At 35.2% G+C, this 72,089-nt stretch overlaps 2 protein-coding genes and 1 non-coding gene across 7 annotated transcripts; 1 reads left to right on the plus strand and 2 right to left on the minus strand.

The window, feature by feature from the left end:
• Window positions 1-30,697: 30,697 nt before the first annotated feature.
• Window positions 30,698-36,725, plus strand: LOC112742015 (protein WVD2-like 7). 2 transcript variants are annotated; one of them, XM_025791226.3, is made up of 10 exons: window positions 30,698-31,024; window positions 31,142-31,199; window positions 31,794-32,654; window positions 32,838-33,032; window positions 33,516-33,556; window positions 33,633-33,719; window positions 33,798-33,894; window positions 34,008-34,079; window positions 34,379-34,489; window positions 35,938-36,725. In XM_025791226.3, exons 2-10 carry the CDS (start codon window positions 31,146-31,148, stop codon window positions 36,388-36,390), a joined length of 1,971 nt encoding a protein of 656 aa, XP_025647011.1. In that variant the 5' UTR covers window positions 30,698-31,024; window positions 31,142-31,145; the 3' UTR covers window positions 36,391-36,725. The 2 variants fall into 2 exon arrangements, with proteins under 2 accessions (XP_025647011.1, XP_025647012.1); XM_025791227.3 differs by having other exon boundaries at window positions 30,718-31,024; window positions 34,379-34,481.
• Window positions 36,726-36,871: 146 nt separating this feature from the next.
• On the minus strand, window positions 36,872-39,696 carry LOC112742016 (pentatricopeptide repeat-containing protein At2g01860-like). Of its 4 annotated transcripts, none has more exons than XM_072214081.1 (2): window positions 39,396-39,696; window positions 36,872-38,628 (listed from the first exon to the last, which is right to left on the minus strand). In XM_072214081.1, exon 2 carries the CDS (start codon window positions 38,569-38,571, stop codon window positions 37,663-37,665), a length of 909 nt encoding a protein of 302 aa, XP_072070182.1. In that variant the 5' UTR covers window positions 38,572-38,628; window positions 39,396-39,696; the 3' UTR covers window positions 36,872-37,662. The 4 variants fall into 4 exon arrangements, with proteins under 4 accessions (XP_072070182.1, XP_072070183.1, XP_072070184.1 ...); XM_072214082.1 differs by having other exon boundaries at window positions 39,389-39,696; XM_072214083.1 differs by having other exon boundaries at window positions 39,287-39,686.
• LOC112746371 (small nucleolar RNA snoR101) lies at window positions 39,250-39,313 on the minus strand. The gene has a single exon (XR_003174260.1). It is a non-coding gene; the product is annotated as a small nucleolar RNA snoR101 (small nucleolar RNA).
• Window positions 39,697-72,089: the final 32,393 nt, after the last annotated feature.

The raw sequence follows: 72,089 nt of genomic DNA on the forward strand, positions 1-72,089 counted from the left end.
TCCCAATTAAACTCAACTAACTAAACAAAACATGAAATTAAACATATTTTACCAATATGTACAAAAAGAAAAAGGGAAAGATGTTACCATGGTGGGGTGTCTCCCACCTAGCACTTTTGTTTATTATCCTTAAGTTGGACTTATGGGGAGCTCTCATCAACGTGGCTTGTGCTTGAATCCATCCTTGAACATCCACCAATGCTTGGACTTCCAATAAGCTCCATCATTCAAAGTCAATAGCTCTAAGCTTTGATGGAGTTCTTCACAAACCATGAGCTCCCAAAGTTGATCCTCCTCTTGTAATCCGGGATTCCACACTTTATTTTCACACCCGTCTTCAAGTTGATCATAGTAATTTCCTCCGGGTGGTAAGAAAAGCGAATTCTAACTAAGGCACCAAACAACCCTCCTAGACCCATCTATTTGAGCACTACACCAATCCATGCTCCTCAATTTTGAGCTTCCAACCATAATGAGCCTAGATTTACAACGCCAACCACTAAACATTCTCCTCTTGCGCTTAATTTGACAAAGCGCCCTGAGTTGGCCATCCGTTTCAAGCAAACCAAATTCAAGTGGGATAATAAAGCTAAGAGTTAGAAGTTTTACCCACTGAAATGAAGGATTGGATGGCGACTTAGGTGGAGAAGTTCCCAATGATCTTGACAAAGCACGCTCCACTCCCGTCTATCCTCTTTTAGAGGCTTCCACCATTTGGCAAGGTTCTTCAGGCTCTACCTCTTGCCAAGCTTCCTCAAGTTCACATTTTTCCTCACCAATTTCTTCTAGCTCTTCCCCATCACTCAAGTCATAAATAGGAGGTTTAGTAAAATTGACCTCCTCATCAATTTCAAGTCCAATGGGGAAGGATTTCTCAAACTCAAAAGGATCATATGTTGATGCGAAATCATAATAGATAGGAGAACTTGGTGCTTGCCCCACTTCTTCCAATTCTTCAAACTCCATGGAATAAGGTTCTTCAACTCTAGATTCTTCCTTACATCCAACATCTCCTAAATCTTCAACCACTACTTCCTCTTGTCCAATAATCTCTACCTCATCCTCTTGTTGCACTTCTTGCTTCAACTTCTCTCCTCCACTTTGAAGCTCCAAATTCACTCCCTCACTAAGCTCCTTGGTTACTTCTCCAGATTCAACAATGGGAGTGCCTTGATCGTATAGGCTTAGGCGGGATGAGACCATGTTGCTAACGGCTTCCATCACGATAGCGATCTTAGCTTCTATCTCCTTGAATTCCTTTTCTGTCTCCTCTTGTTGCCTTAGGATACGAGATCTAAGATCTCTTTGTTCTAGCATGAGGGCATGGAGACCTTCGTCCATTAGGGGCGGTGGTGGGAGAGAGGGTTCATTGTTTGATGGAAGGGTATCGTAGTTAGAAGGTGGTTCATATTAGTGAAAGTCTTGAGGTAGTGTATAAGAAAGTTGTGGCTCATGGGAGTATTGATATTGGAATGGTGGTGGCTCTAGATATGGTTCATATGGTGGTTGGTATAGTGGATATGGGTTAGGATCATATGGAGGTGAATGGTGGTATGAGGCTTGTGAGTATGACTGACAACAATGTTGAAGGTTTGGGTCATAATTGTGTACATTATGGGGTGGATTGTAACCATGAGAGATTGGAGGAGGTTGTTGCCATGAAGGTTGTCCATAAGTGTGTGGCTCTTCCCAAATTTGATATCCATTCCCACAATGTAGTTCCTCATTGAAGCTTTCATTTCTTACAACATAATTGTAACAAAACTCATAGCTAAAAGGATGAGAATTCATAGTGAAAGAGAAAATAAAAACAAAAACCAACAATAAACAAAGAAAGCAAAGTCCTACAACTAGCAACATCTAACAAAAGAGCAAAAGGCAAACATATTCACATATTCACAATATATACAATAGCCAATAATATAACACCATTGCAATTTTCCGGCAACGGCGCCAAAAATTTAATGCAAAGATTATCGTTGGTAAAGAATTTCACAAAAATTAGTTGCGTTGCAAGTATAGTTCTAAACCAACAATGAATCCTCAAATCAAATTTTAATATGGTTGTCACAAAGTTAACCACAATATAAATAACCAAGAGTATTAATCCCAGGTCATTCTCCCTAGGAATTACAATGAAGTGCTTTATTATTGGCTATGAATGGATGTTGTGGGATTTTTGTAATAAGGAATAAGAAATGTAAATAACAAGAATTAATAAAAGAAAGGAAGAACTCTTGGCTAGACATAGGAATTGAGATCACCATCTTTCTCTACAAACTATAAATTGATAATTATGAGGTATCAACCCATTAAGTTTACTTCTATGCTTGAAGTAAGTACAATATCTACCTCAAAGCATTAAGTACGTCAAATAGGCTTGATCAACATCAATTCATAAGTCCTAACCTAGCTACTAATTGACTTAGTAGTTATCAAATTGACCACTAAGGGTTCTCATCACCAAATCAATGAGACCCAATGACTCAAGGTCACTCAATTTTCTTAGCCTAGGCCAAGAGTAAAGAAACTACTCAAAAACTAATGGAAACATTTCATCAAACACATAGAGGGCAATAAAAGTAAACATCATCAATTGCAAGAATTAAAGGAAGCTACAACTAATCAAGGTAAGAAACCAACAATAGAAATTAAGGCAAACATAAAAAGACATAGAAATCATAAATTGCATTGAAAGAAAATAAAAATCGACAAGAGAGTTCATAAACTAAAATTAACATAATAAAGGAATTAACAAGAGAAGTAAAGTACTAGAACAAATAAAAGTAAAGGAAAACTAAAATGAAGGAGGAAGAGATCTAGATCTAAAAAGGAATAAAACTAAGAACCCTAATCTAGAGAGAGGAGAGAGCCTATCTCTCTAAAAAACTACATCTAAACTAAAACTAAAGTGTATGAATGGTAATCCCCCTATCTTCCTTCACTCCCAGCCTCTTATCGGCATACTGGACTCAAAACTGGGCCAAAAGTCCGCTCATTAACGAGGCACGTGTCACTCGTCACGCATACGCGTCAGCCACGCGTACACGTCGCTGGACGAAGCTCAAGGTCACCCGTACGCATCGTGTCATGCGTACGCATCGCTCGGAGTATGGTGCAATCACGCGCACGCGTCAGCCATGCGTGCGCGTCGGCATCAGCTTCTCAAATCCTCATTTTCTTGTGTTCCTTCCACTTTTGCATGCTTCCTTTCCATCCTCTAAGCCATTCCTGCCCTATAATCTCTGAAATCACTTAACAAACATATCACGGCATCGAATGGTAATAAGAGAGGATTAAAAATTAGTGATTTTAAGGCCTTGGAAGCATGTTTTCATTCATAGCACAAAATTAGGAAGAAATCTTAAAACCATGCAAATTATATGAATAAGTGTGAGAATAGTTAACAAAATCTACTAAATTTAGCATAAGATAAACCCTAAAAATGGGGTTATTAATTGTAAATCTCTTCTAAAAGACATCGAAATCATTCATTTTAAATTAGAATTTGGTAATGAAATTCCACAGCAGAGTCTCAAAACTTTAGGGGAGAACAACCTATCTTAATTCCTTAGAAATTTATTAAAAACTCTTAAAATCATAGCTTTTTGGTTTGAGTAAATAGAAACAGAATTCATTATAAAACCGAATCATATAAGTCACAAGTCCCAAACCCAATTTAAAAACCAATTCACTTAAAACGAAACCAATCCATTTAAATCAAAATAACTTTCAGGTTCACTCTCAAAAAACAATTCTCTGACTTCTTCCAAAACGTCACAAACGTAATTATTCAATCAAAGTCCAATTTCCTTTAAAATCACTAAAAGCTCCTCTAAACGAAATCATTAAGTCCAACTAAAAACATAAGCCCTTTTTATATTTAAAATCGATATTAGAACATAATAGTTTTCTTCAGTGATTTAAAATCGAAAAGTAATTCTTTTCTAAATAAATCTAACTCAAGATATATAGTTTTCTTAAATAAATTAAACTCGAAAACATAACTATTTTCTTAATAAATCAAATTATACAATTTCTCAAATCCAAACCTTTCTAAATAATATTTCAAACAAAGTCTCGATTTTTATAGAAATTTCGATAGCACCTCCCCTAAAACTTGGACTTTACCACCCTTTTCGGATCCCAACCAAACCATTCCACAATTCTTTTCAATGGTCCAAAACGAAAATCAATTCAAAAACAAGCTAAATCCAACCATTCATATCATTTTCATATCTCAAGGAAATCGTTTCAAGATCAAATCATTATCAACTGATCAAACTCATTTCGAAAACTTTAAAGGAATAATTCAGCAATAGTCCATTTATCAAAACCAAGCAATAATCCAATCAAGCATATAATCATATTCATCCAAAATAGCCAGACAATACATAAGACTTATACAATCACTAAAAAGTATATTTATCACATCAATATCTATTTATAACAATTCTAAATTATAAAATTGAGTTTTTAAAAATAGCTCCTATCTCGACAAGCAAACCCAAAACCCAAACGCATCAAAGGAACTCTTTTCTCTCAGCCCAAAACCAATGGCAACTGAAACCTCGGCCCCTGATCACTTTCGCAACAATCACAGCAACTTAAAAGTGAGATGCAACGCTCAGAACACGACCCTACGTTACCAGAACCTCAAAGTTTATAACCAAACATAATAGAATACTAACGCAGGGGTTTTTGAAACATAAATACTTACTGTAATGACAAAACGAAGTGACTGAAACTCTGAATCGACTCGGCAACAGCTCCAACAATAAACTCTAGCAACAGCAGCGAGCCAAAACCCCAGTGACGGTGACGGCAGTGGATCTCAGTGGTGGCAGAAGCGTTCCCGGCAGCAGAGGCTTGGCCAGAAGCATCGACAGCAGCGCATCTGGCAGCGATTCGGACGAAGATGGTGAAGACACAGGTGACGCGATGGTGGTGGCGAGCTGGAGGGCGAATAGCAGCGGCTATGGCTCGCGTCTTCTCTCCCAGCGTCGCTCACTCTCGGCCTTCCTCCTGGACGTGGCACGACGGCGACTGGGCGCAGCTCGTGGCTCTGACGGTGGCGAGGCTGAATGGCAACACAGCAGCGGCGGCTCCCGCTCGCGCGTCCTGGCTCGTGCTTACCTCTCTCTCCCCTGGCTCCCTCTGCAAATGCTCTCCCTCCACGGTCCGACGATGGTGCGACAGCGGCGGTGAGGCCCAGCGCGTCGGTGCGGTCTTCCCCCCTCCTCTTCTCTTCTTCTCTGATCCTCTTCCTCTCTCCCGTGTGCGTGTGTGCTTATTGATGGAATAAGGGAAATGGGGGAAAGTGCGGCGCGAAAGGGAAAAATATTAGGGTTAGGTCAAAATTAGGTTTAGGATCTTAATTTGGGGATTTTGCGTTAACTAGGATTTGGAAATTCCTAAATCAATTTAGGTTATATTGTATTAATTTTGAAATTTAATTTAATCCCCCAAAATTACTTTCAAACTATTATTTAATTACCAATTTGCTAATTAACTCTCAATCAAGCATTCTAATTTAACATATAAGATAATATAATTAATTTTCTCTATTTATAAAAATTAAAGTATTAATTTATATAAATATAAATTATTTAGATCAAATCATATAAATTTTTTATTAATTTATAACTACCAACTTTATATTTTAAATATAGAAAATATCTCAATAATTGTAAAATAATATAATTCTAAAATTTTAAATTCTAAATAGGAAAATAATTCATAATTATAGAGTTTAGATAAAAACATTAATTTATTTCAATTTCAGTTAATCAAAACTGCCTTTAATTATCTTCAATAAAATCATTTCTGAAATTAAAACTATAAATAAATAATTGAATTTCAAATTAATTTATAATAAAATTTTCCAAAAGTTTTGGGTCTTACACATTTTTCTCTGATATATTCTTCAAATTGGCTTTAGCAACTCTAAAAATTGGGCCAAGAGGCCCCCAAAATCGCGAGCCACGTACTTCATTAATGAGGTCACACGCTCGGACTTGTTCATACTGTAAACCCCGTAAAATTAGTAAATAATTAACCAATAAATTAATTTTAATAAAGGAGATTAAAAATGTAAATTTTATAGTAAAATAAGATAGATCTAATTAAAACGAGAATTTTAACACTAATTTCAAAGAATTTGGCCCAAGATTGGGCCGAACCGGTCGCACTGAACCCAAAATGGGCTCAAGGCCCAACCCATCAGCCCAACTATATATTAGAAGAGCCACTTCTTTTCTTCCTTTCAGCCAGGAACGCTGAAGCCATGTTCAAGGTGGGGGGAGAAGAAAACATAACCTAACACCATAATCAATCCACCATAACTTTTTGCTCCGAGCTCCAATCCCCGCACCGTTTGCGGCCACACGTCCACTGCGTTAAGCTCTACAAATCCATTGGAATAATTTCATAGGTAAGCCACTCTATCACCCCAGTTGCTCTACCCCTCTCTATTTTCAAAATTTATTAAAGTGGTGGTGAGATTTTGCTTCCTTGATATTATAGGATCCGATTAGCTAGAGAAAAACGTTCACTCTTGCTTGTGTGATACTTTAGTAAGGTGAGAATTTGAGAACCCTATCTAATCCTTATTTATATGTGGGGTATTGAATTTTGTATATGGGTGTGTGAAACATGTATTAGGTGTATGTATATATATGTGATATGGAGCTAATGGAAGCTTGATTGGAACTTGGTTGACGCTAGAGTTGGATTTTGGTGTTGAGGAATTACTCTTTACTTAAGTGGGTGCCTTGGAAAATACGTGGAAATTGACCAAGGTATGGTTTAGTTTTCTCGTATTTAATATATAATGTTTTGCGAAAACTTAGGCTAGATGACCCTAGGATAGGTTGGAAGGTAAGAAAATGTTCAATGCTTAGCACGTGTGATAAATATGATGATATGAATTGAGTGTATGTTGGATGGTTGCTTCTTATGCTGATGATAGTATGCCAATTGATGAATTGGTTATGGATGATGTGATGATATGATTATATGTGTATTGAGTGAGTTACTGATAATATTGTTGATGAAAAATGAGGAATTGGGGTTTAAAATTGTGTAAATATGAAGTTTGGTTGAAGATGGTATGAAATAGAAAATGTAGTGTTGTGTTGAAGTGCTATAATATGATATTTTGCTGAATTTAGGTATAAAATTATGGATATGAGTTTAGGTGCCAAGAAGATTGAGATTTGAAGTCTTTTGTGAAAAATCGATTTTTGGCCGAACTTCGACGAGCCATAACTTGGCTTCCAAACTCCCAAATAGTTTCAAACTTATTTTATATGAAAATTGAGTCCGTGAAGTTTATGATTCTCGAAGAACAGAAGGAAAAGAATTTAAAACAAAAATGTTATGCGCGTCGGAAGTTTAGGGTTTAAAATGTGAAATTCTGCAGATTTCAGAATAAGTAAAATTTTTTATAAAACATACGCCCACGCGTAGGCGTGGCCCATGCGTAAGTGTGACATGGGAATTTTGCGTACTCAAACCACCCTTACACGACCATGCGGTTCTGTTTGACACGCATGCGTACGCGTAAAGGGGAATGCGTACGCCAAATGGGCCAAGATGTACGCCCACGCGCACGCGTAGCCCACGCATATGTGTGACGCAGGTTACTTGCCTACGCAAAACTCCTCGAACGCGACCAGACGATTCTACTTGGTTTGCACGCATACGCGAGATCAGCTATACGTATGCGTCTTGGTCTAAACACGTACCCACGCGTACGCGTAGCTCCTATTTTAGCAAATATGGATTTTTGACTTTTAAACCTAATTTCAAACTTCTAAACCTCTATTTTCTTGCGTTCAATCATAAATCATAGTAGTAAGCCTAGTAATTAGATGAAGCTAGGAAATAGAGGTATCTTGGGGGCGAAGTAAGCTGAGAAAGTGATGAATTATATATGGAAACATGTATACTTTAAGTGTATATGGTACCATGACTTTAACGATATGATTATGCGATGATTATGAATAATGTAAAGAGGTTATAACGTTGAACTTGTGAATGAATGAGCATGATGATGATATTGTTTTGTGGGATGTGAGGAAGGTGGTAGGGCACTAAACCCCCGACGTATTTCCTCACATTCTTTCTCTCTCTGTCTGCAAGGTGGTAGGGCACTAATCTCCCAACCAGTATGGCACGACCTCACTAACGGAAGGTAGTAGGGCACTAATCCCCAGATTTATTTTCCCCTAGTGTATGCCTCCAAGAGAAGGTGGTAGGGCAATAATCCCCCGATCTTGTGCCTCCTGGAGATACGCAGTCGAGAGACAGTATCCAGGTTAGCTACCGAGTGTGTTGGGTTTTGGCAGTTAACTGACGCGTGAGCTCACGGCTAGTAGGAAAGGCATATATCATGTGCATATTGTTTGCTTTGTTTGCTATGCAGTAATTGAGAATGCCTAATTGATTATATTATGTTGAATGTTATATTTGCTAATTGCACTACTTGTCTCCTACCTGTGCTTGCAATTGTCTGTTTGTCTATCTTTGCAAACTCACCGGTGATGGAGGAACAAAGGAAAGGTGGAAAGACTTAGTGTTAAGGTTAAGTTTAAACTAGGCTTAGATATACTTAGAAGACCACCTTTTTTATGGTTTCTGTTTAGTAATTTAAGCTTTGTAATCTGAGTGTCAGAGTTCTAGGATTGCCTCTAGTATTTTTGGGACCTTATATCTTATGTGCATGGCATCTTTATCATGATGAAAACCTCCGGTTCTCATTCCATACTGTGTTGTTGTTTTTTAGATGTAGGTCGAGCGGCACCTTGCTAGGCGTCTGGAGCTCCTGCAGTGAAGTGGTTTCATTTTGGGATTTCTTTTGTTATTTTGATAGGTGTATAAATAGATCTCCTCTTATATACTTGTTTATTTTGCTCCTCCTAGAGGATTATAGAGAACTAGGGTTTTATCTGTGTATTTTAGATTTTGGGACATGTATATATGTGTATAAATATTCTCCGGTCTGCCTTGGCTTCGCAGGCTGAGTTAGGAGCTTGATATTCTGTACTCTTGAACCTCTACTCTTGTCTTTGGTATACATATGTTAACGAACTTTAGTTTTCTTCTCATGCCAGTAATCCGTACTTCTGAGCGTTGCGCTTTTTATTTTGCGATTTTTGTTTTACCGTTTTTTAAGGCTCCTAGTATACTATCTCTTTTTTATTATTATTATTATTATTATTATATGTACTTCATTTTAGAGGTCGTAATACTACACCACCACTGTTTTATGGCTTAAGCGTAAAGCTCTATATGGTAGGGTGTTACACGTAAGCGTAGATGTGTGCATACGCACACTTGCTGATTTCTTCACTTGTGCGTACGCACAGGAGGTTATGCATATGCACACTTCAGTGTATGCTTTTTCTTTGTTTTCTTCATGTGTTCTCTCCTTTTTGCATGCTTTCTTCTACTTTTGCCAAACCATTCTTACCTAATTGACCTGAAATCACTTAACAAAATATATCACGGCATTGAATGGAATAAAAGTGGAATTAAAATGACAATTTAAGAACAAAAATACTTGTTTTCACATTTAGGTTCAAATTAGAGAAAAATCACAAAAGTATGCTATTTTAGTGAATAAGTGTGAGTTTATGTGATAAAATCCATCCAATTCAAGCCAAAAATTATCGTCAAATATGGACTCATCAAGTACCTACTTTTTCTTAAAGAATCTCCCTCTGTTGAAAGAACAAAACTTAATATATTTATTGTAAGTTGTTTGCATAATGCATATTTCTGCTTTCCTTATGAGTTCTCTTGTTTGTCTGTTTGTTTTGAACTGAGTTTGTTTATCATAATCATTAAGTAATTTCGATGCAATTCTTCGTAAATTAAGGTTCACTCGGTGTCGTTGTCTTGGATTTTGGTATAAATAAATCATATAATATTGTTGTAGATCTTTTGGTGTCATTTAACCCATATTGATCACTTTTTCTTATCCAAAATGATTTAGATGTGTTTTTGTGCATAATTGAGTCTTGTTTGTGTGCTTGTTTTGAACTGAGTTTGTGTGTTGTCATCATTAAGTAATTATGTGCAATTATGAATTAAATGCAGTGCTTCTTATACTTGGCTTTCTGTGTTTTTCAAAGCTTGATGATATCCCAAATAATGGTGCATACTAGAGCAAAACCTTTGGTAGATAATGAAGAGGGCATTGAAGCACTTGTTACTTTCCTATTAAACATATTTTACTGTGTTATTTCATTTTTGTTTATTAGTTGGAATTGTGGAATATATGTCATAAAATGGCTAGAGACGATTGATCCCAAAAAGATCAAAAAAGAAAAATACACATGGAAGAATTATAAACAGATAAGTATCATTAAACATAGATGATTCTCTACTTCTAAATTAACAAAAATTAATAATTTTTTTTCAATTGAAGGAAGTAGTTAATAATTTTAGATAAGAATATGCTTCAATAGTTCTCTTTGATGAAATAAATAAATTAAGAGATCAAGCCATTGCGGAGTCTGAAGTCATAAGACTTTCCAATCCATCCGCTACACTATCAAATCCTTTTTGTAGGTTTTCATCAGAAGATATAGAAAGTAAATAGATTGAATATTATAAACTGTTAATAATTTCTAGACTTGGTTGAGTATTGATTTTTTGCGTACTGTTTAGTTAAAATAGGCACATCTTTTGTCTCTTTGTAAATATTCATTCCAAAGCTTTTGATAAATTCATGTGTCATATTAAACTTCAATGAACATTTTTGTACTGTATTGCAATTTTATTAATTTGAACGAATCTAGGTTCGCACTTATTAGATTGAATATATTGAAGAAATAATAATACCACCGAAATTTGTTCACATTGACACCTGAAACGATTTACGATGACATAATTGCAGAAAGTAATTTGAAAGTGACTATTGAATAAACACCATAGCTCCGAAAATATACAACCTGACATCGTAAATGGAACAACACAACACAAATAAAAAAGTAAACATCATTTTCATTACGAAAGAAAAAAATTACATGAATAACACCAAAATTCTCCATCTCAACACTGAAATTCATTTGCTTAAATACCGAAAAAGCTATGTTATTATTACCTTGAATTTCTGAACTAATAATTCATAATTTGTTCATGATAAAGGCTAGAATTTGACTGCATCATTGATCCACCATCTAAAAGGTTCCACTATAAAAATAAATCATATATTAGCACAAGTATTAACATGCATAAACATAATTTTACCTAATCAAAGCACATCAATTTTACCTCACTTAGAGATTTCTTTTTCTTTGATGCATTTGAAATCTGTTTTTCAATATTTGATCCCAATTTATTTTTAGGACATCCTCTTGTTCTCACACATGGCGTACTTTAAAGGTCATTAATATCATCCAAGGAAGCATTGGTGGGGGCGTTATCACCAGTTAGGAATTTATCAAAATAGGGGTCACTTTGTTGGTAGCACAGTCCCAACCGACAATCAACTCCCCGCCATAGTTTGGAAGGACAAAAAATATCACAATTCAAAACCAATATAAAATGGCAGTTTTACTTCCCGGGTCGTCTCCCAAGGACCTAGTGATCAATGAGTGTGCAATTTTGGTTGTGAAGGCAACAAGATTTTCAATGAAGATATAAACAATTAAAGCAATAAAAGAACATTCAAAATTGTAAGTAATGAACTAATAAAGGAATTAAAGAACTAGCAATGTAATATAGACAAGTAAGTTATAAAAGTGATTGATGTATGTATGTGTATGTATGATTCAAAACATAAATGGAATCTTGGCTTGGAATGAGCTAGGAACCTTTCCTTGTTGAAACCACAACTATGACAATTATAATGGATTAATCTCACTTAGTTAACTCTTACATCGGAGAGTAAGTCAAGGAGCATAGTTGTCCTTAATCCTTACCTTAGCAACAAGTTAGCTTTAGTGGAAACAAGAATAATTAACAATCCAAGAATTATCACTAAATGTTGGACATTCCAACTCTAGAAACCCAATTGCTCATTTTTTCCAAGCCAAGAGGTGGAAATTTAGCTCATAATTAAACTTGACATTTCCACAAATACTTGGTGGGCAAAAATACAAAACATGGTGAAATTGACAAAATGCTTGGAACTAAGAGCAAAAAATTATCAAAATCAAAAATAACAAATCAATCAAGCATATAACAATAATCAATCATCAAAATAATCAACAAGGAATCAAAATTGGAAAAAGTATATATATATATATATATATATATGAAACTATGACTTTAATTACAAGAAAGAGTAGTAAATTGTAACTAAAAGGAGTAACAATTAAGAAATACTTACAATGGAGGCTAGCAAAATCCAAGAGCAAAAATGAAAATGGCACTTGAAATGTAAAACCCTAGTATAAACCCTAATGGAGATGAAAGAAAACTTAGAGAAAAACTACACTAAAACCTCCTACTACTACTCTTAAAACTATCCTAATGATATCTTATGGTATGGTGTTGTTTTCCACTTCATTATGAGCTATTGGCTTCAGAATTGGGCCTCCAATCCATCAAAAATGCGAGTCACATGCGTTTTTAATGAAGGCATGTGTGGGTACTTGTCCGTACACACAGACGTGTACGCACGCACACTCGGCCAAAATTTCTGGTTGTGCGCACGCACAAGATGCTGTGCGCACGCACACTTCGAGATGCTCAGGATGGTCGTGCGACGCGTAAAATGCTGCTCGCGCGCACGCTTTGCTCTGCTTTGGTTCCTGTGCGTACGCATGCAGGTCTGCACGTACGCACACATCGCTTTGCTCTCCTCCTTTGATTCTTCATGCTTCCTGGTGCACGAAATTACAATCACACTTTTGCAACTCCGCACAACTAACAAGCAAGTGCACTGGGTCGTCCAAGTAATATCTTACGTGAGTAAGGGTCGATCCCACGGAGATTGTCGGCTTGAAGCAAGCTATGGTTATCTTGTAACTCTTAGTCAGGATATCAATAATTCTCGGATTTAATTGTAAAAATTAAAAGAACATGAAATAAATACTTGTTATGCAGTAATGAAGAATAGGTTGAGGTTTTGGAGATGCTTTGCTTCTGAATCTCTACTTTCCTACTGTCTTCTTCTTCATGCACGCAAGACCCCTTCCATGGCAAGATTTATGTTGGGCATCACCGTTGTCAATGGCTACTTCCCGTCCTCTCAGTGAAAATGTTCCAAATACACCTGTCACCGCACGGCTAATCATCTGTCGGTTCTCGATCATGTCGGAATAGGATCCATTGATTCTTTTGCGTCTGTCACTACACCCAACACTCGCGAGTTTAAAGCTCGTCACAGTCATCCCTTCCCAGATCCTACTCAGAATACCACAGACAAGGTTTAGACGTTCTGGATCTCAGGAATGGCCGCCAATAATTCTAGCCTATACCACGAAGGTTCCAATCTTAGATTAGAAACCCAAGAGATACACATTCAAGCTTGATTGCATGTAGAACAGAGGTGGTTGTCAGACACGCATTCATAGGTAAGAATGATGATGATTGTCACGGATCATCACATTTATCAGGTTGAAGTGCGAATGAATATCTTAGAATAGAAGCAAGCGTGATAGAATGAAACACAGTAGTAATTGTATTAATTCATGAAGAACAGCAGAGCTCCTCACCCCCAACAATGGGGTTTAGAGACTCATGTCATAGAAGATACAATATGAAACGTGTAAAGTATCATGAGCTACAAGATGAATCACTAAAAGTAGTTTTTTATAGTAAACTAGTGACCTAGGGTTACAGAAAATGAGTAAGTTAGGGTGTTTAGTGTAAAAATCCACTTCCGGGGCCCACTTGGTGTGTGCTTGGACTGAGCATTGAAGCTTTCATGTGTAGAGATTTTTTTTGGAGTTAAACGCCAGCTTTTGTGCCAGTTTGGGCGTTTAACTCCAGCTTTTATGCCAGTTCTGGTGTTAAACGCCAGAATTCTTAAGCTAACTTGGAACGCCGGTTTGGGCCATCAAATCTTGAGAAAAGTATGGACTATTATATATTGCTGGAAAGCCCAAGATGTCTACTTTCCAACGCAATTTTGAGAACGCCAATTGGGCCTCAATTGGTCCAGAAAATTCACTTCGAGTGCAGGGAGGTCAGAATCCAACAGCATCTGCAGTCCTTTTTCAGCCTCTGAATCAGATTTTTGCTCAGGTCCCTCAATTTCAACCATAAAATACTTGAAATCACAGAAAAACACACAAACTCATAGTAAAGTCCAGAAAAGTGAATTTTAAATAAAAACTAATAAAAATATAATAAAAACTAACTAAAATATACTAAAAATATACTAAAAACAGTGCCAAAAAGCGTATAAATTATCCGCTCATCACAACACCAAACTTAAATTGTTGCTTGTCCCCAAGCACCTGAAAATCAAATATGATAAAAAGAAGAGAATATACAATGAATTCCAAAAACATCTATGAAGATCAGTATTAATTAGATGAGGGGGCTTTTAGCTTTTTGCCTCTGAACAGTTTTGGCATCTTACTTTATCCTTTGAAGTTCAGAATGATTGGCTTCTATAGGAACTCAGAATCCAGATAATGTTATTGATTCTCCTAGTTAAGTATGTTGATTCTTGAACACAGCTACTTTATGAGTCTTGGCCGTGACCCTAAGCATTTTGTTTTCCAGTATTACCACCGGATACATAAATGCCACAGACACATAACTGGGTGAACCTTTTCAGATTATGACTCAGCTTTGCTAGAGTCCCAATTAGAGGTGTCCAGAGCTCTTAAGCACACTCTTTTTGCTTTGGACCACGACTTTAACCGCTCAGTCTCAAGTTTTCACTTGACACCTTCACGCCACAAGCACATGGTTAGGGACAGCTTGGTTTAGCCGCTTAGGCCAGGATTTCATTCCTGAGGGCCCTCCTATCCACTGATGCTCAAAGCCTTGGATCCTTTTTATTACCCTTGCCTTTTGGTTTAAAGGGCTATTGGCTTCTTCTGCTTGCTTTTTCTTTCTTTTTCTCTTTTTTTTTCTATTCACTACTTTTTCTTGCTTCAAGAATCAATTTTTTTATTTTTCAGATTATCAATAACATTTCTCCTTTTCCATCATTCTTTCAAGAGCCAACAATTTTAACATTCATAAACAACAAATTCAAACATATGCACTGTTCAAGCATTCATTCAGAAAACAAGAGTATTGCCACCATATCAAAATAATTAAACTATTTTAAAATTTGAAATTCATGTGCTTCTTTTTCTTTTTCAATTAAAAACACTTTTTAATTAAGAAAGGTGATGGATTCATAGGACATTCATAGCTTTAAGACATAAACTTTAAATTTTATTAATCATGGAATGACAATAAGACTCAAAAATAAATATAAGAGCACTCTAATAATAATAGAAGACGGAAAATTAAAATAAAATAGAAAAATAAATGACTCTTAAAATAGACTCTTAATAATAAAGGTTATCACAGAGTTAGGACTCAACAACCTTGATTTTGAGAAGTGGATGCTCCCTCAATCTGTGGGGTGCTTGGTCCTTCAAGGGAGAGCTTTTGGCGCTTCAGCTCCTGTAGCTCACGCCCCTGCTTCTCCTATTCCTTCAGCAGTTTGCAGAGCATGCAGTTTTGATTCTGCTGTTCTTCCTGAAGTTGTTCCATAGCTTCTTGCAGCTTGGTAACAGATGCTTCTAGGCAGGTCCAGTAGTCAATTTCAGGAATTTCTGGGAGGAACTCCTGCGCCCTCCTTTTTATGGAATTGTCTTGCACTTGTCCTTCCATTGACTTCTTGGTGATTGGGTGTTCGATTGGGATGAATTCATCTACTCCCATCCTCACCCCAGCATCTTTACATAGCAGAGAAATTAAGCTTGGGTAGGCCAGTTTGGCTTCAGTGGAGTTCTTATTTGCAATTGTGTAAATCTCACAAGAAATCAGATGATGAATCTCCACTTCTTTTCCAAGCATAATACAATAAATCATCACTGCTCTTTTGACAGTGACCTCAGAGCGGTTGCTAGTGGGCAATATAGAACGCCCAATGAAGTCCAACCAGCCTCTTGCAACTGGTTTGAGATCTCCCCTATTGAGTTGGTTTGGGACACCTTTTGAATTGGTTATCCACTTAGTTCCAGGGAGGCATATGTCCTCTAGAACTTGATCCAACCCCTTATCTACTCTCACCATTCTCCTATTAAAGGATTCTGGATCATCTTGTAGTTGAGGCAATTTGAAGACCTCTCTTATTTTGTCCAGATGGAAGTAAATAAGCCTCCCTCTGACCATGGTTCGGTTCTGCTTATCTGTTAGCCACAGATTTGAGTAGAATTCCTGAACCATGTTTCTTCCAACCTTTGTTTCAGGATTAACTAGAATTTCCCATCTTCTGTTTCAAATTTGCTCTTGGATCTCCGGATATTCATCTTCTTTCAGATTGAATTTAACTTCCGGGATCACTGAACTCAGACCCATTATTTTGTGGTAATGGTCTGCATGTTCTTTGGTTAGGAACCTCTCTTGATTCCAAAGACTCTTTGGAGTATTCTCTTTCTTGCCTCTTGATTTGGTTTGCTTTCCCTTAGGTTCCATGATCTTGATGAGTCTTAGCTCAGTGATCACGGAAAAACACACCAAACTTAGAGGTTTGCTTGCCCTCAAGCAAAAGAAAGGAAAGGGGAGATAGAGGAGAAGAGGCAAATTCAAATGGTGGAGAGGAGGAGTTGGCCGAATGTGTATTTATAAAAGGAGGGGAGGGATTTCGAAAATTTTGAAAGAGATATGCCATAGAGATATGATTGATGGAAGAAAATAAAATCATGATATGAAAAAGATGAGATTTTCAATTGAAAAAGATATAAAGAGGTTAAATCTGATAATTTGGTTATGCATCTAAGATATAAGAGATGATATGATGGGTTTGAAAAGATTTGAAAAGAAATTGAAAAGATACTTGAGTTTTTGAAGAAGATTTGGGAAGGATTTGAAAGAAAATTGAAAAGAGATTTAGAGAATTGTTGAATTTTTGAAAATTGAGGGCGAATAATGAAAGTTTGAAACATGTTTGTGCAAAAATTATGAGTTAAAACATGAAGATTTGAAAAAAATTTGAATTTAGAAACAAAATCTCCTCCCCCTGCCTTTCTGGCGTTAAACGCCAGAAACCCCTTTATCACTGGCCATTTTGCTGAACGCCCAAGATGCTGCAATTCTGGTGTTAAACGCCCAGAATGGTACCCATTCTGGCGTTTAACGCCCAAAATGGTACCTTTACTGGCGTTAAACGCCCAGAATGGTACCCATTCTGGCATTTAATGCCCAAAATGCCCTTTACTGGCGTTTTCTTGTCAGCAAGCTCCTTTTCTCTGCTTTTTGCACTGAATACTTCTGTAACTCTGTGAATTCCTTCAATTTTGATGATTAATCTTTGAAGAAAAATGTATATCAAATTTTTACAAGTATTAATTAAAACAAATAACCTGCTAATGGCTGGGTTGACTCCCAGCAAGCGCTTCTTTATTGTCTTTAGCTGGACCTTTTACTGTGCTTTATTCAAGCCTCAGTTTTGAGCATTCTTGCTTAAAATTGCTTTCAAGATAATGTTTGATTCTTTGTCCATTAACAATGAACTTTTTGTCAGAATCAATATCTTGAAGCTCAACATATCCATATGGTGACACTCCTGTAATCACATATGGTCCCCTCCACCGGGATTTTAATTTCCCGGGAAATAATATGAGCCTAGAGTTGAATAGCAAAACTTTTTGTCCTGGCTCAAACACTCTGGATGACAATTTCTTGTCATGCCACTTTTTTGCTTTTTCCTTATAAATTTTTGCATTTTCAAAAGCATTGAGTCTGAACTCCCCTAGCTCATTTAGCTGGAGCAATCTTTTCTCACCAGCTAACTTAGCATCCAAGTTTAGGAGTCTGGTTGCCCAGTAGGCTTTATGTTCCAGTTCCACGGGCAGATGACAGGCCTTGCCATACACAAGCTGGTATGGAGAGGTTCCTATAGGAGTCTTGAATGCTGTTCTGTATGCCCACAGAGCATCATCCAAGCTCTTTGCCCAATCTTTTCTACGGGCAATTACAGTCCGTTCCAGGATTCTTTTTAGCTCTCTATTAGAGACTTCAGCCTGCCCATTTGTTTGTAGATGATATGGAGTTGCTACTTTGTGGCTAATTCCATATCGGACCATGGCAGAGTAAAGCTGTTTATGGCAGAAATGGGTGCCCCCATCACTAATTAGTACTCTGGGAACACCAAATCTGCTGAAAATATGTTTCTGGAGGAACTTCAACACAGTCTTGGTATCATTAGTGGGTGTGGCAATTGCCTCCACCCATTTAGATACGTAGTCTACTGCTACCAAAATGTAAGTGTTTGAGTATGATGGTGGGAAAGGACCCATGAAGTCAATACCCCATACATCAAACAACTCAATCTCTAAGATCCCTTGTTGAGGCATGGCGTAACCATGAGGTAAGTTGCCAGCTCTTTGGCAACTGTCATAGTTACGCACAAACTCTCGGGCATCTCTATAGAGAGTAGGCCAGTAGAAGCCACATTGGAGGACTTTAGTGGCTGTGCGCTCACTTTCGAAGTGTCCTCCATACTGTGATCCATGGCAATGCCACAGGATCTTCTGTGCCTCCTCTCTAGGGATGCATCTGCAGATCATTCCGTCTGCACATCTCTTAAAGAGATATGGTTCATCCCACAAGTAGTACTTTGCATCAGAAATTAGTTTTTTCTTTTGCACCCTGCTGTACTCCTGGGGTATGAACCTCACAGCTTTATAATTTGCAATGTCTGCAAACCATGGTGCTTCCTGAATGGCAAAGAGTTGCTCATCTGGAAAGGTCTCAGAGATCTCAGTAGAAGGGAGGGACGCCCCAGCTACTGGTTCTAACCAGGACAGGTGATCAGCTACTTGGTTCTCCGTCCCTTTTCTGTCTCTTATTTCTATATCAAACTCTTGCAGAAGCAACACCCATCTTATGAGCCTTGGGTTTGGATCCTGCTTTGTAAGTAAATATTTAAGAGCAGCATGGTCAGTGTACACAATCACTTTTGATCCTACTAAATAGGATCTAAACTTGTCAATGGCATAAACCACTGCAAGCAGCTCTTTTTCTGTGGTTGTGTAATTCTTCTGTGCGTCATTTAGAACACGACTGGCATAGTAAATGACGTGCAGAAGCTTGTTATGCGTTTGTTCCAACACTGCACTAATGGCATTGTCACTGGCATCACACATTAATTCGAATGGTAATGTCCAGTTAGGTGCAGAGATGACTGGTGCTGTGACCAGCTTGGCTTTCAGGGTTTCAAACGCCTACAGACACTCTGTGTCAAACACAAATGGCGTATCAGCAGCTAGTAGGTTGCTCAGAGGTTTTGCAATTTTTGAAAAATCCTTTATGAACCTCCTATAGAATCCTGCATGTCCCAGAAAGCTTCTGATTGCCTTAACATTAGCAGGTGGTGGTAATTTTTCAATTACCTCTACCTTGGCTTGATCCACCTCTATTCCCTTGCTTGAAATTTTGTGCCCAAGGACAATTCCTTCAGTCACCATAAAGTGACATTTTTTCCAGTTTAAGACCAGGTTAGTCTCTTGGCACCTTTTCAGGAAAAGTGCTAGATGATCAAGACAGGAGTTGAATGAGTCTCCAAATACTGAGAAGTCATCCATGAAGACTTCCAAGAACTTCTCTACCATATCAGAGAAGATAGAGAGCATGCACCTCTGAAAGGTTGCAGGTGCATTGCACAGACCAAAAGGCATTCTTCTGTAAGCAAATACTTCAGATGGACATGTGAATACTATTTTTTCTTGGTCTTGAGGATCCACTGCAATTTGGTTGTAGCCTGAATAGCCATCCAAAAAGCAGTAGTATTCATGGCCTGCTAGTCTCTCTAGCATCTGGTCTATGAATGGTAAAGGAAAATGATCCTTTCTGGTGGCTGTATTGAGCCTTCTGTAGTCAATACACATGCGCCACCCTGTAACTGTTCTTGTGGGAACCAGTTCATTCTTTTCATTATGAACCACTGTCATGCCTCTCTTCTTGGGGACAACTTGGACAGGCCTCACCCAGGGGCTATCAAAAATAGGATAAATAATCCCATCCTCTAGTAACTTAGTGGCCTCTTTCTGCACCACCTCCTTCATGGCTAGATTTAGCCGCCTCTGTGGTTGAACCACTGGCTTAGCATCATCCTCCAATAGGATCTTGTGCATGCATCTTGCTGGGCTAATGCCCTTAAGATCACTTAAGGACCACCCAAGAGCTGTCTTGTGTGTCATTAGCACTTGAATTAGTGCTTTCTCTTCCTGTGGATTTAAAGCAGAGCTTATGATCACTGGAAAAATGTCACCCTCTCCCAGAAATGCATATTTCAGGGATGGTAGTAGTGGTTTGAGCTCAGGTTTAGGAGGTTTTTCCTCTTCCTGAGGGATTTTTAGAGGTTCTTTTATTTCCTTTGGTTCCTCCAGATCAGGTTGAACATCCTTAAAGATGTCCTCTAGCTCTGATTCAAGACTCTCAATCATATTGATCTCTTCCACCAAAGAGTCAATAATAACAGCGCTCATGCAGTCAATTGATGTGTCTGGATGCTGCATAGCTTTGACAGCATTTAACTTGAACTCATCCTCATTGACTCTCAGTGTCACTTCCCCTTTTTGGACATCAATGGGAGTTCGTCCAGTTGCTAGGAAAGGTCTTCCTAGAATGAGAGTTGCACTCTTGTGCTCCTCCATTTCTAGCACTACAAAGTCAGTGGGAAAGGCAAATGGCCCAACCTTGACAATCATGTCCTCAATGATGCCTGATGGATATTTAATGGAGCCATCAGCAAGTTAAAGACATATCCGGGTTGGTTTGACTTCTTCAGTCAACCCAAGCTTTCTGATAGTGGATGCAAGTATTAGGTTGATATTTGCTCCAAGGTCACATAGAGCTGTCTTGGTACAAGCACCCTCTAATGTGCATGGTATCATAAAGCTTCCTGGATCTTGAAGCTTTTCTGGTAAGCTTTTCAGAATGACTGCACTGCATTCTTCAGTGAGAAACACTCTTTCAGTTTCTCTCCAATCCTTCTTATGACTTAAGATCTCTTTCATGAACTTAGCATAAGAGGGTATTTGCTCAAGTGCCTCTGCAAACGGGATCTTTATTTCAAGAGTCTAGAGATAGTCTGCAAAGCGGGCAAATTATTTATCCTGTTCCGCTTGGCGGAGTTTCTGAGGATAAGGCATCTTGGCTTTATATTCTTCAACCTTAGTTGCTGCAGGTTTATTCCCTACAAAAGTGGTTGGAGAAGCCTTCTTAGAGGGATTACTATCAGCACTTGCAGGTGTCTGATCCCTCATTGACGTTTGAACGCCAGAACTGGGTAAGGAATGGGTGTTTAACGCCAGCTTCCCACCCTTTTCTGGCGTTTGAACGCCAGAACTGGACAAGGAATGGGCGTTTAACGCCAACTTTTCTCCCTTTTCTGGCGTTTGAACGCCAGAATTATTCCTCTCTGGGCTCTTGCTGTCCTCAGAGGGATTTTGGGCAGTGGTTTGGTCATCCTCTGTCAGTTGTTCCTTTCTTGGCTTTTTACTATTTTGAGCTGAATTATTCAATATCTTCCCGCTCCTTAGTTAAACAGCTTGGCATTCTTCTGTTATCTGTTTAGATAGCTGCTGTCTTGTCTGATTTAATTGTGCTTCTATATTCTTGTTAGCATTTTTAGTGTCTTGGAGCATCTCCTTGAATTCTGCTAATTGTTTTGTCATTAGAAGTAATTGCTGATTTAGTTCAACAATCTGTTCTTGGGGATTATGATCAGTAGTTGCTACCGTAGCCTCTTCTTTTATGGAGGACTCACTGTTTGAGTACAGATGTTGATTTCTAGCAACTGTATCTATGAGTTCTTGAGCCTCTTCAATTATTTTTCTCATGTGTATAGATCCACTAGCCGAGTGATCTAGAGACATTTGAGCTCTTTCTATAAGCCCATAGTAGAAGATGTCTAACTGTACCCACTCTGAAAACATTTCAGAGGGGCATTTTCTTAGCATCCCTCTGTACCTCTCCCAGGCATTATAAAGGGATTCATGATCTTCTTGTTTAAAGCCTTGGATGTCCAGCCTTAGTTGTGTCATCCTTTTTGGAGGGTAAAATTGATTCAGGAATTTGTCTGATAAATGTCTCCATGTTTTTATGCTTGCTGTGGGTTGGTTATTTAACCACCTCTTAGCTTGATCTTTTACAGCAAATGGAAATAGTAATAATCTGTAGACATCCTGATCCACTTCTTTATCACGTACTGTGTCAGCAATTTGTAAGAACTGTGCCAGAAACTCAGAAGGTTCTTCCTGTGGAAGACCGGAATACTGGCAATTTTGCTGCACCATGATAATGAGCTGACGGTTTAGCTCAAAACTGCTTGCTTTAATGGGAGGTATACAGATGCTACTCCCATATGCAGCTGTAATGGGGTTAGCATATGACCCTAGAGTCCTTCTAGACTGTTCATTTCCACTTTTGTCCATGATGGAGAAAAGGGAATTGATATGAATTGCAAATAAATTATATTTTTAAATATTTTTTTAATTAAAAGTAACCGAAAATAAAACAAAATAAATGGGAGATAAAATAAATCTTTCAAAAATTAGAAGAAAATGAAATAAAAGCAAATTGAAAACTAAATTAATAAATTAATTAAAAAGATTTTGGAATTAGCAATCAGAAAGATATGATTGAAAATTATTTTGAAAAAGATATGATTTAGAAGTTATGATTGCAATTTATTAAAAAAAAGATATGATTGAAAATCATTTTGAAAAAGATATGATTGAGAAGATATGATTGCAATTTATAAAAAAAAGATATGATTGAAGAAATTAAAAAGATTTGATTTTTGAAAAACATTTTAAAAGATCAATTTTTGAAATTAGAATTTTGACTTGACTAAAAAAAAGATATGATTTTGAAAATCTTTGACTAATTTAATGCAAAATTTCAAAATTTATGAGTAAAATAAGGAAAAGATATTTTTTTATTTTTGAATTTTAATGAGGAAAGAGAAAAACAACAAAATGACACCAAACTTAGAAATTTTAGATCAAAACAAAGAGAACAAACAAGAAAACTTTGAATGTCAAGATGAACACCAAGAACACTTTGAAGATCAAGATGAACACCAAGAACAAATTTTTGAAAATTTTTTAAATAAATAAAAGCACAAAAACACACCAAACTTAAAATTTTTAGAAAATCGAACACAAATTTTCGAAAAATTAAAGGAAAACACAAAGAAGACACCAAACTTAGAATTTTTAAAGATCAAGAAACAACTAAGAGTATGCAAATTCGAAAAATTAAAAGAAAGTAAAAGCATGCAATTGACACCAAACTTAAAATATGAAACTAAACTCAAATAAAAGACTCTAAACCAACAAAAATAAAATATTCCTAATCTAAGCAACAAGATAAACCTTCAGTTGTCCAAACTCGAATAATTCCCGGCAACGGCGCCAAAAACTTGGTGCACGAAATTACAATCACACTTTTGCAACTCCGCACAACTAACCAGCAAGTGCACTGGGTCGTCCAAGTAATACCTTACGTGAGTAAGGGTCGATCCCACGGAGATTGTCGGCTTGAAGCAAGCTATGGTTATCATGTAACTCTTAGTCAGGATATCAATAATTCTCGGATTTAATTGTAAAAAGTAAAAGAACATGAAATAAATACTTGTTATGAAGTAATGAAGAATAGGTTGAGGTTTTGGAGATGCTTTGTCTTCTGAATCTCTGCTTTCCTACTGTCTTCTTCTTCATGCACGCAAGGCCCCTTCCATGGCAAGCTTTATGTTGGGCATCACTGTTGTCAATGGCTACTTCCCGTCCTCTCAGTGAAAATGTTCCAAATGCGCTGTCACCGCACGGCTAATCATCTGTCGATTCTCGATCATGTTGGAATAGGATCCATTAATCCTTTTGCGTCTGTCACTACGCCCAACACTCACGAGTTTGAAGCTCGTCACAGTCATCCCTTCCCAGATCCTACTCAGAATACCACAGACAAGGTTTAGACGTTCCGGATCTCAGGAATGGCCGCCAATAATTCTAGCCTATACCACGAAGGTTCCAATCTTAGATTAGAAACCCAAGAGTTACACATTCAAGCTTGATTTCATGTAGAACAGAGGTGGTTGTCAGGCACACGTTCATAGGTGAGAATGATGATGATTGTCACAGATCATCACATTTATCAGGTTGAAGTGCGAATGAATATCTTAGAATAGAAGCAAGCGTGATAGAATGGAAAATAATAGTAATTGCATTAATTCATGAAGAACAGCAGAGCTCCTCACCCCCCCCCCCCCAACAATGGGGTTTAGAAACTCATGCCGTAGAAGATACAATATGAAACGTGTAAAGTGTCATGAGCTACAAGATGAATCACTAAAAGTAGTTTTTATAGTAAACTAGTGACCTAGGGTTACAGAAAATGAGTAAGCTAGGGTGTTTAGTGTAAAAATCCACTTCCGGGGCCCACTTGGTGTGTGCTTGGGCTGAGCATTGAAGCTTTCATGTGTAGAGACTTTTCTTGGAGTTAAACGCCAGCTTTTGTGCCAGTTTGGGCGTTTAACTCCAGCTTTTATTACAGTTCTGGCGTTAAACACCAGAATTCTTAAGCTGACTTGGAATGCCAGTTTGGGCCATCAAATCTTGGGCAAAGTATGGACTATTATATATTGCTGGAAAGCCCAGGATGTCTACTTTCCAACGAAATTCAGAACCCAACAGCATCTGCAGTCTTTTTTCAGCCTCTGAATCAGATTTTTGCTCAGGTCCCTCAATTTCAACCAGAAAATACCTGAAATCACAGAAAAACACACAAACTCATAGTAAAGTCCAAAAAAGTGAATTTTAAATAAAACTAATAAAAATATAATAAAAACTAACTAAAATATACTAAAAATATACTAAAAACAGTGCCAAAAAGCGTATAAATTATCCGCTCATCACTTCCTCCTTTTTGCATGCTCCTCTTCCATTCTCACCAATCCATTCCTACCTTATACATCTGAAATCACTCACAAACAATATCAAGGTATCGAATGGAAAGTAAATGGAATAAAATAGACTAAATTAGGAACAAAAGAGCATGTTTTCATAATCAAGCGCAATTTAGGAGGAAAGCTCAAAAGCATGCTATTTAATGGAATAAGTGTAGGTTTATATGATGAAATCCACTCAATTCTAACCAAAAATTATCGTAAAATATGGATTCATCAAGCATCTTCATGCAATAACAAACATTTTTCTTTACTTTTGGCTTTATATTCTTGCATCTCAGCCATCACATTATCATAAGTGTGGCACAAAATCGTAGTCAACTTCTCAAATTCTGATGTAAATTCACAAATATTGTGTGAGAAATATACCAAATTATTAAATCTCCTACTTCTTGGCTCCAATAAAGGCTTGTCGTAGCTACTCTTGATACGTGTGTGCCTCGTCTTTACATTCTTACTTAAACATTCTAATATATATCTCGGTGACACTTTACCTACTTGCTCAAAGCTTAACGCACTCAAAGAATGATGGCACAATGTACCTCTTGACTTAAATAATAAGCACTGGCATTTTACTTCACATGATATCGCATTATATGTAACCACAAACTTATTGAATGTTGAGTTTGAAACCTATTCTACAACTTCATATGCCGTAAAACCTAGAGCGTACTCCGTTGATCTTGTGATACAATTCACCTTTCCTCTAAATTGTGCTTGAACTTTCTTAAACATCTCATGAGTATACACATGCTGAAATTGAGCTTCTATTGATGATTTTGTTGCACAAGATATAATAGTATGAAAATCTACAGCATCAGATTTTCTCTCTTTTTGCTCTCTACTTCCTATGCAATATAATTATCATATTTTTTCACAAATTCAATCAATGAGCTATTGCACATAATAAACTTGTTAAAAAAATATGCATGCTGTCACTCTTTTGTGTGCTTTTCATCCTAGCCCAAAAGTGGCGATCAAGATAAACTAGGATCCATAAATGACGATCTTTAAAAATCTCTAAAAAAATATAGAATATGTAAATCAGAAACTACAGCACCAAAACATATATAGTTTCACACCGTTATTACAAACTCAAAACACATAAATATCCAAACACTAAAAATAACATCATTAATTCCAATAAAGCCACCGTTACTTGAAAGTCACTTATTGTCTCCAACACCATACTTCATAAGAAAATCATTCCAATTTTTATCAAATACATCTTTTGCAAAAGAGTTTCAAACAAAATGACTCATCTCTTGTTCAATTTCTTCATGTCTCTTGTAGCCATTTAATTTTTATAGAATCTTCTTCATCATATGCCAAATACACCACCTATGAATTGTTACTAGCATACAAGTCTCAATAGCCCTTTGCATCGATACACATTGATCCATAAGAATACCTTTTGAAGCCTTTCCTCCATGAAATGAAGCCAATATTCAAATAACCATTTGAATGATTGAATATCCTTATTTTTTTTATCAAAGCACATCCAAGAAGTGTAGAATTCCCAGGGTGATTCACACCAACAAAAGAACCAAAAATCAAATTATATCTGAAGTCAATAACACAGAAACAAAATTAGCTATGGACCGAAAAAAGAATTAGATATGCACCAAAACGTGTTTCACAAAGCATAGAAACTAGAACAGCAAATTACCTGTTTGTATTGTAAGTGGTATCGAATGAACAATATCTCCAAAAACTCACAAGAAGTCCTGCTTCTTGTATTAGCCCAAAAAGCATTTTTGATTGAGTGATCAACCTCAAATTTAAGCTCATAAAAGAAGTTCTGATTCTTCTCATTCATTTTTATAAGTATTTGCCAAATTCTTTGGTATCATCTTGTTCAGAAATATTACGGACATTTCTTGTAATGTAATTTCTCACATCTTTTTCAATAAAACTTAATTCATGATGATCTCCTGCTGCTGTGACAAATGATTGATATAGTTTACTTGGTATAATTCCATCTTTATCATTATTCTCAGTTGTATGACACACAAACATGCTTAACTGCCTATATTGTTTAAGCATTTACACTTGATTTGGACAGCATAGATGTGAATGATTCAAAACAACTTTCGAAATAACCCAAACACCAGTGTCCTTCAATATATGTATATAAATTCTTACTGGACAATTTAATCCAGCCGAGAAGGTTGTCTTCTGAGTTAGAGATATGTTCGATTTTCATTTTTTTCTCTATTGCATGTAATCAATTGGTTCTTAATTTCATTTTCGTTCCTATTTGTGTTCCTTATTTTGGTAGAAAAACTTGCAAGTTTAGAATAATCTTTGTAGAATTTTTCAGCTTCTTCAAGTGTGTTAAAAGTCATCCCAACCTTTGGGACATACTGCTCATCAACATCACACAAACTAAAAAGAGACAAAAAAAAGGCTATAAGCACGACACCATAGTAAACTAACAAACCATCGAAAGTGTTCATATTTGTAATCAAAGAATTTCATCAGCTCATTGTTGATGAAAATCACATAAAAGTAAAAAAACACAATAACTAATTCCATTTAGCACCGAATGTATAGCATAAGAATCAACAACATCAACCACAAAATCATATATCAAAGTGACTACAACAAAAGACAAAACACCTAAAATAATTCTAGTTAACATTAAATTGTGTCTTAAAATACACAGAAACTATCATTAAACATAACATAAATAGATTCATTAAAAAAACAATGCAAAACACCTACATTTCATTCAAATTTAAATCTTCAACCATGAACACTGATTTTTACAAAGAAAAATGAAATTATTAAACTCATAGACAAAATTATACGAGCATCAACTACTAACGAACTATATTAACTAGGAACGAACCAAACCTCGTCCACTTAATTCAATTCAAAACAATAATCCAATTCGCATTGATTCAACTGATCTAAACTTACATCATTCATTATTTTCAAATACGAAAAACATATATGAATTTGATTTCATTGTTTTATCAAAAACAATTCAGTTCAAACAATATTCATCATAAAAGAAAAAGTCTATAAAGAAAGAGAGAAAAAATCCCCAGAGAAATCAAAGAAGAAAACGAAATTCGCTAAAAAATGTCGAGAAAGAAGCCATTTATGTTAAAAGTCTGTTACATATTAGGGGCAAGTGTATGTAAATGACTTGATTGGATTTAGTTAACTAAATCACTTGGTTATTGATGCATGAGCATCATTTGATAGTTTTCTAGTGAATTATGTTACTAAAGATGGTGATTTCTCATTAATTCTCTTATATTTTTATCAAGATACTTTGAGTACTTTATTTTATATGTTTTGCAGAGGATTAGTGAAGATTTTCCCAATAAACAAAGGACAACCAAAAGAAAATTTCAAATCACAAGCCAAAATCAAGTGAGAAAGCAAACAGAAGAAACAGAGAACTAGAAAAGAGGAAACAGAGGAGGAAGACACAAACAAGTAAGTTAAACGTGGAGAAGCCATGTTACACATTGGACCTAACTCCAAGAACAACTTCAAGTCACTTTTCTTCAAGAATGTGTAACATGGAGAAGCCACATTAAACGTCCAAGCTCATTCTCACCCATGCATGCATCTACGTTTAACTTGCATCAGCCAAGTTAAACGTTGGGCCAAAGGCCAGTGGCTTCCCCTTCATCAAGATTGCATAAGTTAAACATGGGAGGTCCAAATTAAACGTTGGGCCAAAAGCTAGCAAGTTCCTCTTCTCTATGTATCGCACAAGTTTAACATGGGACAACCATTTTAAATGTTGGGTTTGTGCCCAATGGCTCCCCCTTCTCATTATGTCGCACACGTTTAACTTGCATCATCCAAGTTAAACATTGGGCTTCCTTCCTCCCTCCTTGTGTCACACACGTTTAACATGGATAGTCCATGTTAAACATTTCTTCATGCAATGTTAAACGTCCAAGCAAGCTTCTTCCACATTCAAGCCTCTTCTTTACCTAAGTTAAACATAGGATATTCCAAGTTAAACATGGGCTTTCAAAGTCCCCTGGGAGATCTTTGCTTTATGGAAGTTAGTTAAAGAAAAGATATCAGTTGATTTAGTTTTAATTAAGTTTTGAATTAATTAGTTCTAAAGGTATTTAAGGGATTTTGAAAAACCCTGAAGAACATCTAGTTATTCCTATACACTTTTGAAACCTTGATTTTGTTTTTCTCATCATGAGTAACTAATCTTCTCTATTAAGGTTAGGAGCTCTGTTGATTCTTATGGATCGATGTTATTATTTTTTTATTCTTGATTTATGTATTGATGTTTCTAAAAAATTAAGTTTTGTTCTTCATCACAAAGATTTGAACATATTAGAAAATAGTTTGGATCTAAATTGAATTCTAAAATCATCCTGGGAAGGCTGTGTATTAGAATTTAGCTTGAAATTTATTCTCATGATTCTCTAAGTTTTGAAACTAGTTTGATAAACGGAAGTAAATCATCCAGGATTAGGACTTGAGACTTGTGTAGTTTTAAATCAGTGAATGTGCTTAATCTCTTATCTTAAATAATTAACTAAGGAATTAGTGATTAATTAAGTTAAAGAGAAATTGAATTGCCAAGAAATTGAAGTTTGATTAATAAGGATTCACCATAAGAAATATTTTTGCATGATCAAGGTAGAAAGTGAGAAGCATTATTTCTAAAAGTTTCAATATCTCTGAAACTTTAACGTTCTAATTCATATTACTTTCTTCATCTATTCACTGTTGCTTTTAATTGGTTGCTGTTTAGTACTTGAGTTATCTCAAATTAAGATTTTGTTTGTCTGACTAGAATAATCATTTGATCCTTGTTGCTTAGTCAGTTAATCCTAGTGAAAATGATAAATTGATAATTCACTCACCGTGATATTACTTAATACGATTCGTTACATTTATTGATAGTTTGTGGTCATATTAAATTCGCATCAATTATAAAATTTTATTGTATATATAATACGGTCATTTTAAAATAAAAGTTATTTTGTGACAAACAAAAGACATATTTTGTAGAAGCATTAATTATTTTAATACATCAAGAACTCATCTAGTTAATTTTAAGAACAAAAGTAAAAGGTTATCTAAATTTATTTTAGAATTAGTTTTAATATATTGATAATATAAAATATTTTATATAATAATTTAATTATATTTATTTTTTAGATGACTATTTATAATATTTATAAAAATTAATATTTTTACTAACATATTATACATATTATAATACAAAAATATTATTTATAAATAAAAATCAATTATTATAGATTTATATATAAATATATAATAATTTAATTTATTTTTAATATATTTTATATTTTAATATATATTTTTTATCAATAACTAATTTTAATAAACACTTAACATGTTAATTTAAATATATGTATAAAATTATTTTAAAATACATTAAAATTAAATTCTTTATTTTTATTAAAAGATCTGAGATCTCTAATGTTGTAGGTTCCGGTGCTGGTGTTGAAATTTATCACTTTTAATGAAAAGAGAGAAATGGGAACACGTGGGTGCACAGAGTCACCGCATTGCCGTGACTGAGTTCTCGTGCCTCTGTCTTCAGTCTTCACCACATGCTTAGGAGCCAAACGGTGACTTAACTATCCGTTAAAGCCATTAGTCATGAAAGTGAAACTGGCACATACCTCTTACTCTGAACGTGTCGCTTCAAAACACGACAAAACAATACACCCTGCACATGATTCTACCTTACATTATTAACTCTTAACTCCTTCTATTTTATTTATTTATTATTTCTTTAGAACCAACCAAAGAAACCAAACTTGGGAACCAAACTTGGGATTTAAAGGGGGAATCTTTCGAAGCATTATAGGCTTCCGTAGTCTCATGTGTCTTCTTGATACCTAACATGCTTCCTGGGTTTTGTTAACACAAGGACCATTGGAAACTGCGGTTACTTCTTCTTGCATCTTATATGCTTTCTTTGTTGTTTACAATTATGGTTTCTGTGCTTCTGTGTTTGTGTATGTTTCAGTAATATAAGGGTGTGTTTGGTTGGTTTCTTTTCAGGGTAATGATTGATGATATGGCTGGGGAGGTTGAAGAATCATTCAGCATTAACTTTCAGGTTTTTGTGTTGTCTTTTCATCCACTTTTGTTGATTTCAGCATGGATCTATAGTTTTCACTTTCAGTTTCAGTTATCATGTTCCATTCATAATCCATTACCACACATGCTTTTATGTTTTGGTAATTCTTAGTTAGTATATTCAGTTATTGTGTCATAGTCTCTGATACATTGTAGTTTCGATCTCATATATTATTGCTTCTTGAACTTAATCTAAAATTAGATTTAGGTAAAGAAATTGACTGGAATTGAATAGTGTAATATTGTTATTATGCCAGTTCATTCTTAGTAAGGTTGAAGGTATACTATTGAAGGTATACTATGCCAGTTGGATAGATTTTGTTTGTGTTCTAATTTCTATGGGTTGCATCTTAAGGAAACATTCATATCTATGATTTATAATACTGCATATACATGTTTTATCTCTTTTTTTTTCATGTAATTTTCTCCCCGGTCACTTGCAACTCACTGTAATATCTTGCAATAGTATCAACATTATGAGAATTGAACGGATATGGTATTAATGTTGATACGAAAAACTTGATTTTTGTTCATGACTGTTGTTGCTTTGGATTCTTCCTTGCCAAATTTGCAGGCCGATTCTATACATTCGGGCTCGATCTCATTCGGCAGATTTGAAACAGAACCTTTATCTTGGGAAAGAAGGTCTTCTTTCTCTCACAATAGGTACTTAGAAGAGGTTGAGAAATGTTCAAAATCAGGTTTAGTCACTCAGAAAAAAGCATATTTCGAGGCTCATTGCAAGGAGAAGGGCCTTTTTGGTTTTATTCCATCCGGTGGCCATGACAAATCGGATAGAGCAAACTGCGAAAACAAAGGCTCAGAGGGAAAGAGCAACCAAGAAGGTTTTGATTCAAATGATGATGTTCATTATGTTCAATATGATGAAATGTCACGAGAGGATTTCGATTCGGATGAAAATACACATTGTGTTCAGATAGAGAAGAATTTCCAAGAGCCAAATGAAGATGACTTCTATATTCAATTTGATCAAAGATTCCAAGAAGATTTTGGAGCAGATGTAGCAAGCAACTATGTTGAAATAGAAGAAAGATCCCAAGAGGAGTTTGTGCATAAACACAATGGTTCAGATTACCATGGAGATTATGAAATGATTACATGTGAAAGAGAATATGTCATCAGAGAATGTCCAATTGTTTCAGTTTCAAGTTTGCAGACAGAATCTCCTATGAACAGTTCAAATTATTTGGAAGATTTCACTCATAAAGATATTACTTTAGATGAAGCTTGTCGATTTGAAAATGAAACAAGAAATATACTCTTAGTCAGTAATGGGGGGATTACTGAAGCGAAGAAAGACAATGAAACTGCAAATGATGATGAATTTTCAAGAAGCACCAGTATGACCGTGAATGAACCAGCTCATGGTGTTGATAGAGCAATTTTGCATGATCCTGTGAATCCTTGTCCGAAGGTACACATTTCGAGTGTTTGGTGTGAATAGTGTTAATTGGGTGCAGAATAAATACTATGAAGATAGTACATCAAGATTACTTATCTTAACCATAACAGCATGTGCTTATGCTTATAATTTGTATTTCCTTCAACTGAAGCCTTGTTTCCCTTTCTTATACAACCTTGCTTCTTATATACATAGGAAACAAAGACAGAGCCTAGTCTGAATTTTGAAGTAAAAAATATTCAAGTGCGCAAAAGCAGTTCTTCAAGATCATCAAAGGACCCTGCAAAATATCATGGTAGAGAGAGTCCAAGGAGAACAAATATGGGAAAGAATTCCTCTAAACCTGCAACTCCAACTACTCAATCATTGTGCAGAACCACCACCAAAGAGGTAAGAATTTATGAGTATTAAAAATTTTGGTTGTTAATTCCATTGTATTGCTATACGGTATGAACATGGTTTCCCTTCTATATATTTGGCTTATAGTTGTTGGAGTAGTACCCCAAATCAGTTCCCATAAAATTTTTAGTTGGACACTTTAATTTTCAACAAATTTTAATCACCAAATTAGTCTCTAACCATTTATTTTGTTAGACAAATCAATCATTACGTCAATTAAAAATAGACAAATCTGTCCTTATCGTTGTTTAATAATGACATAACAGTTTCTAAGAAATTTTAAAATTCTCATATTAGTCCCTCCATATAGACGAACAATCTGATGTGAGGATTGATGATTTGTCTAAATAAGTAAAAGTTTGGATATTCATTTGGTGGATAAATCTGTTTGTCCGGCTAAAAGTTTGTTAGGGACTGATTTGGGGTATTCTCTACTCTTTGGATTCCCCTTAACTTTTGTGCCTCCGTATGCAGGTTTCTAAAGTTCCGGAAAGCCTAATTCATGAAAGAAAAAGGTAGTTGTTTCTCTTCTGGAAGTGTTATTATTCACTTCACATTTTTCATACCTGAAATGCTTTTAAATTGTGATAGTGATAAAGTATCAAGGATTAAAAAGGATGCAGAATCCCAAGCTACTGTGCTAAAAACCAATTCCAAAGGAATTCAAGAAGCAGAGAGGTTTGTAACCTGTAGTGCTATATGTACGGATTAATGTTTTGATTTCCTTATTTTTTATCTGTGATTAATGTCATATAGGTCAAATCGAACTTTCAATACAACAAAGTCTGATGGTAAGCCTAAGGCTGCAGCTTTCAACTTTAAATGTAGTGAACGAGCAGAACGGAGAAAAGAGGCAAGTGTTATCATTTTAGTCTCACTTTCCCTGTGCTTTTTATGTTTTTATCATTAAAAGAAAAAAATGGGTTTTTAAGAATGTTGATTTGTTTCCATGATTGTTTTACTTAGTTCTACTTGAAGTTGGAAGAAAAATTGCACGCCAAGGAAGCTGAGATGAATCAAATACAAGCAATATCACAGGTAATTTTAAGTTACCAATAATATCTTATGGTTCTTATAAGTTGGTATGCATGATAGAATATCAGGGTAAAGTTTTCAAACCGGTTAAACTTGAAGAAAGAAATGAAGTTACCAAGTTCCAAATGAGTTTCCTTTTTTTTTTTTTTTATGCTAATGTTAATATGTAATTTGTCTGAGTAATATGAAAGATCTGGGTTTCCAAAGGATTGTGTAACTCTAACTAAATGTAGCTGACTCCACTTAGTTTCGTATTTATGAAGCTTGAAGAATTTTCTTATATTCAAGGTCTAATTATGCAGGAGAAGAAAGAAGCTGACATTAAAAAACTCCGGAAGAGCCTTAACTTTAAAGCAACACCAATGCCTTCATTTTATCGCACGAATTCGTCTTCACAATCACAGGGTAATAAGGTACAGGCTTTCTAAGGAGCTGATTAGTTTGTAAAAATATTTTCTATTTTCGTTTTCTATTTTGATTTTCTGAAAATGATTTTCATTTTCAACTTTTCCCATTTTAGAAAAGGCTATTGGTTTGTGAGAAGAAGATTCATTTTTAAGTATCGAAAATAATAAAAATATGCTTTGTTGGTTTATTTTCAATAGTTTAAAATCACAAAACTATATTTTTATTAAATGTACTATTTTAGTTATTTAATTTTTTATTAAATTAACAATTAATTTTTATATGGTATGAATATGAAATAAATTATTATCTTATTATACTATTTTAGAAAAATTTGGTATCTCTTATATATATATATATATATCAATTGAAACAAAAAATCAAAACTAAAATTAGTTTTACACCGAACGAATCAATTAATTAATATCAAAATTTAATGATGTAAACAATTTTTTAACAAATAATTTATTAATAAAATGAATAAATAAATATTAAAGTTAAAAAAATTTAAAACAAAAAACCAACTTTCTTGTCAATAATTTTAAGTTTTATATTTTTTTTAATTTTTATTATCGATACCTTCATAATTGATTATCATTTTAAAAAATTATTTTCATAACAAAATTATTTTTTTAAACAAAAAAATAAAGGTCAAAAATAAAGAAATTTAACAAATACATGTTAATTCGGATAGTACGTACTTAATACTAAATAAAATAAAAAACTCAATAAATATATATTTTAGTTCTAATTAGAGCTCTATTTTTTTCTTTAATTATCTTGTCTATATACTCAAAGATACAAAAATCAAGCATAAAATAAAAAATTGAGAATCAATTGAAATAAAAAAAAATCACTTTTTTCAAAAGATGTATGTTATAAATTGGTAAATAATGGATATCCTAACAACAGAACATATAGAGAAAGGAAGAGAAGGAAGAGAAGACGGAAAAGAACGAGCGAAGTACATTGGGTGAATGTCGCGTCAGTGAGAAAAAAAATAATATAAAAACGAGTAGGTGAACTCCGAACATTTGTCCCAAAACTAAAAACGCTGTTTTGGTGTAAAAACGTTTTCAAAAGTTAAAACTGGAAAGACTGAAAACATGACAATAGCGTTTTTAACTTTGTTCTGTCTTTTTAAAAAATGTCATATTTTCATTTTCATCGAAAATGAAAATGAAAATGAAAACTTAAACCAATCAGCCCCTAAATTTTCCTAGTTTGCTTTTTGTTTATAAATTAGAACTTATGATCTATACATGAACTGATTAGAACTTATGATCTATTCATGAACTGTTACGTCTTGTTCACACTCATCTTCAAAATTATGAGACTTCCTTAGACTTGGGGTCGGTTCAGCCTTTCTTTACCTCGTTTAGTTTAATAATTTAGTCAAGTAATTCGTCAAACTGTTATTTTAACTGCACCTAATCAATGTTAGTGGATTCCTCAGGCTGTGTCACGTAACACCAGAAGTAGCAAAGCACAGAATCAACCAAAATGTTCAGGGAGTGAAGCAGCTGTATCATTACCTTCAAAATCGAAGACCAGAAGTGATCAATCTTCTTGTGAATATGTAACATCAAACGAACGATATAGTATTTTGGTCGAAGAGTGCAGTCAGACAAATGTGTCTAAAGCCAGTCGAACAATTTCTCCTGCTCCATCAACCAGCCAGAGCTGCCGCCCCAATCCTGCAACAAATAATCGCCTTTCGGGAGAGAAAGACCGAGCAAAGGTTACACTGCAAAAACATAGAGTATCGGAGAGTAGTAAAGGAGCAAAAAGACAAGACAATGAAGGAAAAGACAGTGATCAAACTCAAAAAACATCAAAACACAGATTTGAGATCATGAGAAACAGTTCTTCTAGTGGTGGTAATCTCACTGTACGTGTTGCTTCCTGAAGAAGATTGCCCCTTCATCTTCAATCTTGAGCCATTTGATTAAAGCATATTGCAGAATGCTGATTGATGTAGCAGCAGCATGTTTAGACAGTATTATGCAAAATGCAGATTGAAATAGCAACAGCATATTAGTATTCAGGATATTTAATTGATGGTATAGCTGACGTAATTCAATGAGGGTTACTAATTTTAGTGGTAGCTACACTGTTATATAGGCAGCAATAGCATGTAAAAGTGAGCTTTAGTAAATACTAATTTGCATACTTTTTACTGTTGTTCCTGTTAGACCTTAGAACCTTAAAGTATTTATCATAAAATAAATGAACTTGATTGAACTTTTTGTTTTCAAATACATTACCCTTCAATTGATATTTCTTCTAAACCGTATATTGTTACCTATTATCAGAAACTGGCAGTTCTCAATCGAATGTCTCTAATCCCAGGCTTTTCACATTCCTGTTGGTTCTCAATTGAAACACAGTGAAAGTTAATAATATCAACATTATTATGGTCATACTTTCATACATATGGAGACACATAATAGATACAAGTGGTTTTCACAATTCACTTGTATACTACAAATTTTTCTGCCCCTCATCCTTGATAACAGAATGTACATGGAAGCTTATAATGGCATAGTAGCCATTACAGTATTAAGAAGGATTAAGAATTGATATAAACAACTAGAAGCTGCAAGATTATGAAAACCTATTGCTTTTGATTCGTCAAATCGGGTGAGGCCAAATACTTATCCAGCTTGAATCCTGCTTCCTCTGCCTCCTTGCAGATATCCTTGCACTTTGCCATTCTTCCGGAGGCCATGTAGATTCCAAGCAAGTCCTTGTATATGCCGTAAGTGGGAGAAAATCCTGCTTCTTTAAGCTTTGAAAAATATCTCACAGCTCTAGGTAGATCATTCAAAGCAACAAACAGCTTTATCACCACACGATAAGCCGGAAGATCGAAGAGGCAGTTTGAAGCCTCCATTTCCCAAACTACAGCCAATGCCTCCCTGTATTTCTTCTGCGTGTAGCGGCTGTGAATCAAACAACTGAACATGACAGCATTTGGTTCGGAACTGGACTGTATGAACCAGCTAAACAGGCTCTCGACTAATTCAAATTTCCGTATCTTATTGCACACTTTCATTATAGCTGTACAATCTTGCTGGCTTAGATTCAATTCATCTCTTTCTCCAAGTTCATCTAATAATGACTCTACATGCTTGTGTCTATCAGGGTTCTTTCCAAGTTCTAATATCAGTTTCGTTTCCTAAATGCCTGGATCCAACATTCTTTTGTCCCTTCTTGATACCGAAAGAACCTCCAATGCAAGCTTAAGGTTTCCGCCTTTAATGAAACCCTTTATCATTGCCTCCAAAACACCACGACTTGCCAAAGCAGTGAACTTTTCAATGTTGAATGGAATCTTCAACTCATGGTTCCTGGCCAAAACTTCAACCGTTGAGGCCAGAATCCAATCATCTGGGTAGAGATGATGTTGCTTTTGTGCCCAATTGAATGTCTGCAAAGCTCTCTCAGGGAGCCCCATATGACCTAATTCCCGTATTGTCATTGATAAGGATCCCTTCCTTAGGAACTGCACCCATTTTCCAAGAACTATAGATACATCTTTGTCTGGTTTAAGCTTATTGATCTCTCTTGCTAACCCAACTAGGAAACTTGGGCTCTTATACACTTTCTTAGCCATAGAAGCACGGGATGAAGCTGCTGCTGGAGCTGCTAATTTCACTAGTCGTTTCAGTGTAGGTAGTCCCAAGGGTCGAAGCTTGTAGGGAACTGGAAGTGGAAGAGGTCTTTTCCGTTCTAATTTTCCAGGCTTTTGTGGGATTCTCCCTTGAAACAAGGAAGAGATGGCTTCAATCTCATCAGATTCCCAAAGAACAATAGTATTTTCTTTTTCCTCTTCGTTGGCAACAATAGATCCTCCTTCACGGAAATCAATATCTTCCTCAGTTTTTTCAGGGGTGGTGCTAGGCTTCTTCAAGAACAGATTAACGCCAAACTCTGGAGGTTGCTTGGCACGTCGTGGAAGTTGGACATTCTTTGTTGATCTTCTCCTCCTATTTGAATGTGCAGCTAAAATGAATCTGTCATGTCTGCACAGAATTCTTCCCAATGGAACAAAATGAACACCAGGAAATGACACCGCGTAGGCCATTATTTAGAAGAATGAACCAGAAATATTATGGTTGAACTATCAATTGTCATTGAGAACCTGCAAAAAAGAATGATAATACACAACATATATATTAGTGGATGTTTGGTTTGGCATTGGTCATCTCCCAACGCATGTTAAGTTTGCCTCAAATGAATACAATTGTATTTGGATAATATTGGGTAAGCTCAACGTAGATTGAGTTTTGTTCTAAATAGCGATAAGATGTTAGTTACCTATTTTGACCTTTTATATTGAGTAGTATGTTAATTTTGATCTTTGACTTTCCTTCTAGTAATTTTGCATTTCAATGTAAGTTTAGATAACATGGTCCAAACAATATTCATTTTTCAAAATAATGTCCAACCAAAAAAATCCAAACACAAACCACATTGAAATTTATCCAATTTTAATAAAAATTAATTTTACAAAAGCACATTCATACCAACATTCATTTGCAAACACTAATCATCGAACATAACTTTATCAATTAAATCACATGAACTGAGTTCAGAAACCATATTGATTACAATATAAAAGTAATGGTCGAGCAGAACTTTTAACAAACAGATGGTATACAAATTCTAGATGGTATCAAACAAGTGTGTATTATCTTTTCATTCAAACATAAAGAAACTTGAAGCATACCATAAACCGGTATGTGAAGTGCAAAGGAATAAAGGCATCAACTAATGAACTTGTCAACAGAAGAACTTACCTGAAGTTCAGAGATCAAGTGTAAAACCATCATTTGCCATTTTCCTTTGCAATTTTCATAATTTTATTCAAATAAGAATTCGAAAACAAGACGAAAACAAACCATAAACCTCTGATGCTGTTGATGGATGACTACGGCGGAATTACAGCGCCGGATATGGAGAAACGGATAACAGAGATACACAACAACACTGACAGGACAGAGACAGCACGAAGAGCGGCTTTCCGCTGCGGTTTTTCCGGTAGGGACGCAGACGCCGAGCAAGAGAGGGACTCAGGGAACGTGGGAAGGGAGGTTGTTGTGAGAAGAATAGGAAGAGCGAAGAGACAGGGTTTCTATGTACATTTTGGTTTTATATACAGGGACAAAAGAATCTTTCTAGATTTGGATTTTGGAATTCAATCAATTTTGGACTCAGAACTTCAAATTAATCTCTAATTATTAGATCGTCGGACCATCCGGTTCAATTGAAAAACCAATGAACCGGATCTTAATCCAGTTCGTGTGATATAGTCTAATATAACACATTAAACATAATTATAGTCTAGTCACCAAAAAAAAAACATAATTATAGTCTAATATAAACCTTAAAATATCATCCAAATTAAAAGTATTACATAAACCAAAATGTTATGATCTCATTCAAATACAAACTTAAGTCAAATAACAAAAACAACCAATCAAACATAAAATGCCAACATCCAACTGATCCAAGTTTGTCATCAATCATCAAAATCTACCATAACAATACAATCTAACAACTAATCAACTTATCAATGCCAAATCAGCAAGCAACCCTAAACCCAACAACTAATCAATTATCAAGGTTTCAACAATAAACTATAACAATTAATCATGCTTCAAGCAACCAGCTTCAACAATTAATCATTTAGTAATGCTTCAAGCAATCAGTACCAAAAAATTAATCATTTAATCATGCTTCAAACAATCAGTTTAAGCAGTCAGCACTAAACAATCAGTTTAAACAATTAATCACTTAATAGTTAATAATGCTTTAAGCAATCAGCACTAAAGAATTAATCAACAACAAGCACCAAAGAATTAATCAGCAACCAGCACCAAAAAATTAATCATTTAATGAAGAATTCTAACTAATGAAGAACTCTAACTAATGCATCTGAACAAATCAAGGCTTATGTAGAAATCATGAAGACCAACACTGTTATGCTATTCCTTTGATAGCCATTTGGATTTTGGACCTGAATATTATCTTTCCCTCTTGAATGGTTCATATTCTTCTTTGTTTTACAAATTAGATTATGTAAATAAGCATGATTTTCAGTCACATAGAAGAAGACTTCTCTGATGCATGCTGGTTAACAGGAGGAGTCACTTCAACAATTATTATTACAACAAATTAGATTTATACCTAGGGTTAGTGGAAGACAGGGAAGAATGCAGAGCTGGCGGCGACAGGGACAGTGGCTGGGGTGGAAGGGTCGAACAGGGCTGGCGTCGGCGGGAAGACACTTCGCGACGGCAAGGAGTGGTGGCGGTGGCTGCGATTTCCACTGCTGACTTCGTGACGGACAGAGCTGTGCGAATCTCCAAGCTGGCTCCAGGAACTTGCGACGGTGAGTGACTTCCACGGAACTTGCGACCGCGGCGGTGGCTGGACGGAGGGTGCGCCGGAAGCTCGAGGTGGAGACTAGAGGCGTGGTAACTAAGAGCGAGAGGTGAGAGTCGAGGGTTGGAGGGTGGAGGCTCGAGAGTGTTGTCTGGGTGAAGAACTGAAGAGTGAAGACTGAATGCTAGGGTTCTTTTGGGAGCAAAACGCAGCGTTTTGGGCAAAAACTAAAAAACCGGCCGGGTCCCGGTTCAGTTCGACCGACTGGTTTTTGGCCGGTTCGGCGGTTTAATTTTTGTTCTTGAATTTGGCAGTTTTCCCTTCTGTCCGAACTGTGTTTGTTAACGGTTTTTGGTTCGACCGACCGGTTCGAACCGATTTTCAAAACATTGGTCTGAACACACCGCAAATTCAGAAAAACTTATTTGAATTGGTTTAAACTGCTGAAGAACCGGACATAACAACCATGGTCAACCTGCGCCTCCACCTTGGACCTGCAATGCCTGGAATATAGTAGGAACGCCAGCTAATTGCCTTAAAAAAAGAGCTATGACATGTCGGAAATGGATCCTCTCAATTGTTAAAAAAAAATTGAGAGTGTAAAGTGTGATCTCTAACCCTTCATTGCTCTCTCTCTCTCTCATATTTATTCTTGGTTTCACTTATAAAATTAATGGTGAGAGAACACACTTTACTCTCTCAATTGTTAAAAAAATTGAAAGGATCCATTCCCTGACATGTCTCGAACTCTCACCATGAAGGAATCTAATGCCACACTAGTCACTCGGCCATATGACAACCGATCCAAACCGGTGTAAACCACTCACAGTCTCACATCATAAAGGAATCTAATGCCATACTAGCCAATGGGCCGCATGACAACTGATCCGAACCGATGTAAACCACTAAAGAACCGGATATGATAACCGTGGTCAACCCGCGCCTCCACCTTCGACTTGCAATGCGTGGAACATATTAGAAAGTAGGAACGCTAGTTAATTGTCTTCAAAAAGAGCTACGACATGTCTCGAACTCTAACCATGAAGGAATCAAACGCCTCACTAGCCACTAGGTGTAACATCTCCTTTTTTAATTATGTTTATTATTTAATTAATTAAATTTATAATAATTTGAATTTTAACCTTATAATAAAATATAAGAAAAAATAATATACTTAAAAAACTAGCATATCTAATTTAAAATTTGAAAATACTAGTTTTAGTAAATTTTTATCTGACAATAAGCAACCTTTTAAGATATAGTCATAACTAATTCTATATTTATTGGATCTAAATGATCTTTAGTTACATGAAAAGATAAGAAAAGTAGTTTTATTCTTTAAGTTTAGTGTAAAATCAAATTCAAATTAAATTAGGTAGATAAATCCGTTACGAGTTCATAGTAGAGAATCGTGCTCTAACCAACCATCCTAATGTACTAACATTATTTCATAAATATCTCAAGCTATTATTATCCGATTGAATTTGTTCAAAGTTTGTTTTAAAGCTAACTCAATTCTATATAAATTTAAGTCTAATAGCTATTTCAAAATTCCAAATGTAGAAAATTTTATAGGACTTACAAAGTGACAATTCAGATTAGAGATTTCACCTAAATGCGAGTTACATTCTCCTAACACAATCTGTATATACCTAAGAGCTATTTGAATCATTTATTTCTCATTATATTCCCTTTTCTTTTATATAAAACTTTCTAGGTAACCTATCTTCTCTATCTTCTATTTTCTCTATAAATTGTCATTCGTGTACTTTATCCACTTCATTATCAGAAAAGTTATTATCTCTTCTCACTTTCTTACTTTGACACTAAATCCTTTGCTAAACTATTCACAAATTTTACTCATATATTATTCGAGAATATATCCTCTCTGAACTATGCAAACTATGGAATATGGAGATTTTCTTTCTATGCCTTAGTCAAAGATTCAGACCTACATTAAAACATACACAAAGTCTAGCCATGGAACAAGTCTCTCTTCGGTAAGGAATCATGTCTATTTGAATTGGAACATATATAGGATTTCTACAAACTTTACTGGAGGTAGGGTTTTATACTACTTTTTTGATATGTCATATTTTAAATATTTTTAAATATAGATGTTAGCATTGTATATCATGATATAGTATTTCTTTATTTCATACACATTAAGCATTATAATAACCATCTTATGTGCATTAAAGAACTGAGGGAATGATCCTTTAGTAAGGGAAGGTGACCCCAAAGACAAGATATTGAAATGATTCTTTAGTAAGAGAATGTGATTGATCGAGATGATCTTTCAGTAAGGGAAGATGATCACCAAACTTTTGGGATAAGAACCTTCGATAAGGAAAGGGGACTCCCACCTTTTTATACCGGTTTGAGCTCAGTACCTTCCAAAGTCAAAGTAATGTTAAAAGAATGCTTAAGAAAAGTTAAAGTCTATTTGATGCATTGCATAAGAGTTTTTTGGTCAACAAAGGATCATTTTCTTTTCATGTAAGAGAAGTTAGGAGAATGTCAAGAAAAACTAAGTCAAGGTCCATGTGTTTGTATTATTTATAATTTAACGTTATAGCCATTCAGTCATGAGTCACATGTATCATAACATAAGCAAATGAGAAGCATCTAAAAATCACACCACTCCAACTAACAAAGGCTTTTAAAAATAATAATTGAACAATATTGCATCATCATTATTTTTATTTTATAAACTTAGAGTGGCTAGAGATGGATACAATGACACCATATAGATAAACTATTGAGAAACTTTTGTTTTTCACCCCTTTCTCTATACCATCTTCAAGAACAATGCGGCACGAAACGATGCACTGCTCAATTGAGATGAAAAGACCAGTGCACGATTAGGAGCGAGATATCAGGGGCGTAGATACAGAACGTTAAGCACTTACACAAATTCATATTAAGAAGGGAGAATAGGCGGTTGATTTAGTAATAGTTATGCAAATTAAGAGAATTAGAAATTTTTGTGTGTCTTATTTTATCTTTATTAAGTAACTACAATTGTGAATTTGATGTTTTTTTATGATTATTTGATGTGAGTAAAGTTTGTCATTATTTTTGTTTTTATAGTTTAGTACGCCTATTTTTCATGTTAGTATCTCTAGATCCACTTATATTTTTTAACTAGTAACGGTTCTAATAAAAACTAGCTATCCACTATTTTTTTATATATAAATTATTTTATATAAAGATTTTATTTTTTCAAAAATATCGTAAAGTTTCAATATCAACGACCAATATAATCTAAATGAGGCTTAAATCTAGTTTAGAAATATTAGGGTGTTACGTTTTGGTATCAGAGTAATTTAATCGAATGGGGCCATATTTTATGCTTGTAAGATTAATTAATTATCATTTAGTTATAATTAATGTCATGCCATGAAATCTTTTCAATATGATGCAATTATATTAGAAATATGTGATCATCTAATAGTAAAAGTTATTGTGCTCTTATATTTTTATTTGAGACTTATCACCGTAATTGTTTGATCAAAATATGTATGTGTCAATGTCAAAACATATATCACTTAGGAACATTCTGTTCATACTTAAAGACATAGCCAAATGCACATGAGACATTCTCAAAAAAAAAAGTTAAGAATATTGTTCACATGTTCATATAGAATAATGGGTGACAAGTTATATAAAAATAATTTTAAAATTAGGAGACCAAAAAACTCACAATTTGCACCATAAACAAATAAGATTAACTTATCTAATTGCTCTTAAGTGAATGCATACAAATAGCGATATGTATCTAATTATGCCTTTGCATGTGATTTATATGATTTGAATATTTGAGTTTGATGTATTAGAATGTTGCTTGATGATTAATGATCTTTATTGCTTGTTAGAGATTAGGCTGTAAACTTAGATTTTCACTTAGGGTAATATAGAAAGAGTAAGTTGCATAGTTAATTTTCCATTCTATACATTACATTTTCAAGTAAGGTAAGATTTGGGTGAAAACTTAATAAGTCTAGTTTGTTGTCTTCAAAGTTTAGGACTATTTAAGATCTTTAGAAAAATTTATAATTTTTGAAAGTAAGAATGCTTAAAAACTTTTAAAATAGGAGGATTTTGATGCGTCTGCTCTTTAGTAATTTTTATTATGTTTTTTTTATGTTTTTTTTTATGTTTTCTTAGGTTTAAATACATAAATCTTTATCAATCCTATTAAAATAAACTATCAGTGCTACTTAACAAGTTTCATAGTGTTTTTAAGGAAATATAGGGTTTTAAAGATAAGAAACTCAAGTAGCGGAGTAATGATAATCAAAGAGTAACAAAACAGAAGAACTAAGGAAGCAGAAGGTGTACCTACGCACATAAAGGAGCGCAAGCACCAATCAAGGAATGCATCTAAAGGTGTGCGTACGCATACACTTATGCATACGCACGAGTCAAGATTTTTGGGAAAACGTGCCACGTAAGAAAGAGAATATTTACACGCCCTTAGCATCATCACTAGCTAAGAAACTTCTAAAAAACGGGCCAACAAACTCCCAGTAACTTCCCAAGATCAAATCAAATAACCTTCAGATTTGATTCTCCTTGATTATAGACTCTCCTTGATCTTAGATGGATAAAGATTTGTATTTAAATTTATTAAGTTAGTTTTTATCTTATTTTAAATATAAATTAGGAAGTTATCTTAACCATTCTGGTTAAGATAAGATTAGTTTTAGAATTTGAATTCGAATTTGAATTAGTAGGAATTTTAGTATAAATAAGTGAGATCACTCACTGAGAAAAGGCCACGGTGTGGGGGGCTACACTCTCTCCTCTTTGAAAATTTACAGTTTTAATTTCTTATGGATTCTCTGAAGAACATGAGTTTTTAATTCTCCTTGGTTAAGGTTAGGAGCTCTGTTAATTCCATGATTTAATACATTAGTTTTTCTACTTTTAATTTATACAATTGATTTCTTCTTAAGAAAAGGTTTTGGTTCTTCATATTAAAGGGTTTGAATATATTGGGAAACAAAATCTTCATTGATTTGAATTCTCTTAACCTCTTGGAAAAGTTGATTAATTGAATTTAGTTTGAAAACCGATTCTCATAATTTTTAAGTTTTGAAACTGGATTGATAAGTGACATAAAATCAACTAGGAAAGATTCTTATGAATTGTGTGATTTTATAAATCAGTGAACGTTCTTCAACTTTTTTCTTAAATAATTGACTAAGGGATTAGCGATTAATTAGGTTAAAGAAAAATTAAATCTCCAAAGAATTAGGGTTTGATTACTAATGATTTACCATAAAAGTATCTTTGTATGATTAAGATGGAAAGTGAAAAATATTAATCTGGAAGTTTTAATATCTCCAAAACCTTAACTTTCTTAATCATATTATCTTTATGTTAGTCACTGCCTTACTTTTTTTCATTGATGTTTATGTTTCAAAGTTTTCAAAATCCAAATTTTGATTGTTCGACTAGAATAATTAATTGACTATTGCTTGCTTAATCCGGTAATTCTCATGGGATCGATACTCACTCTCGTGAGTTTATTACTTGATACGACCTGGTTCACTTGCCGATATTTTGTGGTTTATAAAATCCACGAACAAGTTTTTAGCGTCCTTGCGGATGATTAATTGAGATTGACAACTACCAATTGTTCGATTATCTAGATTAGATATTTTTTAGTTTATTTAAATTTTTTATTTTATAATTTTTTTATTTTTCTTTATGTTTGTCACCCTTCATTTTTTTTGCTTTTTAATTTTTACTTTATTTTCTTAACTTCAATTTTATTTCTTTTAAAAACTTTTGTTTGTTTCTTTTTATTTTCTTTTAATTTTTGTTTTTTTTATTTTACTATTTATTCAGTTTATTTTTTTTACTTTATTTTTTCTTTTATTTTCGTTTTTCTTTCTATTTATTTTACTTTCATTTTTTATTATTTTAAAAAAATAAAGTGTCTTTCGGTTAAAATGATTTTAAAATTTAAATTTTTAGGATTTAATTTGAATTTAAGTTTGGTATTTTTTTGAATTTTAAATTTATAAGTAAGTCAGTTAGTTATTTAAAGTGCATAATTAATTTAAAAAATTAAGTTTGGTATTTTAATCTTTGAATTTTAAATTCTCAAATCTCTTTTTTGATTTTTTTAAAGGTTAGGATTCAGATTTAGTTTATTTTATTTTTTTTTAATTTTTTTCTTTATTTTATTTCTTTTGATATATATATATATATATATATATATTTCTGTTCGTTCTTCTTTGCCTTTCTTTTTACCACATGATGCGTTTAATTTGGTTTTGTGTTTTGTGCTAAGGAAAATAACTGAAAGAGATTACATGGGTTACTACTCATACCCAAGGGATGATTCATAATATTGTGGATGGAGAAACTATCCGAATTTTGGTTGGCAAGGTCAAAACCAAGAAAGCTACAATGCTCCATATTCCATCTATCAAGAACCATCATCTCTATATTCTTATCAAGAACCATCATCTCTTGATCGTACCTTGGACAAAATACAATAAATAGTGAATGCATTTATGCAAGATTGTCCAACCTCACCTCCTAATTATTTAAATCAAAATTCTTCACCACTTGGTATACCTCAGCACAAAATTCCTTTCAACATTCATAAAATTCATTTTACTAGCCATAAAACCCGTTACATATCCCTCAAAACAAGTTCACCACATCACTTACATATCCACAAAACTATTCCCAACCTTCATCTCTTGAGCTAGCATTAGAACAATTTATTCAAGAGACTAGAGCACTTAGAGAAAAAAGTAAAGTCTCAAGAAAAAACCTAGAAGAGCACGTGAGACGAATGACACAACATTTTGTTGAGGAACCAACCAATGTCTTCCTGAGGCCCAAGGGAAGAATACAAGGCCATAAGTGAAGAGGTGCTTAGCAAGGAGATTGAAGATCAAACTAAGGCTACAAAAGAGGAGTTAGAAGTGCAAGAGCAAGACCAAGAGGCCCATATACCAAGTGAAATTCCAATAAAGAAGGAGGTTGTGGAGGCATACAAGCCTAGAATTCCATATCCGTCGAGACTACAAGAGGTGGCAAACAAATAGGAAAAATTCCTCCCAAAAGAAGCAATGCAAAATAATACAAAGGAAAGGAAGGATGGCAACTAAAGGAGTCTACACTCCAATGAATCAGGAAAGTACAATGTGGTTTATTTAATTTGACCATCAATCCAAGAAGTTCTTGATGAAGGGGACATCCTAGCCATTACACAACACCAAAGTCCTGAAATCAGAGAAGTGGAGGGAAGCAAGGAAAGCACTCAAAGAAGGATCGTGGTCAACAAACAAAGAACATTATCTTGGGCAAGAAGAAAGCCGAGAATGAGTCAAGCTAGAGACATCAAAAGAACACTTGATGATAGGCAACTCAATTAGTTAGTATCCTTTTTCTTTTCTCCTCCATCAAAGTCCTTTCTTCTAATAAATTGAAAAAAGAGAAAAAAAAATGTTTCCAATGAATAAGCTAGGACAGTAAGTAATGTTGGTTAGTAGTTCTTCCCTCTATCTTATCTTTCCATATTCTTGCATCATGCATATCTCCATGCATCATCTTATCCATACTTATTATCTTGTTTATCCTCTAAGCATCATATCATAATAAAAAGAATTGTTTTACGAAAGGAAGAATGAATTAATTAAATAAAATCATATTATAAAGTGGTGATCCATGAATTGTAATTATGAAAAGGCTACCACAAGGGAATGACCTTGAATAACAAGAGGAGGATGATCCCTCTGAAACAAAAGCTTAGAAAAGTATTATGAGATCTTATAAAACAATCAAAGATCCTTGGGCTAAAGAGAAAAAGAAAAAGAAAAAGAGGAGTAAAGAAAGAAAGAAACAAAAAGAAAAGAAAAATAAAAATCAAAAGTTACAAAGCTCTGAGCATCAATGGTTAAAGAGCCCAGTTATGTGTCTGTGGTGTTGATTGTCCAAGGATAGGCTTCGGTAATTAGATCCGAGGGGTGCTTCATCACCTGGTAACTTGGACCAACTGGTTCGGGATTATCGATCGAAAACCCACTGTTGATTTTGGAAAATTAAAACTCGATTGAAGTGATGATCAAACATTATTGGATTATTATCAATTGTGTGTATTATTTGTTTTGCTAAGTGTGCAGGAAATTAATTTAATCAAAGCCAACCCAAGAAGCATGAAATGTAGCCCAAACCCGGTCTAGTCCACATATGCACATTGATCCTTAATAAACAAAAAGCCTCAACACACGTTGTCCATCAGAAATGCAAATATAAGGAAAGAAAGGAATAAGCCCAAATCTCTTCCAAGACCAATTCGGTGTTTACACTCAAACCCATCTCTCTTCAACCTAATCACTAATAGGACAAGTAAATTAAACTTCATTTGAATCCTTTCTCGATTTCACCGAACACAAACTCTCTCTTCTCTCTCTTCTTTTTCTTTCTTTTCACATCAAAACTCAGAGCCAAGAAAGAAGAAAATGAAAAGAGTCGAAGTTAGGGCACAGTAAAGAACAAAAAGGTCCTTACCAATTTCAAGCAAGAAGAAGGGCTACAACAAAGGGATAAATCTCATCCGGACAGAGCATCACAAAAGGTGGTTTCCCTATCTGTGCTACACCAAGAAACTGTGAAGAAATCTACTGAGCTTCAAGCACAAATCAAGCAACCATGGAGAAAGTGAAGTCAAACATGCTCAGATCGATCTTCATCAACGATCAGAAATAAAGCTTAGGGCCAAAGAAAAGATACACGGCCAAGATCAAAGAAGATTGAAGAAAAAGGATGAAAGAGAATAGGTATGTTGCATGCCACAGATTCGGTACTCTCTCTCTCTCTCTCTCTCTCTTCTGACTATGTCGCTGCTAATTCTGATGCTGGAGAAGAAGACAACCCAAAGTGTTGAAACTTGGTTCATACCTTGGAAGCTTCACTCTTTATAATAAGGGTAAACGGATAAGGATTGAAGGCAAGAGAGAAAGAGCACTTGTTTAGGTTTTCATAGCTCCCTGAGCTGTTCTTGTTCTTTTCCTTCATGGTTTTTATTTTGTAATTCTTTTTCTCAATTTAGTCTGTTTGAGTTTTATTGGAAAAAGGCAAGCATGGTGAGATTTGTAAGAAAAAGCCAATGAGAGGAAAAAGGCAATGAGCTAGACTTGGAGAAAAAGCCAAAAATATCTCAGAAATTCTTTGTATGTATTTTTGTTTTGTGTCATGATCTTGTAGGATTTTCTTGCAAGTTAGGTTAGCACTTTGCTATTGAAAGCTAGGTTGAGTCCTAGTCAAGTTCAGATTGGTTTAGAATCTGGACTTGTCCCAGATAGGATTGGGTAGATCCTAGGGAGAATTGGTGACTGTAATCTATTGAAAAGATAGTGAAATTATGTCACTCTTGTGATGGAGATTAGATGTAGGCTACATTACACTAGATAGCTGGACCAGGATATATCTATGTGTCAATCTCTACTCTCATCTCTGTTTCTAATTCTGCACAATAGGAGACAAAACAAAAATATTTCCTACCGAGTTAAGAGACAAACCCAAAATATCTCCTGTATTTTCATAACAGAAAGCAAGTTTACATGAGAAAGAAAAAGGGGCCAAGATTCAATCCCCATTCTCTTAGGTAGCGTTTGTTTGCAGAGACTGGAACTGAGAATGGGGGACAAGAACTCAGTATTATGTTTGTTGAGGTAGAGACTAGTACTTAAATTTGTGTCTCTGTCTCAAAAATTTCAGTATTTTAGTACCTCCAAAAAGTAGGGACACTAGAGACTGAGATTTTTAAAGACAGAGACAGAAACTTTAATAATATTTTTATACCTAAAATACCCCTATTGTAATTAACTAATTCCAAAATCTATCCTTTCTTAAAATCAAATTAGAGCTTCAGTGTGAGTAGCCCTTCACTCCATCTTCTCATTCATGTTTCAAAGAGTGGTCGTTCCAGCCTCTGCGTCACCAGTCAGCACAGCCCCGTCGTAGCTGCCGTCGTAACCACCACAAGGTAAGTGAGTAGCAGTTGAAGTTCCTCTTCCTAGGCCACGATTTTTCATGTCTTCGTTTGCTCCTTCATAGGATAACGTTTGAGGAACCCAGTTGAGAAAGTCTCCCCTGTTGCTGTCGAGTTCATCAGACTTCGTTGTTGTCATCACAGTTTGTGTAACCTAGGTTAGTTGGGGTCAAATTTTTATTACTGGTTTGGGTCTATTTTTTATGTCGCGAGTTATGCTCTGTGGATTTCGTTCATTCTTCAACTAGATGCATAGAAAGAATCTGGGTTTTTCTCTCTTCATTTCGATTTGGTTCTTTGTTCTTTAATTTCGTGTGTGATGTGCTTCTTATGAATTGGTTTTGGTCATGCTTGGTTATTTTGTTTTTCATTCTTATGCATGTTTTGATTCTGAAATCTGGGCTGCTCTGTTTGCCTAATTTACGTGTATTTAATGCGAGAATGTGTAAATTATTTTGTGAAATTTATAATTATTGTGGCTATAACCAGCACAGTCACTATTATTTCTGAAATCGTATTGAAGAGGAATTTGTTAGGTTAGTTGTAGTTTAAAGAGTAGTGGAACATGCTTTTGATAGGCTTTAATTTACTTGAAACTAACTTAAAATTGAGAAGTAAACTTCAGTAGAAATAGGTTACTTCAGTAAACTTCTATTAGACACTCCAATTTTAATAATTTATATGTGAAAATTGTGTTAGCATCATAGTTAACTATAATAGTGGCATGTCGGTTCATATTATGTTCGTTTCACATTGCTACTGCTAGAATAGGATTCGTGTATTGACTGCTGATATTTAATCGGAAATTAGTTATCTTTTTCTTTTTATTCTTAAGTAATGTTGTTGGGTGTAATTTTTATCATAGAATATATGTTTTTGTATGTTTTTTCAATCCTATTTAAATGCAGTGTTTGTGTGTGTACGTAATGTAATGTGTTGTATGGGTGAAGGTAAAATTTGGAGTGGTTGCAGTGAAAATAGAAATGCTTCTTGTCTTTGTGTCGGTGAATGTGAAAGAGAGGCTATTTGGTAAAAAGAAATGTGATGTGAATGTGAAAGGGAAAGGAAAATTGAGTGAGTGGATGGGACGGTGGTGATATTTTAGTTTTAGGAGCTGGTATATGCATGCAAGTGTTTCAGAGTCAGAAGCTATCCTTTTGTGTGTGTGATGTGATCTGATGTGATCCTTTTGTGTGTGTTATGTGATCTGATGTGAATTGTGATGTAATGATGTCTGATTTATTAGAATAACTTTTTTCAAGCTAAGAACGGTCAATGTTAAAAATCTTAACCTTTTAACAGGCACATTCTTCTTACCTTAGTTTTCATGAAATTTCCAAAGTCCAAAGTCCATATTCCTTGTAAAGATATATTTGTTTTATTATTATTTAATTTAATAAAAATATATGATATGTATAAGAATTTCTTTGGATGTTATTAAATTATTAAAAAATATTTTTAATGAAAATTTTTTACTTTTATTTTTTAGTATATTTAACAAAATTTTAATAATAAAAAATAAAATTCTAAAAAATATATCATTTTTATTAGTTATGTTTTACATATATTTCTATAAAAGGTCTTTTTTACTAAAGAAAATATTTTTAACATATCAGATTCTTAAGTTTGATAAACTTCATATGATTAGACCTGGATACTGTTAACTTTCTTTTGGTTCCAGATTTTTTATTTTGTTTTTGGTTCTAAGAAGATATAGCAGATTTTGCATTAAGTAGTTAATAGGAATATCATTCTTTTATATTTGTAGTGTGAATAATACAATTTCACAAACTCTAATTATATTAAGATCTGAATTTGGGTGTCATACGCAGAATTATTTTGCTTTTGCAGTAGGTGTCTGATAGTGTCTACTTGCATGCTCTTTTTTTGGAGTTTTAATTGAATTTGGAAAGGGTAAAAAAAGGAAAGAGAGAAGTGGGTTCAAGTCCAAAATTAGGGAACAGCAGCTTTGATTACTCGTATTAGGTGTTATTGATTGGTAACTCTGGTGTTGGCAAGAGCAGCCTTTTTTTCTTCTTGATTTCTCATTAAGCAATGGAACATGCTCTATAATATATATTTGCCTCAGCCATTCATCTATTTCATGTATTTTGAATATTTGCAGAGTTTATTAACTCAACTTTCTTTCAATGTATGCTCTTTTATGTATTATTCCATCTTATATCTATGGTCCATATTTTTTTCCTTCTAGTTTTTCAGCAGGAACTTCATAAAAAATTTGTTAAACGTCGTTTATTTTTTCACATGCACATCCGACCAAGTTCTACAGTCCTGGCAACTGATAGCTGATGCCATTGTTGGTGTGAACGAGAAGTGGAAGGTTGGCGAGAAGCTCACACAGCTTGGGTTCGGTGATGACTAGGGGTGCACAAGACCCGGTCTGGCCCGAAGACCCGGACTGGACCCGATGACTTCGGGGCTAATTTGGCCCGGCTTCGTTATGGCCCGGTCAGACCCGAGGTTTTAATAGATGGCCCCGGTTATTTATTAAATCGGGTTCGGGCCAAGCCTCGGGTCACCCGGCCCGGCCCGTTGGACCCGTGTAGTTGTTTGCTACTTAATATTTTGTTGTTATTGGTTGGTATGACACTATAAATTATTATTATTATGTTAATCTTGTGTTGGTTGTTAACTTTGTTTTAATTGTCTTTTGGACTTTGAATGTTTAATGTGTAATTGATATAATTATTATTATGAAACTTTAAATTATTATTATTAGATTCTAAATTATTATTATGCGAATGTTGCATTGTTATGGAAGAATTATTTTTAAAAATTTAGAGGTTCAAAAAATGTAGAATCTAATTTTTGGTGATATCGTGATAAAGTTGATCAAGACCCGGGCTTCACCCGGTCTAGACCCGGCTTAAATGTGGTCCGAAAGTAACACGATTTCATCGGGTCTAGGGTCGGGTAAGGGTCTCATAAATAGACCCGGTCATTATTTAGGGTTGGGTTTGGGTCACGGCGAACCCGACTTCACCCGGCCCCATGTGCACCCCTAGTGATGACGAGGTGGTGAGGGCGATTTTGAAGTTTGCTGAAAGTCCTAACGTGTATGCACACTTCGGGGTGACACCTTAAGAAATAAGTACTCAGAATTAATAAAAAGGAAAATTTACAATTTTATAACAAAAAGCTAATGCCCTAATTCTTAGACATCAGTATCGCAAAATTGTCCATCCATTCTATTCTGAACAGCTTTCACGGCGGCTACTCTAGCCGCCTTGGTAGCCCTGTTAGCAGCTATCACTGCTTTGTTCACCTCATCGTCGACACGCTTAAGGTTAATCGTGCTATCGGCCATTTTTCTTGTAGCCTGCAATTAGACAAACACATAGATAAGAAAAAAAAACACCCAGTTTATTTGGAGGGAAACAGCAGGATGATTGAATGAATTGAATCCCTGAAGTGCTCGAAGGACAGCATGAGAGTGTGGTGGCAGAGGGTGCTTCAGGTTGCCAGCATCCCATTCACCGCATCTCCGGTCGGCATTTCGAAAGGTGTAAGTTCCGATACCTTGCCTGCGCCACTCATGCCGTGCTCCTTCATAGCAGTGTTCATTGGCAAAGTAGTATACACCAAATCCATGGATTTTGTCTCCAAAATACTCCCCTGCATACCTATCCCCATTTCCACACCAAAACACAAGATAGAAATTGACAAAATTCTATACAAGTAAGAAAAAATCAGAGCAGTGAGAACAAGAAAGTTACCTAAAATGGTAACAACCGAGTCTATACTTGACGCCAAAAATAATATAATGTCAAAAATCCTCATTGCCATCATACAACATTAACATAATAACTAATAAGTTAACAGCAATAATAATTTTTAGTGCAAACATTGATTTAGTTAAATTAACGGCACTAAAGTCTACTTGTGAAAATTATTTGGTCCTTCTACCTGTTTAATTTGGTTCTTTTCTAGCTAAAATAAATGCTAGTGCCTCTGGCTTTTTCAATAAAATTTTACACTCCTAGTATGTTAGGCAGTAATAATAATACATTCCCAAATTAATATAGCACACCAGGTCATATATTATAATTTCAACTAACTAAATCATATTGATTATTGCAGGTCATATAAACTAATTTTGGATTTAATAAGTTTTCGAAAATTAACCAGATTTGTTATTCTATAAAATGTTGAATACTAAGTTAGGATCAATTCAATTAAGTGAGTTAGTCACTTGTCTTATGAACCTTTGGGTAGCTACCGATTGGTTACTTATCAATTGGGAATAATGTAAAGTAACCATAAGTTTGAAACTGATGAAAAGTAAAGCAAGAAAGTGATTCAGTTATAATTTTTATCAGGCTAAATAAAATTCAAAGTAAAAAACTGAGGAAGCTTAATTATTTCAACCATTTCAACTAAAGATATAATAATACAATGCCATAAAGAAAAAGAAAAGAAAAAGAGAATTCAAAGGGGAATGGGGCACAGGCAGTAGTATTTAATTTTCACACAACATCAACACCTGAACCAAATCAACTTGAGCAGTTTCCTACTAACTCCAATTCTCCAATTTTATTGTATTAAGGACCACAAAAGGTCACAGATTCATGTGAAGATGCAAACAAATTAGTGGACAAAGGAAAATTAGGAAAATAAACATTTCATTTTTCTAAAATAATTTCAAAATTAAAAGCAATTCTGAACTTGGGAAAACAAAAAAATAGATTCAAAAATGCAAATACGGCAGGTTCGAATAAGTAACTACATACATAACTCTATCCCTATACCTTCTTCATTTGGTTAGGTGGCATTATCAGGAATTAAATTTAAGAAAAATGTGTTGTAGAATGCATGTTCAGAATCAAGACTCAATATAACAAATCAGATTAAGTCAACAGATGTCAAAGTAGATATGAATATTGTGCTTCACGAACTTATCGGGTCCGTTGAGAGACAAGAGACACAGCTTCGACACGGTGGCGATAGTGGCGGCACAGACCCGAAAGCACCCAATCCGCAGCAATGAGAGAACCGTTAGAGGCTTCAAGACGTGATTGTGATGCGCTGGAGATAGGCGCGCCGTCGTCACTCAGTCGTATCCGGCATTTCTAGCGACGACGGGAAGACCGGAAGATTTGGGAAGAGGAGACAAGAAGAAGTCTGGACTGGGTTCGAGCTACAGTAGGTACAGGAATAACTGAAATCTAGATTTGGGATTAGGGTTTCATATAAAATTTAAGGGTATAATTGTAAATTTAACAATTTCAGTATTTAGTTTTAATTCAAACCAAACAGGATACTGAGACAAAATTCAATCCTGTACACTATTACACCAAACACAATACTAAGACTTTTTTATGTTCCTGTCTCTCAGTCATTGTCTCTCAGTCACTGTCTCGCAAACAAACACTACCTTAGCCACTGATAACCATCACCCACAATCAAAAGTTCCCTTGAGACACAACATTTAGTTGTCCAAAGAGGCACCGAACATTGATGTCTGGGATTTAAAGTCTTTTAACTATATGCTTGTGGTGTGGCTTTGTCAAGGAGAGGCTTGCGTAACTAGATCCGCGGGGTGCCTTATCACTTGGTAACTTGGGCCAACTGGACCGGGATTATTGATAAACCACAATTTTATGATTTATCTTGTATTGAATTTGTTGGATTTTATCAACTTTTCCCACATTTATTCAATGAAATAGCATGGTTTTGGAATTCTCCCTAATTTATGCTTAAGAGTGAAAACATGCTTTTTAGGCCTTAAAATTGTTAATTTTAATTCACTTTGATTCTATTAGAAGTCTTGATATATTTGTTGAGTGATCTCAGGGTTTATAAGGCAAGGATTGGATGGAAGAAGTGAAGAAAAAGTATGTAAAGTGGAGAACTCATGAAGAAATGAGCATTTGGAGAATTCATGGCGACGCGTACGCGTGAGAAGGTCATTTGCCAGGCGACGCGTACGCGTAGCCGACGCGTACGCATGATAAATGGCACGTGACTCACTTAAAGGTAAAATGCTGGGGGCGATTTCTGATGCTATTGAACCCAAGGATTGGAAGGGAAAGAACACAAGTAGTCATAATTTTAGTTTTAGCATGTTTTAGGTTAGGTTTCTAGAGAGAGAAGCTCTCTCTTCTCTCTAGAATTAGGGTAGAATTAGGATCATTTCATCTTAGATCTAGTTTGTAATCTTGTTTTAATTTAGTTTTCTTGCCATTTCTTGTTATTACATCTTTGCTATCTTAGTTTACTTGTTATTTGCTTTATTTGGTTGTCTTTATGTTTATGCACTCTTGATACTTTTGATCTTTATTAATGCAATTTATATTTTTATGTTATTATTGCTTTCTTTAGTTGTTATTGTTGATTTCTTGCAATTGGTAGTTGTTAGACTTTATTATTGTTGCAATTTTACTATGCTTTTCTTTTATGCCTTCCAAGTGTTTAATAAAATGCTTGGTTGGATTTTAGAGTAGATTTTTGTGCTCTTGGCTTGGGTTGCTGATTTGGAGACTCTTGAATTATCAAAATCTCTTGTTGATTGGTAATTGAAAATTGCCGGTTAGCTTGAACTTCACTAAATCTAGTCTTTCACTATGAGTTGACTAGGACTTGTGAACTCAAGTTGATTGTATGCACTTGACTTTCCTTCATTTGTTAGAGGTTAACTAAGTGAAGGCAATTTACATTTACCATCACAATTGAGGATGATAATGAGGATAGGGATTCCAATTCTTACCTCTTTCCAAGACTTTTCTTAGTTGTTAGCTTTATTTTCTTGCTATTTTTACTTTCTTGCCTATCATTCAAAACCGCAAAAATACTTCCCTTCATAGCCAATAATTGAGCACTTCATTGTAATTCCTAGGGAGAACGACCTGGGATTAATACTCCCGGTTATTTTGATTTGTATTGTGACAAACCTTTTTAAACTTTGATTGGAGGATAAATTGTTGGTTTGAAACTATGCTTACAACGAGATTCCTTTGAGAAATTCTAGACCGACATTTATCCTCCATCACGTTTTGGGCGCCATTGTCGGGGAATTACAAATGTGTGCTTATTATTGGTTATTGTATATATGTGGATATTGTGAATAGTTTGATTTTTGACTTCTTTGTTAGGTTTTTCTAGTTTTAGTAGTTTATTTTCCTTACCTCTTATTAGTTCTTGTTTTTATTTTCTCTTTTCATTATGAAATCTCATCCTTTTGGCTATGAGTTTGGTTACAACTATGTTGTAGAAAATGCAAGCTTTAATGATGATATGTGCTATGGGATTGGAAATCAATCAAGGGAGGAATTGCATGCTCATGAACAAACCTCTTGGTATCCATACTAATTTCCTCCGGCCGATAATGATCACACTCCATCCTATATTACATATCCCTATGAACCAAGTCCACAACATAGTTCTCAACCTTCCTCACAAGCCACATTCTACCAAAAACCATCCTATGATCTATATCCCTCATACAACCAATCACCCTTACCTCATTCTTATGACCATTATGCAAGAAAATCCTTAGAGCCACAACAATTTCAACACAATCACTCCCAAAAACCACCATTCTTCCATACACCACCTCAATACTCTCACCAAATTGAACCACCTTCCTACTGTGAACCTTTTCTCCCATATGATGAATCATCCCCTCCAAGTCTCTTCTTACAAGTGTGCGTATACACGAGTCAACATTTTTGGGAAAACATGCCATGCAGGAAATAACCTTCATATTTGATTCTCCTTAATTATAGACTCTCCTTGATCTTGGATGAATAAAGATTTGTATTTAAATTTATTACATTAGTTTTATCTTATTTTAAATTTAAATTAAGAAGTTATCCTAACCACTCTGGTTAAAATAAGATTAGTTTTAGAATTTGAATTAGTAGAAATTTTAGTATAAATAAGTGAGATCACTCACAGAGAAAAGGCCACGGTGTGGGGGTTACACTCTCTCCTCTTCGAAAATTTATAGTTTTAAGTTCTTAAGAATTCTCTGAAGAACATGAGTTTCTAATTCTCCACAGTTAAGGTTAGGAGCTCTGTTAATTTCATGGTTTAATACATTAGCTTTTCTACTTTTAATTTATGCAATTGATTTCTTCTTAAGAAAAGGTTTTCATTCTTCATCTTAAAAGGTTTGAATATGTTGGGAAATAATTCTTCTCTGATTTGAATTCTCTTAACCTCTTGAAAAAGTTGATTAATTGAATTAAGCTTGAAAATCAATTCTCATAATTCTTAAGTTTTGAAACTGGATTGATAAGTGACATAAAATCAACTAGGAAAGATTCTTATGAATGGTGTGGTTTCATAAATTAGTGAACATTCTGCAACTCTTTTCTTAAATAATTGACTAAGGAATTAGTGATTAATTAGGTTAAAGAGAAATTAAATCACCAAGAGATTAGGGTTTGATTACTAATGATTTGCCATAAAAGTATCTTTGCATGATTAAGGTGGAAAGTGAAAAATATTAATCTGGAAGTTTTAATATCTCCGAAATCTTAACTTTCTTAATCATATTATCTTTACCTTACTCACTGCCTTGCTTTATTTCATTGCTGTTTGTGTTTCAAAGTTTTCAAAACCCAAATTTTGATTGTTTGACTAGAATAATCAATTGACTATTGCTTGATTAATCCGTTAATCCTCGTGGGATCGATACTCACTCACCTGAGTTTATTACTTGATACGACCCGGTACACTTTTCGGTGTTTTGTGGTTTGTAAAATCTGAGAATAGATTTCAACACAAAGCAGTCAATTTCTGAACCAAATAATCTATCTAACAAAGTTTATACATACATACATATATATATATATATATATATATATATATATATATATATATATATATATATATATATATATATATAATATCTCATACAGGATCATATTGTCATATTAGCTTTTACTTCAAGTATAATACATTTTTGAATTTTTTTTCTATTACCTTTCTTTGTCTGATAACTTCCTTTCATAACACCCTTACTACCAGAATGTTATGCTTCTAGCTGCGCCACTCTGATAGCGAGGTGTATTACGATGACTTTAAATATATATTTACATAGTAGAAGCCTTTAAACTGAAAATTGGATTTTACTTTGTGTGAAAAACCGAAAATACTTTTTCTTTTCTTTCATTATACAATCATGCATATCTCATTACAACTCATTACAACTCAATGCATATAAAAGAAACCTTCATGCAAGTAACACGCCAAACTTCATACATATCTCATTACAACTCCTATCCCTCTTTATAATAATAATAATAGTAATAATAATAATAATAATAGTGAGGAAAACTAATAACTAAGGCATTGAAATAGATACAGCGCAACCGAAATATTCAGAAAGGTCTTCGCAGGCTTCTCATCCATTTCCTAAAAAAGATAAGGCTGTATGGGGGAGAACCTAACCACACAGTCTCACTAGAGGAGTTGTAGAATTTTCACAAGAGGATATATATATAAAAAGTTATTATCGACCATAGTGATCATCACTCGTCTTATGAATCTTACCGATCAACGGTTAATTACCCAAAATCCAGATTTATATTTCAACTTATAAAAATTCCAATCAAAACAAATATATAATAGCATTTCACTACATATACCAAAGAAGGAATTTCACCAAACTAACCGCTGATTCATTCAATATAGCATAACCAAACAGCCTCCGACCCAACACAAAATCACAACACGGTCTCTGGCCCAACACAATATCACATTACGGTATCCGGCCCAAAACAATATCACATCTCGGCCTCCAGTCCAAAACAATATCACATCACGTTTTTTGGCCTAACATATAAGCAAACCACGGCCTCTGGCACATGTAAGAACCGCGAATTAATTAACCGATTAATTAACGTTAAAAAAAATAATAATTTAATTGCCCAAATTAGGTTCAAAATTTTAGCATATTAATTAGAAAATATATGTATGATATTCGGACTCAGTAGATTTTTGTGAGTTGAAAAAATGTAATTTTTTACAAAAACTGCGTAAAATTACGACTCGGCAGATAAACTGGTCGAACCGGTTTACGTCTATCCGGAACTGTGCAAGAATAATTAAAAACAGTAGAAAACCTTAGAAAATTATTTAGAATGGAAAATCGGGCATTAATTTTAAAGGTTTGACCTGAAATTGGGCCAAACGGGCCAAAAACGCTAATGGGTTGGACTGGGCCCAAGCCCAACATATAAAAGGTCACTTAAGTGACAAATTCACTCACTTTCAGCACAAGAAGGCTGAAGCAACGTGAATGAGAGGAAGAGAGGAGAGGGTTTCAATAAACACTATTTACCTCATCATTCATTTGATCATAACTCAAGCTACGGTGCTCCGATTGACGAGCCATTTACGGCTACGCAAAGATCTCGTTGAGCTCTTTGATTTCATCTGGACAAAGTGGTAAGAAACTTCCAATTTCTTGCCCAGTTCTTCCTTCTATAACAGATTTGGTTTTGGCTTTGGTGAATGAGTGGTTCTTGTGATTTTGATTAATTAGGTATAATCTAGCACCGGGTACTTAGTGGGTTTTGTCTTAATCAATTGTGGGTAAAGTAAGCTCACTCTTACCCCTTGTGAAATTGAATATTTATGAACCTTAGGTATTAATCTATGGTAAATTATGTATGTCTAGCTTGAAATGTTGATTGTTGATGCTTGTTGGAGTTGAGTGGTGGCTTTTGGTGGATTGTTGGTGATTGAAAGCTTGGTTGGACTCAATTTTGGGATTTTGTACATATTAAAAATCGGCCAAGGTATGATTTCGGTTTCTTCTATATAATATATAATATTTTTGGACACTTAGGCTAGTGACCCATAGGATAGGTTTGGATTGAATTGGTCGTTGAATTTGTTGTATGATGAAGTATGATGATGTAATGATTTTGGTTATTTTGATGTATTATGGTATTGATGTTGATAAATGAGGTTAGAGGTTGGAATTGAGGTTGAATGATGTTGAATTTATATGATTGGTAGTAATGGAATGATGATTGATGAGTGTGTTTGATTGAAAAATGGTTTTAGTATGACAGATTGATTAATAATGTTGAGGATTATGTAATGTGAGTGAAAACTTGGTAAGAGTGGTGAATTGAGATATAAAAGGGGTAAGATCTTATGTGTTTTGGAGTTTAGTGAGGTTTTGGTTTGGTTTCGGTTGTGAAATTTGGAAAATTGAGAACCTTGTGAATTTGGTGAAAACTAGTTTTTTGTGAACTTTGACGGATCATAACTTGAGCCTCAGTTTTCAAAAATTGTTGAAAATTATTTTAAATTAAAGTTTATTGAAAAATTTTTAAATTGATATAAAGTTTGTAGAAATTGAAAATTTTGTAGAGAAAGTTATGAACGTTTAAAGTTTGGGGCTTAAAATTGATTTATGCAACTTTGTAAAATTCTCTAAGTTTGGGGGTGCATGCATACGCATACCACCCATAAACATATGTGCCATTCTGTTTGGCACCTATACGTACGCGAACGCTTGTATGCGTACGCAAAATGGGAAGAAGTTGCATGCATGTGTACACATACATAATGCATGCGTACGCATAGACCCTGTTTTTCAGAAAAATGCTTTTTCTTCATTTCCAAGGGTTCTCTAACTTTCTAAGCTTCCTTCCACGCTGTTTTAAGAGTACAATCTAATCCTTAGGATCTAATAATACTAAAGATAAGTTAGTGAATTATTTTAAAGAATTTTTGTAAGAATTTAGAAGACGGAGACTTAGGTTTCTGGTGTATTGAGGACGGATTAGCTGAGAGAGATGACGAAGTACTGTAATAACGATTGATATAAAGAATTATGAAAATTATGAATTGACAGTGGTTGAGATGATTTTGGGACTCAGAATGCAATGATGAATTATTGATGCACTGAAAAATGATTTTTCTGAAAACCACTGGATTACTATTATATACTGAGAACTGTTGAGATGCTATGCGCCTGACAGGGATGGTTTGGTTGGATCCTTCCTGTTGAGGTCGTGGTGGTGGCGTAAGGACGGTGGTTCGTCCTACTTACGTTGAGATGTGAGGTCTGTGGCAGAGTATCCTGCTCGTATCCTTTTGGAATCACAAGAGTGTGCGCGGGCACTATATTCCTGCACCATGGGCCAGGGCACGATATCCCTAGGGGGTACCCATTGTATTCATGACCGAAAGGTGACGTCTCCATGGAGATGTGTCGGATTGGCAGTTGAACCGATAATGTGATATCACAGCTAATAGGACAGGCATTCATCATGTGCATCTTCTATCTGTTTGTTTGCTTTACCGACTTGAAATTGCTTGCCTAATTGTATAACATGATTAATTGCTACTTGAATTTATTGACATACATGCTATACTTGTGCTTTACTTGCATTGTTATTACTTGTGTTTTCTACTGAGATTAAGGAGGTTCGGAAGGCGGTGGCAATGGGATCGCATGGCAGATAGGCTGGCGAAGGCTGTGGGACAACGGAGAATTGTTAGAGTAGAAATCCACTAAGTTAGTTTACCCTTTGTCATTGTGGCTTTTAAAGTTAATGTTTTTAAAATTTAACTTATGTTTAAGCCTGAATCTCATGATGGATATGAAGTTCTAGGATTGCCTCAGGCATCCAGGAGTCTTATATCTTACATCACTGGGCATTGTTACCATACTGAGAACCTCCGGTTCTCATTCCATACTCTGTTATTATTTTTTAGATGCAGGAAGCAACCCACCTAGGTGAGTTGCTTTGATGGTGCCAGAGCGGAGGATCTCTACTATATTTGGAAGTCTTTTGGTTTATTTGTTTAGTTTCTCTCACTTTTGTATTTATCTTTGCCTTAGAGGCTTACTTTGAGAGATATATTTTATATAAGATGTTTTACTTTCAAAACTCTGTATGTCTGTATATACTTGTCAGCTTAAACTTCGTGAGCTGCGACTAGTATTCTTTGACTATTATACCTATATTTTGTTATCTTATATCTTTATCTTGTGCCTCGATTAGTGTAGCTTCATGTGAACTTTTGTGCTTTTCAAACTTTGTTTTTGAGCTTAATCTTTCATCAGACTTCTAGAATATATTATTTCCTTCTATATAAATATGTACAAACTTTAGAATTGTTGTAACCTCTGATTAACCTTTGATTTATGGCATGAGGTAAGGCTTAGGGTAATTAGGGTGTTACAACACACCATATAATCAATCAACCAGCATAATTCCGAACTAATAGCCACAATCACAAGTAATGAAGTTCAAACACAATCAAGAGCAATTGCAGCAAGTATGACAATTAGCAGTTAAATAGAAATATTCATATAAGCAAACCAAATACAATATACACACCCAAACAATATCACATAAATACATATGATGCATGCCTGTCCTAGTGACCATGAGCTCATGCGTCGGTTATCTTGCCAGAACACGACACATCCAGTAGCTAACTCAGATATCATCTCTCTCTGTTGTTCATCTACACTCTTGGGATATAGTGCCCGATATCTTTTCATAGAGAGTATGGAAGTAAATATTCTGGTATTTATTGCTACTACACTGTTCATTCTAGTTCCCACTGCCTTTTTACTTATAATTTATATAAAGACGGTAAGTCAAAGTGACTAATTTGACTTAAAACATGATTTCATTTCTTAATTCATGTCAATACAGTGAATGAAAAAAAAGATTCTATTTTTTTCTTAAGATTTAATAAATGAAATAATCGGACTAGAACCAACAGAATTCTATAAAATCTGGATAGATAATATGGTAGAAAGAAATCAAATAGTGCTCTCACACTCTCGGGATATAGTGCTCGCCACACTCTAGGGATATAGTGCCCGCCACACTCTTGGGCTATAGTGCTCGACACACTTCCCAGTATATAGTGCTCCCACAATCTTGGGATATAGTGCCCGACACACTTCACAAACAGAGAGAGAGTACAATGGAACACAGGAAAATAGAACATACACAACCAAGATCACAAGCAAAATTGTGACTGTAAAACTCGAATAATTAATAAATAATTAACTCATAGATTAATATTTATTCTAGAAAATAAAAAAATTGAATTTTATAGTTTAATGAGAGAGAGCTAATTAAAATAAGAATTTTGATACTAATTTTAAAGAATTTAGCCCAAGATTGGGCTGAACGGGCCGAATTGGGAGAATCGGGCCTGTATTGGTCCCAAGGCCCAACCCAAAATATAAAAGTCCATGAGCTTTAGCTCATTTATTCCTCAAGCAAGCTAAACACGCTGAACAAGTTCAGCAAGGGGGAAGAACACCTCCAAGAAACACAAAACCCTTGTTGAGATTCAAATCCAGATAACTTTTGATCTGGAGCTCTGATCATCACACCGTTTACGGCCACGTGACCGCAGTGTCGAGCTCTACAAATCCAGTACTTAATTAGGTAAGGAAGCCACGTTTTCTTCCTCAACTTTCTCCTTCCCAATTTCAAAATTTGATGAACAATTATGTTGAAAATTATTTAATTTCGGTGTTTAGGTTCAAATTAGCTTGCAGGTTTTGTCGTGTTTAGCTCACTTGAGCTGTGGGCAAGGTAAGCACCCTCAACATCTTTGTGTAATATTGAGTTAGTGAACTCTATGTTAATTATAGTGGTAATTATGATGTTAGATTGAAAATTGGTTCTGGGTTGGAGTCAATTTAAGAACATGGAAGCTTGAGATCAAGTTTTGGAGGCTAGGTTTGTTGGGGAGGAGCTAAAGTTTCCAAGCTTATGGTGCGGTATACTGTGAAGTGTTCCAGGTTTATCGGAGAATCGGCTAAGGTATGGTTTCGGTTTCTCGTAACTAAAATATAATGTGTCGTGAAAACTTTGGTTAGTGACCGTAAGATAGGAATTGAATTCTTCATGTTGTTGTTGGTTGAGATTGCCTTTTATGTATGCGGTTAGTGGTTTTGGAGGTTGCGATTGAGGCTCTTATGAATAATGTGTGTAACTTTGTATATGATATTGGTTGATATGCATAATGATTAGTGCATTTGAATATTGTTTGAACTTGAATTATTGAGTTGAGACTGATAAAAGTGGAGAATTGGTAGGTTGGGGATGAATAAAGAAGTTGGAAATATGAATTGGGAGTGCTTGATGCTGTATGGTAAGGATTGGGTTGGTTTTTGAAAGGTTTGAAATTAGTATGTTTTGAAAGTTGATGTTTGTAAATTTTAATGAAAACTATGATTTTTACCAACTTTGGTGGAGCATAACTTGGTTTCCAGACCTCCAATTTTTATTAAACTTATCTAGAAAGAAAATTTGGTCCGAAGGGTTTACACCGTTTGAAGAACGGAGGAAAAATATTTTAAAACGAGAAAGTTATGCGCGATCAAAGTTTGGTGTGCAAAACAGAGATTCTGGACTTGGCAGCTTTTTGAAACTTCTGCTATTCATGCGTACGCGAGGGACACACGCGACGTGACCATTGAGCACTGCCGAGAGTGCTTGCTGACGTTAGGATTTTTGCCAGTAAAGAATTTTATAAAAATAGTTGCGTTGTAGATATAGTTTCTAAACCAACAGAAATCCCTTCGTACAAACGTTTTGGTTGTCACAAGTAACAAACCCCTTTAAAATTGATAACTGAGTATTTAAACCTCGGGTCGTCTTCTCAAGGAATTGCAGGGAAGTATGTTCTTATTATTGGTTATGAGTCTTGTAAATTGGGGGTTTTGAAAGTAAGGAAGCAGTATGTTGAATGATAAGAAGAATAAAATAAATAACTATAAAATAGAGTCTTGGCAAGGTATGAAAACTGGAAGTCCTATCCTGGTTATCCTTATTAATTGTAATGAGAATTGGATTTTTCTCCCACTTTGTTAACCTCTAACTATGAAGGTAAGTTAAGTGAATGAATTAATTTTTATTCCTCGGGTCCTAGTCTTTCCTTGAGAAAAGTCAGAGTTATTGGAATTCGAATTAATTCTTGAAGAATTCCAATTTTTAATCAAGAATGAGTTTGATAACTCAAGAGTCACCAATTATTTAACCAAAGCCAAAAGGGAAAATATCTAAATTAAATTAAAAGCATTCATATAAATAAAGCAAAGCAAAATTAAATTTGAAAATACCTCGAATTGCATTCACAAAAGAAATTAAATCTAACATGGATATTCATAAATTAAATTGGAAAAATAAATAAAAAAAACATTGAACCTGTGATCGCAAAAGATGAAATAATCATAAAATGAAAAGAATCCTAATTCTAAATCCTAAGAGAGAGGAGAGAACCTCTCTCTCTAAAACTACATCTAATCCTAAAATTGTGAATTGTGAGCTTGTTCTATGAATGGATTCATTCTCCCACTTTATAGCCTCTAATCTGTGTTTTCTGGTCCGAGAACTGGGTCAGAAACAGCCCAGAATTCGCTGGTTGTGAATTCAAACACGCTGATTTCTCGTCACTGCGATGCGTCCGTGTAGATCACGCGACCGCGTCACCTAGAGTCAGGGAAACTATGACATATTATATATCAAATCCAAGCCCCGGACGTTAGCTTTCCAACGCAACTGAAACCGCGTCATTTAGACCTCTATAGCTAAAGTTATAGCCGTTTGAGTGCGAAGAGGTCAAGCTGGACAGCTTAGCAATTTCTCCAACTTCTTGTATTCCTTCCACTTTTGCATGCTTCCTTTCCATCCTCTGAGCCATTCTTGCCCTGTAATCTCTGAAATCACTTAACACACATATCAAGGCATCTAATGGTAATAAGAGAGGTTTAAACATAGGGAACTTAAGGCCAAAGAAGCATGTTTTCAATCAAAGCACAAAATTAGGAAGGCAAATGTAAAACCATGCAAATAGTATGAATAAGTGGGTAAAGAGTTGATAAAAATCACTTGATTGAGCACAAGATAAACCATGAAATAGTGGTTTATCAACCTCCCCACACTTAAACAATAGCATGTCCTCATGCTAAGTTCAAGAGAAGCTATAAAGGAATAAAGAGGAAAGTAAGAATGTATGAAATGCAACCTATTTATATGAATGCAACTACATGTAAAATGTTTCTACCTACTTAGTTAAAAGTAAACAAATCTTTCAAGAAGAAATATGAACTGGATTTCACTAATTCAAATCATGAAAATGAAGTACAAATAGACTTGCAAGAAGAAAATAGCTCATGAAAGCAGGGAACAAGGGATTGAGCATCGAACCCTCACTGGTAGTGTATACACTCTAATCACTCAAGTGTTTAAGGTTCAATTCTCTCAATTCTCTACTAACCTTGCTTTCTAAGGCTTGCTCTTCATCTAACAATCAACATAAATTTAATGCACATATACACATATCAAGAGGTCTTTTAAAAGTTGTAATGGGGTTAGGGTCAAGGTAGGATTGTATTTGGCCAAGTGGACTAAAATCTGAATCCTTAATTAACTTAAACTTTTTCCACCTAACTTAAGACAATCCATGTAATTACAATGCAAAATTTAACTACCCATTAACTATGTTTTCCACATATTCATGCATCCGATTTTGAGTACAGTACATATGCATTGCTTTCATCATTTACTTTGGGGCATTTTGTCCCCTTTTTCTTATTTGCTCTTTTTCTTTTCTTTTTCTCACTTCTTTTTTTTATTTTTTTTATATATCTATATTATTTTTTTTCTTTTATTTTTCTCAATGCATATGATTAAATTATTGGATGCATGAATCATGTCCTAAACATTTTTTTTATTTTCAGAAAATTCTAACATACTCAATTCTCAAACCAAATGTTTCCAAATTCAATTTCTCCACACTTAAATCATAAGCACTCTCACTAGTCTAAGCTAACCAAGGATTCAAATTAAGGGCATTATTGTCTTTCGCTTAGAGTTAATGATGTGCTAAAGTAAAGAACAAAGGGGTAAAATAGGCTCAAAATTGGTTTGCAAGGGATAATAAAAGGTAAGGCCATATGGGTATGTAAGCTCAGTGAAACAAAGGCCTCAATCATGTAAGTGTATGCATACATCAAATAATGGAAATATAAAATTAAGCAAGACAAAGATCACAATTTTAGAGAGAAAAATACACACTAAAACAGAATATTGGTTGATAAAATGCAACCAATTTAAATAAGCTCAAAATCTCACTGGTTTTGTATGTTCGAGCTCTAAACCATGTTCCAGTATAATATTTCTTCAAACAAGTGTAACATTAAATTTTATTCAAATTAGTGAAATGCTCTTACAAGGTTTCTTGAAAAAGAAAATATTACTTCAACCAAGTGGTAAAATATGCATAAAATCAAATAATCATGCAATCAAATTTGTAAATGCAACAACTAACAAGGAAAATAAATCATTGGTGTTGAGATAGAAGAGTGACTAACCCATGGAGATCGGTATCGACCTCCCCACACTTAAAGATTGCACCATCCTCGGTGCATACTGAGATGTGCAGGTGGACGGGTTGTTCCAACTGGCGCTTTTCTCTAAAGATTGTGCAGATGGACTTGTCTTGTTTCCCCATATAAACGTCTTCCGGTTCCCTTCCGGGTGGCCATCCTGAAAGGAAAAGGAAAGAAAAGTAACCCAGAAATAGAGATAAGAAAATAAATGAAGTATGGGTGGGTTAATGCCAATTGATAAGGGTCTCATTTACATGGAAGCTTCAACATGTACGTGAGAAAATAATATAAGCATATGGCATACTAGTGGTGCAAAATTTGCAACAAATGAGAGAAAAATGTGGGTAATGCAAGATAGTATAAGTTCATATCAATGCAAGAGAAGTACAAGTATCATAAAAGATTAGCATTGATTTAAATAATGTTACCCAATCAGAATAAAACAAGTCATAAGCACTAAGATAATATCAGAAAAGATATAACAGTTGAATAAGAACATTTGAACACCAATGGTAAAATAATAAATTTAGAAAAGAAAATTAAAATATACAAAATTAAAATTTAATGAATGAAAGTATGCAAATAAATAAAATAAAATAAAAGATAAGAAGAATGAGAAGGGAAAGAAATAAAGTAAGAAAGAAAGAAGAAAGAAGAAAAGATAGAAGAAATTGGGATTGGGGAAGAAAAGATAAGATAATTGGCTGATCTGGATAAGTTGTGCGGCGCAAGCGACGCGGACGCGTGGGGGACGCGGTCGCGCGACTTGCGCTTAAATTAATCGATGCGGTCGCATCGGTCACGCGGACGCGTGACGCATTTTGTGCTACTGGCGCGAGGGCAGCCTCGCGCTCGCACAACTCTCTGTTCAAAATGCATTATTGCCAAATATCAGGGTGACGCGGTCGCGTGGTCGACGCGATCGCGTGAGTGGTCATGACAGTGACGCGGATGCGTGAGCCATGCGTCCGCGTGGTAAGGCTGGGCGTTCAGCGCCAGTCCAGCACCACTCCAGCATAACTTTCGGCTATGCACCCTTTTCACGTCGATTTTCATGTCACGCGGCCGCGTGGGTGACGCGGTCGCGTGGGAGGCAAATTTTCCACCTGACAGGGACGCGTCAGCGATGTGGTCGCGTGGATCAATTTGTGCCAAAGGCACACCTCCAGCCACGCTATCGCGTGACTCTCTGTTCCATTTTTTTCTTTCCAATGAACTGGCGACGTGGACGCATCAGTGACGCTGCCGCGTCGCGTGCGTGCTTCTCTTTTTTTTTTTAATCATGAAAAGTGCAGAATGCAATGCTAATATGAATGTTATGCATGATCCCAGGTCCAATGAAATAAAATAAAACTTAAAAATAAACAAAACAGACTAGAACTAAAACTGAAAAAGGAACGATCATACCATGGTGGGTTGTCTCCCACCTAGCACTTTTAGTTAAAGTCGTTAAGTTCGACATTTGGTGAGCTCCCTGTTATGGTGGCTTGTGCTTGAACTCATCCAGGAATCTCCACCAATGTTTATAATTCCAATGGCCTCCGGGATCCCAAACTAGGCATGTAAAGCCCTTAAGAAGCTTCAAACAGATTCTTAGGCTCCTGAGGTGACAAATGTCAGAGCAGATTCCAAGATCCCAAATCTTGCTTTTACACCCATTTTTGTCGGGATCTGTATTTTTTCAGCCGGGTGATAAGTGATTTGAATTCTCACTGCAGCTACCAAACAGCTTCTTAGACCCATTCAATTGAGCTTTACACCAACCTTTGCGTTTAAACTTAAAGCTTCCAACCATAATGAACCTTGCAGGACAATTCTTACCACTGACCATTCTCCTCTTACTCTTAATGCCACAAAGAGCTCTAAGTTGACCATCCGTCTCCAGTAGCCCATATTCAAGTGGAATTAGAAAGCTAAGGGATATGAATTTTACCCACTTGAATGTTGTAAAGGATGATGGCAACTTAGGGGAGGGGTCTCCAATAACTTTGGCAAAGTGATTTCAAGCTCCACTCCTTTGTGCTTTTTGACAACTTCCACCTCCTTGCAAACTTCTTTAATTTCAACCTCTTCCTCTTGGTAGCTTTCTTCCAATTCAATCTCTTCTTCATTATTTACCAAGGGCATGGGAGGTAGTGCTTGTTCTTCTTTAATTTCCATCTCTTGACCAACCTCCTCCAAGTCTTCAACCATGATATGCTTTGGAGGTTGTACACCCTCCTCAACATCAATTTCAATCGCCTTAGAAGGAGGTTCTATAACCTGACTTTCCCATGGAGGTTCAGCATCTCCGAAGTCTGCAACCACTTCTTCCTTTTCAATAATTACAGCTTCCTCCACTTGTTTTAGTATAAAGTCATGCTCCGTACTGTCCATTGGAGTTTCTAGTATCTCCTTTATGCTACGCTCTTTTATTGATTCTCCACATGTAGCCATAGGAGTTCCTTGAGTGTCCGTACGTCAGAAAGCTAATTGATTTATTGCTTGATTCAATTGATGAAGTGTGGCATTAAATTTGTCAAATGTTTCCTTGAGTCGCTCCGTTGATTCTTGGGGTGATGGAGATGGACATGATGTATAGGGAGGTGGTGGTTCTTGGGAGTAGTTGTGTTGGAATTAGGGTGGTTCTATGTATGGTTCATTTGACTCATAAGGTGATTGGTATGGTGGATACGGGTTATGGTCATATGGAGGTGAATGGTGATAGTTGGCTTGTGAGTGTGGTGGTTCAAAGCTATGTTGAAGAGGTTTATAGGCATATGATGGGGGTCCATCATATCTATCATCTTGGTATGCATCGCGGAATGGTCTTTGTCTGTGGTACTGTGGA

This window comes from Arachis hypogaea, chromosome 14, assembly GCF_003086295.3.
Source record: "Arachis hypogaea cultivar Tifrunner chromosome 14, arahy.Tifrunner.gnm2.J5K5, whole genome shotgun sequence".
NCBI classification, from domain to species: Eukaryota; Viridiplantae; Streptophyta; class Magnoliopsida; order Fabales; family Fabaceae; genus Arachis; species Arachis hypogaea.

What these genes read in the sequence shown, in the direction of transcription:
- LOC112742015 (XM_025791226.3), top strand. Translation starts at nt 31,146, where the DNA reads ATGATTGATGATATGGCTGGGGAGGTTGAAGAATCATTCAGCATTAAC. An exon ending in GAGCAGAACGGAGAAAAGAG is followed by an intron (nt 33,895 to 34,007) that starts GCAAGTGTTATC and finishes TGTTTTACTTAG; the next exon opens with TTCTACTTGAAGTTGGAAGA. An exon ending in CACAATCACAGGGTAATAAG is followed by an intron (nt 34,490 to 35,937) that starts GTACAGGCTTTC and finishes TGGATTCCTCAG; the next exon opens with GCTGTGTCACGTAACACCAG.
- LOC112742016 (XM_072214081.1), bottom strand. Translation starts at nt 38,571, where the DNA reads ATGGCCTACGCGGTGTCATTTCCTGGTGTTCATTTTGTTCCATTGGGA.